This window comes from Rhinopithecus roxellana, chromosome 11, assembly GCF_007565055.1.
Source record: "Rhinopithecus roxellana isolate Shanxi Qingling chromosome 11, ASM756505v1, whole genome shotgun sequence".
NCBI classification, from domain to species: Eukaryota; Metazoa; Chordata; class Mammalia; order Primates; family Cercopithecidae; genus Rhinopithecus; species Rhinopithecus roxellana.
In genome coordinates this window covers 84,391,099-84,463,187 of record NC_044559.1, presented here as the reverse complement: position 1 = coordinate 84,463,187, position 72,089 = coordinate 84,391,099, and the positions used below count along the sequence as shown (strand labels likewise).

The window sequence follows — 72,089 nt, the reverse complement described above, 5'->3', positions numbered from 1 at the left end:
ACCAAAGCATTGATTTCAGGCGATTACTGAAATAAAAATTGTGACGACAGCAGGCAAAGACATTTGCTCACACATTGTTTTTATGTCTTTTGTGACTTCATTATCTTAACTTAAAATCAAGCATGAAGCCCTTTCAACATTTCATATGAAATAGAAGAAAGGCGATGAGCATTTTTATAAACCCAAGTTTTATTGAAAGAAATCAATCTGGAAAACAGATAGATTTGATTTTTCTAAAAACACAATTTAATGGTACAGAGCCATTTCATTGAGAAGAAATACATAAAATAAAATTGGGAGCATGATATGATGGGGACAACTTAAGGCTAAAAATTAGAGGAACCTCTGTTGTTGATCCACCTCTGTCACCAACGAATTATATGTCCATGAGTAACTCACTTAGAACTAAATCAGTGGTTGCAAACTGGCAGCCCACAGATCAGAACTGGTCCAAGATGTGATTTATTTTATTTTTTTATTTTTTTATTTTTATTTTTATTTTTTATTTTTGCTAGCACAATAGATTCAGTTATATCTCAGATAACCCTATTGTTAGTAGCATAAGAAAATTTCTGAAAGTAAACACAGCCACCAAAACTCTAGAGGCCAGATACCAAAGGTTCAAAGTCACTTACAATGAAAATATACATACAAGTTATCCCAGAGCCAAGTGTGGCGATTCCTCAAGGATCTAGAGCTAGAAATACCATTTGACCCAGCCATCCCATTACTGGGTATATACTCAAAGGATTATAAATCGCACATAAAGACACATGCACACATATGTTTATTACGGCACTATTCACAATGGCAAAGACTTGGAACCAACCCAAATGTCCATCAAGATAGACTGGATTAAGAAAATGTGGCACATATACACCATGGAATACTATGCAGCCATGAAAAAGGATGAGTTCATGTCCTTTGTAGGGACATGGATGCAGCTGGAAACCATCATTCTCAGCAAACTATCGCAAGGACAAAAAACCAAACAATGCACATTCTCATTCATAGGTGGGAATTGAACAATGAGAACACCTGGACACAGGGTGGGGAACATCACACACTGGGGCCTGCTGCGGGGTGGGGAAAAGGGGGAGGGTTAGTATTAGGAGATATACCTAATGTAAATGACGAGTTAATGGGTGCAGCACACCAACATGGCACATGTATACATATGTAACAAACCTGCGCGTTTTGCACATGTACCCTAGAACTTAAAGTATAATAATAATAATAAAAATATATCAAGAAATAAATCTCTTCACTCAGAATTACTGTTAGTCCATTGTGGTTGAAAGAATGTTTATGTAGTTCAAGTCGAAATCTTTATATTACCTGTGTTATAGGACCCAGATCTGTTAGAAGAAGAAGAAGAAAAAAATCGTGTTTTAAAAAGACATTTCCCCAGATTGGTTACTCTGGATGATTTAATTTAACTTCATGCTGGAGTAGAATGAAGTGTATCCTGCCAAAGAATTCACATGTGTTCTGAATGCGGAAATTAGCTCTTCCGTGGAATCAGAAGGATTCACAATTTGTATAAATGAATGTTTCTTTTACTCAGTTTACTTGCAAAACAGTGCCTGACTCAGTTGCACCAAGTAATAGTGAAACCTTTGTCTAGTTGGAAAGTACTCACCTTTCAAAGAAGAACCACAGAGCTCCTTTGAGACCATGAAATGTGTTTCCTGATAAGCGTCTCAGGATCTGTGCTAGCACAGGTAATGCATTTTTCTTTTCACTGCTCAGAACTCATTTATCCTGATTAGAAGTTTTTGGCACACCTCGAATATTACATAATCAGATGTCGGTACAGAAGCCTTTAGCCTCTTGTCACTGTTCAGGCTAAGCCATCGCCAATGTGGTAACATCACTGATATCTCCAGGAGATAACCCAAAGTTGTCTACTGGCTATATAATTTGTCAGACATGAATAGTGACTAGAGCTATCAGTAAACATACAGTATTTTTTGTCATCTTTTTCTGATAGTGGTTTTGATAAGATTTAAAGTAGCCTCAGCTTTAGCTTCCTTAAGTACTGGCATGTGTGTGTGCTTTAAACAGGTGGCTTAAGATGTCGGATGCCATCATCTTCTCTAACTGTAAGCCAAAGAATTGCCACATTTTCTGACTTCTTTTGTCAGTTTTTGACATTTGCTTTCCCTTGTTGGAAAAAGTTGTCTTTTTCAATGTGTTAGTACTTGATCCATTGAATGTAATGAGAGCTAACCTCAAGGAAATTCTCAGGAAAGTCCCCAAAGAAGGGAGGTTCTCCAGCAGCAGAGAAAACATTCTCCAAAGATCCTCAGCAGGTTGCTTTTTGAAAACCTCAGCAATTTAGTAGAAAATAGCACATAAATTCTATATTTAACTTTTATTACTTAAATGCAGTTGATTTCTAATGGAGGGGGACAGAAGATTTTCCCTCATTGTGGTTAGGAAACTGAACAACAAAATGAGATGAATTTTTAACAAATGAATCAATCAGTACATGAAATTTCAGAAATCTTCCACTGAATTAACCATGTGATTTTTAAAAAACTAATCTTGGCCAAGCATACTGGCTCACGCCTATAACCCCCAGCACTTTGGGAGGCCAAGGCAGGCAGATCGCTTGAGGTCAGGATTTCGAGACCAGCCTGGCCAATCTGATGAAACCTCATCTCTACTGAAAAATAAAAAACTAGCTGAGTGTGGTGGTGCGCACTTGTAACCCTAGCTACTCTGGAGGCTGAGGCATGAGAATCGCTTGAGCCTGGGAGGCAGAGGTTGCAGTGAGCTGAGATCATGCCACTGCACTCCAGCCTGAGCAACAAAGCAAGACTCTGTCTCAAAAAAACAAAACAAAACAAAAAAAAAAACGAATCTGATAAAACAACGCAGGTTAAAAAATACTTTACTAACCCTCTTAGATTAATATTTCAAAACTCTTTAACAACTGCCCACTTTCCCTCTACAGAATTTTCAACATAACATCTTTGCATAAAACATCTGTTCCAACCAACCGGTTCTACTTCCTGTCAAGCAATCTTGACTGTCCCTTCTCATTGCCATTGTGCCCTGTGTGTGTCCTGGCCTTAGCTGCTTTCATTTTTCTCTCTGATTACCTCCTAGGCTAAATTCAAGTCATGCTTCCTCCATGAAGTTTGTGCAAACGACTTTCTCTCTGAATCTCTAGAGTACTGATGGTCCATCCCCAACATTTTAAGATGTCTTGGATTATTGCTATCATTTTATGTCTCTATTACTATTTCCAATTGATCAGGCACTTTCATGTGCCTCAAGGAGATTTCCAGTTCCCAAAGATGTCTTGTATTTGTCATTGTGTCTCTCCAATATCTTACCCAATGGCTTGCACGTGGCTGATTGTCTCATACATTTGCTAATCTGAATAGTCTAGCTGATCTAGTTAAATCATTTAATCTGAATCCAAAGACTAAGTGATGGACTGTTATGGAATAGTGGTAAAAACTGTAATCATATTTGTAGTCCAGATGCCTTAACTAGATAGATTTCCAGATCTGCCACTTACTAGATGGTGACTTATCTTGGACAAGTCATTTCACCTCTTATAGCCCCAGTTTTCTCATCTGTAAAATTGAAAGAATAATAATGACTCTCTTGCCTATTTCACTAGATTACTGAGAGAATCCAATGATGTAATGTCTTTGAAGGTGTTTATACAATGTCAAGTATCTTACAAATATGAATGGTCCTAGTTGGACAAATGAAACACTATTTTTAGAAATCCCATATCAAATGCAGTGAGGAACTCCTAAAATGATCAAGACTGGTGATCATTTTAAGGTATGTTACGATCAATTTCAAACAGTGCTGTGGGTCAGACTGCTATCCTCACCTTATAGGTGGAAGTTTGATGTTATCTAGAAGCAAATGACTTAAGTAAAATTACTGACAGCACCAATATGAGACGTCTTTCCTGTTCCAGTTTGTAGATTTGAGTCTAATTAGCACCACTGCTTCCTCCTAAACTTTTCTTTAAGCCTCATTAAAGTTCTGATTCTTAGGGATTAATATAAGCAGACACTGATAATATCAACCTCTCCTCTCTATAATTCCGAGAACCCTACATTAGCATAAATTACATTCCTGAATCCATCATTTGGTTCCATATCTCTTCAAAGTCTTTTCCGACCCTTCTCATCACCCTCAAATCCATGTCCCTTTCTCATAAGCTCAGCTCTTTGCCATTCCATCATTACTAACTTCCTGTAAGACATCTCCACATGAATGTCTCACAAGAATTTTGAATTTAAGAAAATCAAGGGGCTAAGGCAAGCAGACTCCTTGAGGTCAGAAATTCAAGATCAACCTGGGCAACATGGTGAAACCCCATCTCTACAAAAAATACAAAATTTAGCCAGGCATGGTGGTAAGCACCTGTAGTCCCAGCTACTTGGGAGGCTGAGACAGGAGGATCACTTGAGCTGGGGAGGTCAAGGCTGTAGTGAACATGTTCAGGCCACTGCACTCAAGCCTGGGTGACAGAGCAGGACCCTTTCTCCAAAAAAAAAGAAAAAGAAAAACTAAACAAGAAAAGAAAAGAAAAGCTAAGCTTGTTGCCTCTTCCTGTCTTATCCCTCCTGTTCTGAAACCCACAACTCTTCCTGTATTGTCCAGCTCAGGACACGCAGCATCATCTATCCCATGGCCAAAATCCGAAACCTGGGATTTAGTCTTGCCTCACTCTTTTACAAGGCTTACGCACTACTACGATTCTGTCTCCTGTCCATCTTACTGATTCGCACACACTCCTGTGTCTCCATCGAGACCTTGGCTTGGCTCATTGATTGCTTAGATGACCGCAACAGTCTTCAAACTATCCTTACCTTCAGTTTGTCTCTCTCCAATCCATTGTCTCTTCTGTAACCAGAGTAACCCCTTTAAGATGCAAACTTAATCCTATCAATTCCTGGCTTAGGAATTTTCACTGCATCCCCATTTCCCTCTGTAAGGGGGATGTAAGATGAAATGTACATCCAAACTTTTCCATATGGCAGCCAGAGCCTCTGGTACCCAGGTTTTCTCTCCCCTTCCTTTAAGCCGTAATTTAGTTGCCAATGTCTCCTGGAAGATTTTTCTATTAACTCACATCCAATAATCAACTGGTTAGTGCCCTACAATTGCCCAAATGAACATTCTCCCACTCTTATAATTGACTTCAACTTGCCTAGGCACCCCGTAAGACTGAAACCTCCTTCACGACAGGACCATTCCTTTCACCAACTTACCTCAGTTACTCTTGATCCCTAAACACCATCTCCAGGGTTAGGTGCATGATATACTCTCAATAAATAAGAAAGACAATGTACTCTCCCTTCCTCTTGCATATTTCCCTTTATCCCCAAATATTCTACCTCTTCTGTTCTGTTGGATTTCATGAATCACTGCCAGGCCTGGTGGCTCACTCCTGTAACCTCAGCACTTTGGGAAGCCGAGGCAGGCAGATCACCTGGGGTAAAGAGTTGAAGACTAGCCTGGCCAACATGGTGAAACCCCCTCTCTACTAAAAATACAAAAAAAAAAAAAAAAAAAAAAAAAGCTAGGCATGCTGGCAGGTGCCTGTAATCCCAGCTACTAAGGAGGCTGAGGCACAAGAATTGCTGGAACCCAGGAGACAGAGGTTGCAATGAGCTAAGATCATTAAGATCACACCACTATACTCCAGCCTGGGTGACAGAGGAGGACTCCACCCCAAAAAAAAAAAAAAAAAAAAAAAAAAAAAAAAAAAAAAAAAAAGATTTCATGAATCATGTTTATTTCAGGAATCCAGTCAGCCCTTATTCTGCCTCGCCTTTGAATGTATTCATTGAATGCATCTCATGTAGCACTTTTTGGAATGCTATAGAAGAAGATTGTGAGGTTCAGGTCTGGGTATGTAGTGCATCCTAACATCAATGGTAAACTGCATGGGTAAGCAATCAGGGGTAATCTTCAGTTATCCCTGATCTCCTACCTTCATAGCAGTCATATGGTGCTTATTCAAGGCTAGTTAGAATGTGCCATCCTCCCTTTCAGTGTTCACATCCCAGGCTCCTGTGATTCATGGTTCATTATGCGTCTTTCTCTCTTCACTCTCAGGTAACACCAACGGCTGGTTCATTACGTCGCCCTGTTGCAGAGATCCAGAGTGCTCATGGACAGGGCCAGAAAGGCAGGGTTGATATGCCCTACTGAGAGCCAGCCTCGACTTTAAGAGCAAAGATGTGCTTTCTCGGAGATCTAGCGCTCTTGCTTTTATATTCGACAAGTTGTTTTCAACACTTCAGTCTTCTCAACTGTTAGGAGAAGTACTGTCAGGTTCTTGCTAGCTCTACACAAGAAATATTACAAAAGTGCTCATCACCAAAACAAATGACTGATCTGTCAATCTATGAGAGTCAAAATTAACTTTCACAATAGAGAAAATCATCTTTAATAGATTTAAAACATGTTCTGAAAGGGGACAGAAAGGATGAAACCAGAGCACCCAATATTGTCTTTTCACTGTCACACAGGCTGTGCCTGCAGCATGAATTTTCCTAGGAAATGTCATTCTGATGCCTTCTATGTAGAAGAAACTTGAATTGTCAAATATTCACCAAACTAGCACAGTCTTCCAAAAACAGGGAAGACCTGGAACCAAACAGAAAACGAATATTCAGCCAAGTATGAAACTTTCAAAGAAAATAAACTGCATCTATCTGTATTCAACTCTCTGTTCATTCTGAATAAAAACAATTTAATTAATTCACCTAGGCAATTCCACACCAAATGTCTAGCAATTGAGGGAAACCTATACATGAGAAAAGAGGGAGTAAACAGATAAGGAGAGTGGCCTGAAAAACCTGTAAAGTTGATTCCATTCAATTTTAGTTATATACAGATAGTCATGCCTCGGCCGCAGTATCAGACGGTGTGCTCTGTGTTTTAGATATTCTTTTGTTCCAGCACCACTATCTACATAGCATCAGAATTACCATTTGATTGAGTAACTAACCTGCCACAGACAGATTTCTTTTTATCTTACTTTAGTAAAAATACTCTGTGTGTGTGTGTGTGTGTGTGTGTGTGTGTGTGTGTGTTTGTAATTTGGGGTAATGACTCTTCAAGATATATTTGACAAATTTTAAAAATGAATAGAAACTTACCACTCCTAATTTCTTATTTTCATATATTTGCACATTACATCAGTCATGTTATTCTCATTTTTAATCTACATAGTATCCATTTATGCTGCAGTATGTAGCTAGCTTCCATATTTCCTAATTTGGGAGTGTTTGAATTGCTTAAAATGCGAGACTTTACAAATCGTTCTGCTATATATATCTTTACTCAGATTTCTCTTTTGCATACCTGCTTAATAACTGAATGAATGGATCTAGGCCTAGAAGAGTGTCTAGCTCCTTTTACATCATTGCAGGTTTGTGTCTAGCAAAATTAAACCAATTTATAAATTCCACCAACGGCAGTCATATATGAATGTATGTCCCTGGATCCTAGCATTCAGTGATTTTTTAAAAAAATTGTCTATGGTTTTTCTAGGTTAATTGGCATCTATGGATACCTAAAATTTGGATAACTTTCATTTACTTTACTATTAATGAGTGTGTATATTGTTTGCTATGGTCCCTTACTACTTCATTTCTATGATGGAAATCTCCAAACCACAACTGAGCATGAAGTGCTGTGTCAAGATCCTAAAGATGACCAGCGCATCACTGGTACCCTCAAAGGGCACATAGTATAAATGAGGGATACAAACATAAAAGGAAAAACCACAACAAAAATTAAGTTACATCCACCACAATGAAATACTACATAGCAATAAAAACGAATGAGCTACTGACACGTGCAACATCAGATAAGAACTTCAGAAGCACGAGGCTAGGTAAAAGAAGGAAGACTCAAAAACCATATATAGCACAATCAGCACAATGCCACTTATACAACATTCTGGGAAAGGCAAAACTATATTAACAAAAAACACAGGAGCAATTGCCAGGGACTGGGAAAGGGGAAGAAGGCTGACTAGGAGTGGGTGATTGTGTGACTGTAGCTTGATTACGGTATGATGTCAAAATGCATAGAGCTGTACACCCTAAAAGGATGGATTTTACTAAATATGAGTGATATTTCAACAAATGTGATGTTAAAAAGGGAGAAGTGAAATGGTTGAGGGTATCTGCTGAGAGTGAAGATGCTCAGATCAAGCTGCTGGAATTTGTACCCTTTTCCTATCCCTTACTGACTATGTGACTCTACATAATTATTTAACCTCTCTGTGCATCAACTTGTTCATCTTTAAAATGGGTATAATAGTGCCTACTTCATGGTATTATTAGGAGAGATAATCAGTGCAACATACATGGCATATGATAAGAGCTCAACAGATTTTGTTTCTTTTATTTTTTTTCAAGCGTTACAATGGAGTTTGGTTTTTTGTTTGTTTGTTTGTTTGCTTGCTTGCTTGTTTGTTTGTTTTAGAGGAAATCTCACTCTGTCACCCAGGCTGGAGTACAATGGCTCAATCTCGGCTCACTGCAACCTCTGCCTCCCAGGTTCAAGTGATTCTCCTGTCTCAGCCTCCCGAACAGCTGGGAGGGACTACAGGCACCCACCACCACACCTGGCTAATTTTTGTATTTTTAGTAGAGACAGGGTTTCACCATATTGGTCAGGTTGGTCTCGAACTCCCAATCTCAAGTGATCCACCCACCTTGGCCTCCCAAAGTGCTGGGATTACAGACTTGAGTCACTGTGCCCAGCCTACAATAGAGTATTACACAATGTAAAATGAAATATGGTAACAGTGTGGCTGGGTACAGTGGTTCATGCCTGTAATGCCAGCACATTGGGAGTCCAAAGCAAGAGAATCACTTGAGGACAGGAGTTCAAGACCTGCCTAAGCAACAAATGAAGACCTTGCCTCTTTGAGAAAAAATAAAAATAAAAGAATTAGCTGGTGGTGCATGTCTGTAGTCCCAGATACTCAGGAGACTGGTGTGAGAGGATTGCTTGAGCCCAGGAGTTCAAGGCCACAGTAAGCTATGATTGTACCACTGCACTCGAACCTGGGCAACAGAGTAGGACCCCAGCTCTAAAAAAGAAAACTAAATGGGCAAATGGCCAGAAAAGCCAAATCATAGAAGAAGAAATATTGATACTCACAAGTAACAGAAAGATAACTTCAGCCTAACCACTAATCAGAAAAATCTATATTAAATATAAACATCCTGGCCTACACGGTGAAACCCCGTCTCTACTAAAAAATGCAAAAACTAGCCGGGCGAGGTGGCGGGCGCCTGTAGTCCCAGCTACTGGGGAGGCTAAGGCAGGAGAATGGCGTAAACCCGGGAGGCGGAGCTTGCAGTGAGCGGAGATCGTGCCACTGCACTCCAGCCTGGGTGACAGAGTGAGACCCCGTCTCAAAAAAAAAAAAAAAAAAAAAAAAAAAAAAAAAATATATATATATATATATATATATATATATATATACAAACGCAGCAAGAGGCACAGTGATTTAAAACACCTCCTCAGGAACTCACAAATATTTGTTGAATCCGTTGTTTTCAAAGAAAGGCAACTCCATTATTGCCAACACCCACGTTTGTTGTTTGGTTTGGATGATTTTCTAACGAAGACTTGCTTCCCCTGCTTTGATCTGTTTTTCTCCCCTTCTTGGTTCTTCTGCCCCACTTTTTGAGCCTAGTTTCGCCTCTGGTATTTCTCAATCATATTTCTTTATTCTCGATAGGTTAATCAGCTAACACCTGTGCCATGTGGTATCCCAAAACAGCAACCCAGTTAAACTGAGCCTTTCCCCTTTACTTTCCAATCTTTGAATCATCATTTTGCAAAATGGCAGTCACTGCTTCTAAACAGTGATCAAGGCTTGGGGTGGTTACACCCTGGACGAAATACAAGTCTCCTTGGCCAAACTTTTATCAGAAGGCGTTGCAGAAACTCATTAAGTCACTTGAGTCAAAGATCCAGGTGAATCATTCTACACCTCCACCCAGTTCAACTCTCCCTCTGGTAACCATTAATTCTGTTTTTCGCCTTTCCCACTCCCACCTCCAGCAGCGCTCAATCACATGTTCCACCTGGCCACACACTCAGTCTGAGTTGCAAACTCACCTGAGGTTCACTTGCTTGGCACTCATGGGAGAGAGATAAGAAAGAAAATGTCTATGGCTTGTCTATATCATGCCTGGCAGTAGGAAAAAAAAAGTCTCAAAACCTAGCCCTAAGAGTCGTGCAGCTTGATCTGAAACAGCACATCCATTCAGCTTCACAGTTCAATGCTCTAATAAGGAGAATGTAAGGAAAACACTTCACCTGAAAATATTCAAGTGATAGTGTGCTACCTTATTCATTATTCAAATACTCGTTCTAACTTGCATTATTAGGCCCAGTCTGAATACAGAATTGATGGATCTTAGAAGTGAAAGTATTCACAGAACGTGCATGGGTTCTCCAAGTAATGAGACTGAATTTGAATACCTGCCCTCTCACCTATTAGCTGAGTGACCTTAAGCAAGTCCTTCTACTTCATAGAGCCATGATTCCATCTACTGGGATAAAAACCACATCAGAGGATAGCCATGTGGATTGATTCTAACAGTCTATTCAATGCTAGACAGGACTACCTCTTTTGGAAATAATCATGGCAATAATAAGCAACCAATCTGACAACATTTACCCTTCTAAACATTCTAGCTAAATCAGCTAACTCACTTGATCCTGTCAACAACCTCATGTGGGGGATACTACCCATATGCCTACTTTACAGATGGGGAAACTGAGACACAGAAAGGTGAATTTCTTCATTCAAGATCATGAAGATATGAATTGAATAACTTGGATCTGAACTCAGAATCCATCCATGACAATGCCTCTGAATTTATCCCCGTCTCTCCTTCAAGAATAAGAAGGGGTAAACTAACAGTCTCAAAAATTCAAAGTCATACTGTAGGTCATTAATCGAATTAGAAGCTAGGACCTATGAGCCTAAGTCTGCCAATCCTATTCTAGTGCAATTCCCCTAAGAAACAAAACACAGATGAACAAGAGACAGAATAAAGCACTGAATAAACGCAGAGAGTGGGTTTTGAATAATGAATGAGAACGTTTTACTACTGCTCTGTGACTGTGAGGAGTCTGTTACAGTGACCAGTTAGCTGGTAATTACTTATTTTGAAATAATCATATCAAGTCCTTAGCCTGCTTAAGGATCAAATCTATAATACTCTAGAAAGACCCCACCTCAGGAGCTCTAAAGAAGAGGAAACCGTCTTCCATACTGACGCTGTGGATTATACTTTCTTTTTTGCTTTTGTTTTTGTTTTGGGAAAGGGTCTCTTCTGTCACCCAGACTGGAGTACGGTGGCACGATCATAACTCACTGTAGCCTCTACCTCCTGGGCTCCAGCAATCCTCTAGTCACAGCGTCCGGAGTAGCTGGGACTACAGGTGCATGCCACCATGCCTTTTTAATTTTTTGTAGAGTCGGGGTCTCACTATGTTCTCACTATGTTCCCCGGGCTCATCTCAAACTCATGAGCTCAAGTGATCCTCCTGCCTCAGCCTCCCAAATGGTTGGGATTGCAGGCATGAGCCACTGCACCTTGTCATAGCCCACCCCTTCTTTATGCCATGCTGACGTCATAACTGGAGTTGGCCCCTGCAACACTCTCAAGTAGGCAAGACTGGATTTCGGTGCCATGTCCCACTCTTCCTTCCAGTGTTTCCCACTCCCACTCCCATCCCTACCCATGCCCTCATCATGCTGGTGAAGTAACAAATCCCTGAAAGTAGAATGACAGCCAATGAAGCTGACATGACATAGTTCCTGACTAAGCCCCTTAGAGTCACCTCTTAGAAACAGCTGCCTACCGGGTGGATCATGAGGTCAAAAGACCGAGACCACCATGACCAACATGCTGAAACTCCATCTCTACTAAAGATACAAAAATTAGCTGGGCATGGTGGCACATGCCTGTAGTCCTAGCTACTTAGGAGGCTGAGGCAGGAGAATCCCTTGAAGGCGAAGTTTCAGTAAGCCAAGATTGCGGCACTGTACTCCAGCCTGGTGACAGAGCGAGACTCTGGAAAGAAGAAAGAAAAGAAAGGAAAAGAAAAGAAAGAAGGAAGGAAGGAAGGAAGGAAGGGGAAGGAAGGAAGGAAGGAAGGAAGAAGGAAAGGAAGGAAGGAAGAAAGGAGGGAGGAGGGAGGGAGAGAAAAAAGAAAGGAGAAAAATGAGAAAAGGAAGGAAGGAGAAAAAAGAAGAGAAAGAAGAAGAAAGAAAGAAAAAGAAAGAAAGAAAGAAAGAAAGAAAAAGAAAGAAAGAAAGAAGAAAGGAGGAGAAAAAGGAAAAAGAGAAAGGAGAAGGAAGGAGAAAAAGAAAAAAGAAGAAAAAAAAGGAAAAAAGGAGGAGGAAAAAAAAGGAAAGAAAGAAAGAAAGAGAAAGACAGAAAAGAAAGAAAAAAGAAAGAAAGAGGAGAAAAGGAGAAAAAAGGAGAAAAGGAAGGAAGGAGAAAAGGAGAAAAAATAAACAAAGGAAAAAAGGAAGGAAGGAAAGAAAAAGAAAGAAAGGAAAGAAGGAAGGAAGGAAGGAAGGAAGGAAGAAAGGAAGGAAAAGGAAGGAAGGAAGGAGAAAAGGTGAAAAAAGGAGAAAAGGAAGGAAAGAGAAAAGGTGAAAAGGAGAAAAGGAAGGAAGGAAGGAAGGAAGGAAGGAAGGAAGGAAGGAAAGAAAGAAAGAAAGAAAGAAAGAAAGAAAGAAAAGAAAAGAAAAGAAAAGAAAAGAAAGAAAAGAAAAGAAAAGAAAAGAAAAGAAAAGAAACCCACTTGCTCATGAGACAGCTCATTTCCTTCAGTGTTAAGGAAATGAGGCTTAGCCTGCTAAGTCTCCCAGCCTTTAGAGATCATGAACGCATTTACCAAGTCAGGCTTCAGTCTCCAAGTTCACAGGGTTTTTCCCACGCCCACCTGAATAGTTACACTGGCCCCAGGAGCCAGTGAGGAGAGAGCCAACTGTAGTTGAGGAGATGTAGTTGAGGACTTGGTATCTCTGCTTTGCCTGCTCCTGACCTGAGCCAAGAGAACCCAGGGAAACCATTCTAGTTCTGATAAGGGAAGAGGTAATGGAGGTCAAGAAGAGATGCATCTGACTTAACTGAACAATTCAGTGATGGAGCTACCAGGTGTTAACAAGTGCGATAAGCACCAGTCATAGGAAAAACTTACTGGCATGATAAGGACAATTAGTTAACATGTGTGTATGCTCTGACCATGTGCCAGGCATTGTTCTGAACTCCTTACCAGATTATCTCATTTAATATCCTTACTGCAATCCTTTGAAGTTGGTGCTATTATCACTATTTTACAGATGTGGAAACTGAAACATAGAAAGGTTAAGCAACGTTTACCAAGCTTACATAGCAAGTGAGGGAGACAGAACACAATCCTAGCAGTCTCCCAGAAAGTAGAATCCCTGAAGGTAGAATGACAGGCAATGGAGTTGACATGGCATACTTGCTGACCAAGCCCCTAAGAATCGCCTCTTAGAAACAACTGCCTACTGGTGGATCATGAAATCAAGATATCAAGACCACCCTGACCAACATGCTGAAACTCCACCTCTACTAAAAATACAAAGTCTTTCTCCTTAAGTACTTTATTCTCATCAATCAAAAGCAAAGATTGGTAAGGTTTATCTGTGAACAATCAGTCAGTAGATGCATTACGCTTTGCACGCCGTATAGTTCCTCTCACAACCACTCAACTCTTTCATTGTAAATCGAAAGCAGCTATCGACAATACTTAAGTTAATAGGCTTTTCTGTGTTCCAATAAAACTTTATGTATATATGAGAAAAATGTTTTTACAATAGACTTTCTTCTTTATATTGTATTTACTTTTAAGTATGAAAAATAACAATCTTTATGTGTAAACACTGAAATTTGAATGTCATACCATTTTCACATTTCTTCAAATATTCTTTTAATTTTTTTTCAACCATTTAAAAACATACAAACAATTCTTAGCTCACAGTCCCTATGAAAATAGGGGTGAAGCCAAATTTAATCCACAAGCCATAGTCTGTGACCCTTGATCAAGAGGATTGAAAGAAAATAAAAGCAAAGACATTTGGAGGGAAATATTAATCATAATGTTATCTCCGCCACTTTTACACGGCATTTATTTCAACCTGAAAATTAAGCTGTCCATCCTTCCTTTTGATACCATCTGAACCCACACAGTCCAACTCCAGAACCTGGTTCAAATCTCCCTATTTAGCAAGTTGTGTGGTGTTGGGCAGTCTACTTAACTCTAAGCCACAACTTCCTCCTTACAACAACAGTAGTTATCCAACTTAATTGGTTGTTGTAGGTGATATGGTTTGGCTCTGTGTCCCCACCCGAATCTCATCTCAAATTGTAATCTCCACGTGTCAAGGAAGGGACCTGGTGGGAGGTGATTGGGTCATGGGGGCAGTTTCCCCCGTGCTGTTATTGTGATAGTGGGTGAGTTCTCATAAGCTCATATGGTTTTAAAGTATTTGATAGTTCCCAAACTCACTCTCTTTCTCTCTCCTGCCACCTTGTGAAGAAGGTGCCTGCTTCCCCTTCGCCGTCTGCCGCGATTGTAAGTTTCCTGAGGCCTCCCTAGCCATGTGGAACTGTAAGTCAATTAAACTTTTTCTGTTTATAAGTTACCCAGTCTCAGGTAGTTCTTTACAGCAATGTAAAAATAGACTAATATAGTAGGCATTAAATTAAATAATAAATGTTAAGCAGTTATCACAGTTCCCAAGCAGTGTAAATTCTCGATAAATATTAACTCTTATTACAACTATTATTATTAGCAGTACTAGTATTATCACCCCAGACTTAAAAATCAAAAAGAGTGCATCCACTTTCATGCACCTCTGCAATTTGCTATTGACAAAATCTCTCCCTAGAAGGTGAATTTTAAAGGTCCTCTAAATCTCCTTTCCCTGGTCCCCACTATACTGTCACTCTATCACACCCCAAACACAGCCCCACAGAAAAAAAAAATCCACCTTACTCTATGCTCTCACCATTCTAGAGAAAACATCTCCTATGTGTAGCACCTAACAGAGTTCTTGCTACTTTTCTCAAGCTTACTATCCTGCAATAATCAGATCCATTCCAATTTGCAATTTTGACTGACATTTCACTCACCGGTCTTTAGATTTTTTGGTACTTATTTGCAATGCTCATGGATCACAGTAAGAGCAAGGAGATACAAGACCTCGGGAATATACCCTGTCTGAGCAACCATGTTGATATCTCATTTAATCAGGCTATATGTGTGTAGAATGCGACTTCGGGTTGGTAGGAAAGGCAACACACCTCCTGAAGCACGTTGCTTGAATCACTGAGAAGAGCTCTCAACACTGCTATTAGCCTCATTCTCTAATATTTATTGAATGTTCACTGCATCTCCGGCACGGTTCCTCTAATCATTTCTGTTACGGCAGCATTTGCTGCTACAGATGAAATGGACAAATAGGATGTTGATGATGACAAGGAAGTTACTGCTATCACTGTGGGGGCCAAGGAAACCATGACTATGCTCAAAGTCATGAGGCTGCCTCATTATCTCTGACTCTGGTCCTTTTCTTCTCAAAAGAAACTTGTGGGCAGGGAGCCTCAGTGAAGTTCACCATTTATCGGCTGGCAAATCAGCTGAGCGTGACCTGGTTATCTGATCCCCTATTTCAGAAGACTGATGGGTTATGTTCTCAGAAAAGCATGACAATTCATCAAGGAAAGGAGCAAGCGGTGGTTCCCCAAAAATGCCTTACTTGTCATTTTAAGGTTTCCATTTCACTGAAACCCAGTGTTAGCTCTGGTGGTCTGGGACAGCAAGAGAGATCCTGGTCCTTTCTGAGAAGGAAATGGGCTTTTCATAATTTTGAAAGTGTGTTCATATAAAATCAAATAATCGTAGCCCAGATGATTGGAATCATTCAGTATCTCAATGGGAAATGTTTAGAGCAAACCCAGATTATTCCGTGTACATTAGCAGACAAACGCCCACCCTCCTCTCTAGGGCTAACCCCATCATTTCAAACATCTTCTCTACATTTGTTGTGTGAAATAAGAGCTTTTCCTGCTTCCCAAACCAGTTTGTGTATATTTGTATGTACACAAACTGGTACACAAGTTTATACACAAACATATATATATACACACACACATATTACAATTCTGTTGATCAAATATTTTATTTTATTTGTTTTCTAGAACCACAAAATTATTCAATGAATTGAAGACTTGGTAATAAACCTAGTGGCCTAGTCAGTGTCTTGATTTGATTGTAAAATTGAGCATCCTACAGAGCGAACAGAGAAATGATTCGACAGAGTTCCATCTCTTTTTTCCCCAGGAGATCAATCTCAGGCAAAAATGTGAAGAGTTTACCTCTCACACATTCCCATCTCTAAGCTTCTCTTCTCTCTCCTTTCCTCATAGTTACTTTCTTGGAAGTGGCTTTCATGCGTCCAGATTCCTCTTAGTTAACACAAATAAGATAATGCTGTGGTCTGCACTCTCCCTTCCAGTACAATCTGATATTTTATTGAAAACAACAATAATGATGAACACAAAACAGGAAATATCTAATATCAGCACCTTACACATTTATAACAAGACAGTGGGGATGAATTTTATCGGTAGGACTCTTCAAAGGATCTCTCACCTCATACCAGTCGGCCATCTCCTGATTTACTTGGTCTATGTGCATGATGCCATTTGGTTCACAATCCATTACACAACTTTGGGGTCATAGTAGGAGAGATTAGTGAGCACCGTAAAGAAAGCTCTGAAACCTTCCAAGGAATTAACAGATAATTGAAATGCAATTTACCATTCCATGTCAGAAGACATAGATTTGTGGGAAAGTCTTCTCATTTTCCTTCTCTTTCTCTCTCTCTCTCTGTCTCTCTCTCTCTCTCTCACATACACACACACACAGAGAGAGAGAGAGAGAGAGAGAGAGAGAGAGAGAGAGAGAGAAAGAGAGATTTTATGACAGAGTAATTGGAGTATAGAATACTGGTGCATACAGATAGTAAAGTATGTGTCATTATTTTTTCAGAAATATCCTTGTTTCTTACTTCATTATCAACAATAGTGTATAAAAAAATGGCTAGCACATAGTAGCTGCTCAATCAATATTTGTTAAATGACTGAAAGGTACTTGCATATACCAAGTACTTGAAAGCAGCCTGAAGACACACTTCTTTGCCCTGGGTGCCTAGTGAGTTAGGATCTAAGGAAACTGTCATCCAAAAAGTTTAAGTGTCAGGATACCCAGGATGTCAACAATGATTCCCTCTGTACATTGCTTCGTGTGTCATATTTATTCTTATTTCTCCACCTGAAGATAAGTAAATTTTAAAAGTATAAGGCTACCCAAGAGAAATGAAAACTCATGTCTACACAACATGTCCACCTGTACGCAATGTTTATAGTGGCTTCATTTGCATTCACCAAAAACTAGAAAATATCCAAATGTTCCTCACATGCAGAATCAATTAACTAACTGTGGTACCTCCCAACATTGCAAGTACACTACAAAAACATGCAACAACATGGATGAAATCAAAAGCATTCCACCAAGAGGAAGAAACCAGAGTTCAAAGGCTGCGTATTATATGATGACATTTATAATCCTCTTGCCAAGGCAGAGCTATAGAGACAGAATTGCCTGTGATCGGGGGCAGGAGCAGGCATCAGCTAAAAGTGACGGGGGGATTTGGAGGGCGTCATGGACTTGTTCTGTGTCTCCATTATGTGTGATGGTTGCTCAACTGTAACATTTGTGAAAAGTCATGCCAAAGCATGCACTCAAAAGGGTGACTTGTAACTCATACCTTAATTTATTCTAATGAAAGGAAAAGTATAACACTTCTCTGCAGCTCAGTAAGGTAGATATTTTATAGGTTTTCAATTTTTTATCTTGCTAAGATCCACGCTTTCTAAAATTTGGAGCCAGTAAAGGGAGTATCTCCTTTGAAACAGGAGTACCGTGGAAACCTGGTTACCAATGAAGGGACTTCTGTTTGGAGGCGTTATTGAGAAGACCAAGAATCTAAGATTTTAATAACTTCTGAATCCCCAAATATTCTAATCCACAGTGATTATACCTGTTACCTGACAAGAGTGTTATAAGGATAAATTAGTTAATGTATGCAAAGAACTTGGAAGATGAAAAGACTCAGACGAGTTTTTGAATGCCATTGTTAGCACTAAGACCAGACTTATGCAAAAGTATTTTCGAAGCAGGTACCTGGGTGGTTTTTCTATCACTCAGCCTCATTTATTTTCAGCTGGCTTCTACAACAGCTTTAGAACTGCGACAGAGACCTCTTGAAAAGGAAAGGGCCTGTGCAAATACTGTAAAAACCATGGTGAGGTGGTAACTGGGCTAACAGGAAATTTCAAATGAAAGAACAAGAATCTAGAAGTCAATATTTTAGAAGTAAACAGAGCAAACCGTATTTCCAGTGATGGAAACATCTCATCTCTTGGAGTTGATGTGTTTCCAAAATGCACAGCGTACAAAGACTTATTCTACCAAGGGTTTAAGTGGTGAAATAAAGCATCTATCAGTAATCAAAATGAAAGTATGTGATTGGTTAAGTTCAGAGTTTATAAATTAAATTATTTTTAAGATGGCCAGGGTCTTCATTGGTGAGATCTGTAGCTGTGGATTGATGCATGCAGACACCAGCATTTATGTCTCCTTTTGCAGTAACAACAATTGAACACAGCTAACTGCAATCTGCAGATCATCCAAACCCCCACGGCATGCTTATCCTCCCACATGGCTACACTTCTTGTTTTGGTCTTTATCACTCTTTATTACCCCATTCTTCTCTGGTTGAGGTTCAAAGCCAAGGAGTTTAAGGAAAAAGGAGGTGAAAAAAGGGGTATGGCTAAGTATGTGGTAGGATACCCTAGCCTTGAGTCACTGAGACTTTCCACTATAAGAATGCTACAGATGGCTGGACATGGTGGCTCATGCCTGTAATCCCAGCACTTTGGGAGGCCAAGACGGGCGGATCACAAGGTCAGGAGATCGAGACCATCCTGGCTAACATGGTGAAACCCCGTCTCCACTAAAAGTACAAAAAAAAAAAAAAAAATTAGCCAGGTGTGGTGGCAGGCGCCTGTAGTTCCAGCTACTTGGGAGGCTGAGGCAGGAGAATGACAGTGAACCCGGAAGCAGAGCTTGCAGTGAGCCCAGACTGCACCACTGCATTCCAGCCTGGGCAACAGAGCAAGATTCCATATCAAAACAAAAAAAAGTGCTGCAGATGAACCTCAGGTATACTGTTTAACTGAAAAAGAAGAGCATAAAAATCATCCTCATTTTTTTCTTCTTAAATGATTAACAAAATCATTGAATGAATGGGTATCTACACACTTCTAATGGGCAATATGATACAGTGCCAAATTATACTGGACCAAGTATTATGAGACGTGAATTCTGGTCTCAGTTCTGCCGTGAAAAAAAACTGTTGAGGACACTGGATAAGGCATGGGGTCCTGCTGGAACTCACTTTCTTCATCTGTGAAATGAGGATATTGCCTGAGGTAAGCTCTAAGTTCTCTTCCAGTTCAGATTCTAGTGTTCTTTTTTAAAGGCTAAAACAGCTGTTTTTTGAATGCAGAAATAACTCCAAGATTTGTCTTTCCATTTTCCAATTTACAGAGCAAGATAACAGGAAAGAATACCAGTAGTGATACTGCAAATATTAGGTCTGTTCTTATTTAGAAAGGGAATCTCAGACTGAGCTGAAACTAAACCTATCATTGAAAGACATGCCTTAGTTTCTGAGTACACCTGCAGAAATAATAAAATGGCAAAGAATAAAAATTCTGTTTGCATAATGACTGAGGAGACTCTTGCAGGATGATTCTTCCTTGAGAACAGAATCACCATGAAAACACACTTGGCCCAATTACAAAGCCTTAGTGTTAGAGGAGCAAGTGATTCTGATGCAGCGTGGTGTCTGGTACTTGGTTTCCCCCGCCATCTTTGCCCCTGTAAGACTCATAGTCAACCAATGGAATGTGGGATCTCAAGTAGAGAGAGGCATCCCGTAGCAGTGTGTGGTTTAAGCCCGTTGAGAACGTAAGTAGATCTGCAGGGGTAGAGAAAGGGCAGGACTTGGTTGAACTGAGTGCCTGGAAGCCATATCCAGACAGCCAACTGTCACGTTGAAACCCAGCCTTGGTACAAAACAGTATACAACGACTGATTCTACCAAGAGTTTAATTGGTGAAATAAAGCATCTATAAGTAAGCACAACTGAAAGTATGTGATAGTTAAGTTCAGAGTTTGTAATTAAAATTTTTTAAGAGGGCCAGGGTCTTTATTGGTGAGGTCTGTAGCTGTAGATTGTAACTGTAGCAGTGCCAGAGACCCAGCCAGCAAGATGTGTCCAGCCAAGCGACGGACTGAAGCTGAATTAAAGTCACCAATCTCCTGACTCCAAGGGAAGGGACACAGATGAGTTATGTTGTGTGCGCAGGTGCAATGTCCCCAGGAACTTCTAGTTATGGGGGGCAAGGGGGGAAAGGGAGAGGAGGGTAATTGGTGCAGGGAAACCCACCTGTACAGGAAACAGGAATACAACCCAACAAAATTCAGATTGTAGTTGTGATTTTGTTTCAATTCACAATATTGCCATAAAACCATCAGTTTCACAGAAGAAACCATAGAGAAAAAGCTACAGGCCTTAATCAAATCCACTGTGTAAGTATTGGAAAGAGAGAGGCATGCTTCATGTAAGTGAAGACTTGAAAGAAAATTACAGAATGTCTTTTCTATTTCTCACATGAGAAAGTATTGAATGCTAGCGATTCCCTTGTCTCTATTTAGAACCTGAGGACACTCTTAACCTTATTCTTTCTCCCCTAATTTTGCTTCTACCCATCTATAGCATCCAATATAATGGCATTTGAATTTTTTCTCTCGCAAATGGTAAACACAACTGTCTCCCATTCAGTTGGTATTTGGGGGATTGAGGAGTTGGGATAAACTTAGTTCCTAAATTCAAAACTATTCTAAATCATCTATTGGGGGGGGAATCAGTGACCTATTTATTATAATTACAGAGTAAAGAATCAGAGAAAACCCACTGTGCTTGTTTAGAAGGAAAATTAAATCATAAAATTAGGATTGTCGTTCACAGAGCTGGTGTGTTGTTTTAGAACTGTAGTTTCTGTGTGCGTGTGTATGTGTGTGTGTGTGTGTGTGCCTCTTTTGCTCTCTCCACATTCTTCTGCCCTCCCATTCTTTTATTCTCCTATGTTCTATGTTTCTCTAGGAAAGTCTTTTCCTGGTATCACCTGGCCACACTAAAGACGACTTCTCAACGATTCTGAGGCATCTGCGTGGCCCAGGCTACCTCTTTTATCCCTGCACTAAGTCACCTGGTGGCAAGAAACCCTCTGTCCTCAGGACCTGGAGTAAAAGTACAACATAAATGTTCCCCCCCCCCCCTGCAGGATCTTCTGAGATTCCCCATCCAGATGTCACCAATCCTTTCTCTCATTCATCCCTTTGTATTTTATTCAATTTTTTTCCCAACAAATATTTTCAGCCCAACTGTTTGTGAGAGGAAATGGAAGGCACTCCGTGGTTTTCTTGTGGCTTTCACCATGGTCTACTCTATTGTCCTGGCTGGCCTTTACTGAGGTGCCGCTGTGTGCCAGGAACTGGGCTGGGCCCTTCATGTACGTTCATTTATTCCATCCTCACAACAAATCTATGAAGCCTGGGTGTTATCCACTTTAAATAGATAAGCAAACAAGCTCAGAAGGATTAAGCAGCACCATAGTAAATAGAAGAGATGTGTCTGACTCCAACACCTATTATTTTTCTAGCACATAAAATAGATAACATCAGAGCTACTCTGATTGAAGCAAGATTGTGGAATCCAGAAACCACACAGATTACCATCCCTCGCTCCTGAGGAAACTGTATCTTCTCTGGGTTCCACGATTTGAAAACAATTTTACTACTATGCTCCTTTAATCCCTGCATAATTTGAATTTCCTCAAAGACAAGAACAATACCTTCTTAATTTTACTAATTTCAATAGCACTTTGTCCTGTGCCATGGACATAAGGGTGCTCAGCAGAGATGAGCTGAATTCCTCAGCACTCCATCACATAGAACATTATGCCAGAGAACAGCCAGCATCCTCTATGAATTCCCATAGCCACCGTGTGTGTGTGTGTGTGTGTGTGTGTGTGTGTGTGTGTGTATTTTTAGTAGAGATGGGGTTTCACCATGTTAGCCAGGATGGTCTCGATCTCCTGACCTTGTGATCCGCCCATATCGGCCTCCCAAAGTGCTAGGATTACAGGCGTGAGCCACCGCGCCCGGCCGCCACCATGTTTTATCATTGCTGTCTATAAGCACAAGAAAACTCTCCTTCAGGTAAGACGTCAGGACATAACTTTCTTGGAGTAGGGCTTTACATCATTAGGGATTGCCAGGGGGCAAGTCCTTACAGGAATCTTTGCAATTATTCCAATAAATGGAATGTAGGAAGAGCTCATTCTACTACTGCTATTTTGTGGTCATCTGGAAGGCCAGTGGGCACATAGTCATGCTCCACTAATACCTATTAGGGAAGGCAAGCTGCCATAAGAAGAAAAACAGCTATCAGCATATGAGACAGAGGAAAAATTCAACCTGAATGGCTTTTGGAGTTTGGGAGAGTGTCTGAAGCCAGCTTGTGTAGGGCAGACATCTGGTTTCAGGCAGCACATAATTCAGTTACTGTCATGGGGCAGGGTAGACAACATCAGAGACTCTAATCTCCCTGGGGAACACACCCTGGTAGGGTTGCTCAAAGTGTGTTCCAAGGAACCATAGTGTTCTGAAGATGGTAAGAGGCAGCAGTACAAGAAGGTTTTACGAATGAGCAGGTTTGGGAAATGCTGCCTCCTTCATCTTCTCTTTCACATTCTCAATGCATTTTAAAAATTGTAAGTCCAAGAAGTCTCACCTATATTTACCAAACTTGCTTAACCACAGACACCTTTTTCGAGGAACACCAGTTGCCACCTTTCAGAACACAGGCTCCCATGGGACTCATTTTGATGACTGTTAAGTAGCAAAATGCCACTCTTTAGTTATGGCTACACTTTTGTCATTGGTCTCAGTCTAGGAACACGGAAGCAGGCACAGGTCTAGTTGAGGCTTGGTGTGAGGCCAGAGTAATCTAAGACTGGGGTGGGCAAACTATGGCCCACAGGCCAAATCCAGGCTGCTTCATAGCATTATAAATGAGGTTTCATTGGAACACACCCATGTCCAAGCATACTGACTACATCTATTTCAGTGCTACATTGGCAGAATTGAGTAGTTGTGACAGAGATCATAAGGCCTGCAAAGCCTAAAAACAAGTGAGTATCTATCCCTACACAGAAAATATTTGTCACTCTAGATATCTAGATATCAGGTCTAGGATATCTCATTCCTATTTAAATTGCATTACACACACCACACACACACAAAATTGAATTTTAAAAACCATGCTATGAACCTATTCTATCCTCTCTTTCTTAACTTCAAACTCTGACACATATTTATTTTTTGCCATATTTCCAATATGAAATCCCACACACAAGTACTATGAAAACACTGGCTCTTACAATCCACAGATTTAGCCTAAATAAATGACCCAATTCATAGTTTCTTATTCTCCCTTTTCCTATGTCTACTTTTGTTGAGATCTTATTCTCCTTATTTCTAGTTAATACCCCTTACCTCCTAAGGCTTTTCAGTTCAAAGGAATATTCTAGAGAAACCTAGTGATTTCCACCAGACCTGACACAAATGACACCCTTTGCAGTGCCCTCCACCAACATGAAATGTGTGCTCCAAAGCCGCTTTCTCGGTATAGGGGGAGAACAGCATGATAACGTCAGCCCAATGCTGGCACTACTTGTCCACTCTCTATTTAAATGTGCTGAGGCAACACTTTAGCAAAATAAATACAAGTTGAATCCTAATGATTTTTTTTTTTTTTTCTGATAGATCTCTTGGGACCATCTTTCTGTAGAAGAGAGTCTCAGGGTGAGACTGTTCCTTTAAGGAAGTACGTGTATTGTACTTTCTTTTTCCAATATTCAAAATTAAGCCCCTCCAAATGGCTTCCAAGCTGAAGTTTATAACCTCAGCCTACACAAGTTCAGTGCAAAGATCTACAGCCTGCAGGCAGAGCGAGGAAGCTCTTTAAAGATGAATCATTTTCATAAATGAGTGCAGAGGGAGGTCAGGCCAGGGGACAGGGAAGGTTACGTGTGTGCCTGAGATAAGGCCTCATCCATCCTCCTCTTACTGTCAGGCCTTGATGGGTGAACATTGCCTTGAGCTCCCATAAAACATGTTGTTTGCAGAAAACTTGCAGGTGGTTCATAAAAAAGTCCAAACTGTTACCATGAAATTTATCTCCCACTGTGGGATCTGTTTATAATAGAAACGAAGGATCTCAAATAGAAATTAAGTATCTCAGACTGACTTATATTGGCTGGGAGGATTGAAAAATTCAACCTGCTTCCCAATCATGGCACTAAAAACGCCCAGGTATTTGTGTTGATGACATCTTGACAAGACACGAGTATGTTCAAAAGAAAAATAATGTCCATTGTGTGCACAGTCCTTATCCCTGGGGTAAGAATAGGCTAGGTGAGATTTTATGGGGAGAATTTAATCAGACAACTGAACTCTTCATCACATTTTATTTCTGAAGGGTGTCAAGGATCTGTTATTTACAATTTTTCCATCTGTATGGTCAAAGTGAAAAGGGCATCTCAATTTTTTTAAGTTGTTAGGAGATGTTTATTATCTCAAAGCCAAAAAGAGATTGGGGGCAGCAGTAATATTGGCCATAATTTGAGTTATCTCCATATAGAAATTGAAGGGGGGATGCTGGGACAATTCATGTAGATAATTCAGACCCTAAAGCTTCTAGAACTTGAAATAAAGAGATAAGTGAGGAAGATGCACTAAATTTTGCTTGTCTTTGTTTTCGCAGAATTGTGCTTATAATTGACTCAATTTATCACATCACATACGTGTGCACCTGTATGGTGGTGTGAAGTTGCTGAAAAGAGTTGTAGTCATAAATTTTCAATTGACGAACTTTAGTATCTACGTGGAAGAATATTACACAGAAAACAATTTATAGAATCCAAGCATGTTCTAGCTGGGGGGACCTTGGATAGGACATATCTCAGGATCTCAACCCCCAACCACAGACAAGAAAAACAGTAGTCGGCAAAAATAAGGAGGACTCACAAGTGCTTCCTCTACTGTGACAGTAGTTGTGATCCAGGTCTTCATTCCACCCAAACTTCTCTTCTCCATTCCTTCTCACCAAGGTGGATGTGTAAGGTCAGAGTACAACGTGGGCTGAGAAGCACTGTATCTAATCGAATACCTTCAATTTAAATGAGACCTGGCTTTAAAAAATAGTAACAAGTCAGAGATGTCCCACTTCAGTACCTTATTTGTCCAACTTTTTACTTGCCTCCAATCCTGCACCTCAGACATCCAAGCCACTCTTGGAAGAATCACTGTGGCCTTCCCTCATCAAAGGTCCTGTGTGCTCTACCCAACAAGTATTCAACTCCTCCTCATTTAATTTAAAATGAGCACTTTATATCCATGCTCTCTTCCCCTCTCTCACTATCAAGAAAAAATGTGATATGATTTGGCTCAGTGTCCCCACCCACGTCTCATCTCTAATTGTAATTCCCAGTGTCGGAGGAGGGACCCGGTGGGAAGTCACTGGGTCATGGAGGCAGTTTCTAATGGTCTAGCACCATCCCCCTAGTGCTGTCTGGTGATGGAGTTCTCACAAAATCTGGTTGTTTAAAAGGTGTAGCATTAGCCAACAATGGGCACACACGCAAAAAAAGGTGTGGAGCACCTCTCCTCATTCCTCTCTTCCTCCTGCTCCGGCATATGAAGTGCCAACTTCCCCTTTGCCTTCTGCCATGACTGAAGCTGGGCAGATGCTACCATGCTTCTTGTACAGCCTGTAGAACCATGAGCCAATGAAACCTTTTTTCTTCGCAAATTACGCAGCCTCAGGTATTTCTTTATAGCAGCGTGAGAACAGACTAAAACAACACGTCTAAGGACTGAATAGTTCTAAGACTTAATGTTGGCCTGTTTGTGATAACAGCAAGTCAATGTTGTTCGAAAAGAATGGATTTATAACAATGGAGTTTTAGGCATCACAACAAGCAGAAGAAGCGTATATTTGGAAATAAGGTGGTGTTATGGACTGAATGTTTGCGAACCTTCCCCGTAAAATTCATATGTTGAACCCCTAGCCCCCACAATGGGAGGGTATTAGGAGGTAGGACCTTCGGAAGGTAATTAGGTCATGAGAGTGGAGCCCTCATGACAGGATTAGTGTCCTTATAAGATGAGATACCAGAGAGCTTGGCCCTTCTCTCTGCTCTCCACCATATGAGGATACAGCAAGAAGGCAGCCATCTGCAAACCAGGAAGAGAGCCCTTGCTAGATGCAGGATCTGCCAGCACTTTGATTGCGGATTTCCAGGCTCCACAACTGTGAGAAATAAACATTTGTTGTTTAGCCCTCCAAGTTTAGGGTAATCTGGTAATAGCAGCACTAAATGACTTAGGGAGCTTCTCAGCACTTTAGGGACCCATTTACATATATAGCCTTCCACATATTTTTGTCAGTTCTTGTTGTATATTTCAGGTGTTGAAGTTAAGTAGTAGCTTGCAATTTAAAATATTTGGGTTGGAGGAATTTAGCAAATGTCATGCCCCTAAGATTATTTAATTAATATTCTCTGAAATAGACAGCCTCAATATAAATAATATGCTAAGAGGCATTGTCTATGCTACTGGACCATTGTTATTTGCAGTGTTAAATCATGAAATAGAAATGATTACATCTGCCCTTTAGTCTTCTCTACTGTTCTAGCAGGATTCTATGATGACTCAGACAAGTGAACTACTATCTTAATCCCAAAGACTTCAATGAAAAGATTCAGCCCCCATCTTTTCCTCTCATTTCAATGTTTAATATCACTTGCCATCATGGAATGATTTCTAATCTAAACCCTTCCCATGACAAGGTTTTAATAGTTACTAAGCACCACAGAAGACCTCAATGTACTCATTTAATAAACAAACATCATTTGAGCAATTTCAACATCTAAACAGTGTATTAAATAGTAGAGATAAGGTGTCTCATGCATGCAGCCTACAACCAAACAGAGAAATGAAAAGGCAAATGTAACTAGTCTTGTAAGTCATGGTACATATAATAGTTAAAACTTATATAATGCTGGTTATCATAACAAAAACTACTATGCTAAGAACTTTACTAAAAATAACTAATACTCCTACAACACTATAGAGTGTTATTATCCCTATTTTATAGATGAGAAAACTAAGACTTAGGTTAAGTTACTTACTGAAGGACACAGAAAGTGGTAGAGCTGAGAGTTTATCGATTAAGTGAAATTTTAAGCTTTCTAAAATAGTTTCAATATTTCTCAGTTCCGTGACCTCATGGAATCCATAACCTTTATTTAAAAGAAAAGAAATCTATTCTACATGTAAATGTGCCAAGCAAGTGTCTCCACTTGTTATCAAACTATCTTGGTCTTAGCTCAACTTCCAAAGTGATAGTTTTAAAAAAATGAAGTTAAGAAGATCACTACACTGGATTATAGTACCACTACACCAAGCACCTTGGTGTTTTTCCAGCTAAGCTTTAGCATTCAATTGTTAATATACTAATCTTCTTTGACCTAAAACAAAACCATCAAAAAAAAAAAAAGAATCTCGAAAAGCTGTTCTTTCCTGCTCAACCCAATGCACCTGGAGTTATATTTCCTCCCATGGTCACCAGTAGGCACCAGACCTAACATTCCTGAAATTTTTCATTCATTTAGAATTATTTGGATAAAATTGGTTTAAGCGACTCTTTGTGCCCCTTTACTTACCATTCTCCAGGCTTTTATTGAACACCAATTATTCAGTGCAAAGCAGAGTAGAAAATAGAGGAATAAGTCCTAAGCCTACCTTGCCCTCAAACTGTTGTATAGTCAATAAAGGAGATAAGATAGATACATAAATAAAAATAGTATAAAGTAAAAAGTGGGAGGAGCCATAAGAGAATAAAACTTTCAATTCTGGAGAGGATCAAATGAGGCGGCGTGGGAAAGAGGCTTTTGAGTTAGAGCTCGGAAGTGAAAAAAAAAAAAAGAATGCGCATTCTATTAAAGTTTAACAAAGCAAAGAGAATATTTGATGTACAGAGAGAACAAAAAGCTGTTTGATTTAACCAAAAAGGTACGTTGTATAAGATCTTATGACTGTCACACAAAGGCATTTGAATTTCGTTTTCTTAGAGGATGGAATTCATGAAGGGATTTTTAACAGGAGGAGCAAACATTAAAGTTTTGGTTTAATATGATTGGTACATCCCGAGTCAGTTCTCAACACTTCTTGAAACAAGAACATATTCAATTCATGTTTGAGGACTTGTTGAGTGTATACAGGTTGTTGAGAGGAGAGACTCTCAGGGCAATTCAAGTGGTATTTTATTAGAGCCTAAACTAGGAAGCAGAAGTGCAGAGGAATAACAGATGAGAATAATTTTGTAAAGACACAGTTGATATAATTTGACATCGGGTGTCAAGATGATGGGGAAGAATGGAAAATAATCAAATATAAATTCACCACTATCATGAGGATAGTAGTAACATTATTCAAAGTATGAAATATTTGATATATTATTTCTAATTACTCAATAAATTTGTAAATATTGTTCTTAACCTTCTTGGTCACAATTTGCACACACATTCCACCTGTAATAAAACATCATATGATACAATGAGGTGAAATAGAGGTGAAGATGGCAGGACATGTTTTGCCAAGGACATTTTTACAGATCAGTATTAAAATTCTCCATTGTTAAGGATAATGATTTGTGGAATGAGGTAAAGAAAAAGCTTACAGAACTATCGGCTTATTATTCAGAAAAATCAGTTTGCTTTAGCAAGTTGCAATCATGCTATTGAGAAAAAAAAAAACAAAAAAAGTAAAAAAGATTGGGAAAAAATATAAGAAGATTGGGTAATTAGACTTAATTCTAGCCTAAGAATCATATATTCCAGAAGAATGTGGGAAATATAATTTCAAACCAAGATAACCTAGTCAAGATGGAATAAAGGCATTCAAATTTCCTTCTCACCTAAAACAATCAAAAACTTGACAAGATATATGAAATAATGGTTCGTGAGACCTTGGATATAGGAAAATAAAGGAGAATTATTATTAAAAGATGGAGAACAAATAAAACGAGCTTTACAATGTCCCAGCTTACTTCCTCGAGAGAGTTTGCAGGCCACAGTGGACGCAAAGGGTAACTCAGATCAAACTTAGCATGTTCCATGAGTTGTGAAGATGGAATTGAGGCTCTGGGGGTCAAGGCAGCTAGTATTTGAAGGATAAAGCATCAAATAGGAGACAGCTACACACAGAGCGAATGCCAGGATCTACAGTGTTTCCCTCTGACATTCAACTTAGTTCTGATCAGCGTATGCATGTGAAGCCCAGGAAAAGAACCACCTGAAACGATCAGGTCACAGTGCCTGGCACTCACCCAAGGCTGGGAATGGTGTCTATTTCCAAGAGCCAGATTGGAAAGCCTCGAGATTCACAGGGCCCTCAGTAGAGTACACAAATGGATCTTTCCTCAGTAGTAGAGAAGAATTAGTCCTAGAGTAACCACTGCTCCAGTTCACCCACCAAAACTGAAAAACAAGACCCAAAAAGGATCAAACTGTTTCTACATCACTTGCCTACATCTCAGAAGAAAGCTTAAGAATACCCCTAGAAAAGAAAAATATCCAACACCTAATAAGGTGAGATTCACAATGTCTGGCATTCAATCAAAAAATATCAGGCATGCAAAGAACACAGGAAAAAGCCATCAATCAGACTCATAACAGACATAGATATTCAAACTAGTAGCTGACAAGGACATTAAAAGCATTGTTACAAACCGATTTCGTTCGTTCCAAAAGTTAAATAGAAAGGTGGACAGTATAGAAAAGACTCAAGACCAACTACTAGAAATGAAAAATCAATGTGTGTGAAAAGGAAATGTCACTAGATGGGATTAATGGCAGATTAGATGTTATAGAAGAAAACAGTAATCAACTTGACAACATAACAATGGAAACTGTCCAAAAAAAAAACATACAGAGAAAAAAGAATTTTAAAAGATGATGTATCACTGAACTATGGGAAAATTTCAAACAATCATATATATATATATATTATATATATTTATATATAGTAAATAAACATAAAATAACATAAACATAAGCTAACATAAAATAAAATAAATATATATATTTATATATGCTTGCTTGAAATTTTCCCATATATTAGATATGTTATATATATTTTTATATATGTATTATATATATGTTATATATATATAATTGGAGTCTCCAAAAGAGAAGAAGGGGAAGAAAATTAGTTGAAGAAATAATGGCTGAAATTTTTGCACATTTAATGAAAACTATAAACCCATAGATTGAAGAAGGTTAACAAATCCCAGATATTAGGAACATGTAGAAAACCACACCAAGGCACATGTATCAAATTGTTCAAAACCAGTGCCAAAGAAAAAATCTTTAAAACAGCCAGAGGAAAAAGACACATTACACACACACAAACAAACAAAAAAACCCAAAGATACAAGTGACAGCAGATTTCTTCTCAGAAACAATTCAGGTAAAAAGACAGATTGAAATATTGAAATAAAACCAAAATTGTCAAAGTAGAATTATTCACCAAACAAAAAAATACCTCTCAAAAGCAAACATAAAATGAATTAGTCTGCAGCAGACCCACATTACATGAAATGTTGAAGTATGTCCTTCAGATGGAAGGAAAATAAAACCAGATGGAAATATAAATATATACAAGAGAATCTAGGGCACTGGAAAGATAATGCTAGGGCAGGTATATAAGATTTTTTTCTTATTATTTAAATTTCTATCAAAGATAATCAGCTAATTAAGCAAAAATAATATAAGAGTAACATAATAAACATACAATACTGTACAATTATAGCATAAAGATAGAGGAGGGAGAAAGAGAAGTCTACTATTGTACATTCTTATATATGTGGAGTGGTGCATGATCACTTAAAGATAGACTGCAGTAAGCTAAAGATGCACACAATAAATCCTAAAACAACTACTAAACAGGCACAAATAAAGAGGTACGGTCATATATCCACAAGGGAGATAAAATAGAATCATAAAAAATGTTAATTAACCCAAAAGAGGCAGAACAGGTGAGAGGAGAGAGAAAGAGAGAGAACAGATGGGACAGATAGAAAACAAATTGCAAGGTAATGTATTTCAACTTAATCATGTCAATAATAACACTACATTCAAATAGTGTAAATGTCCAATCTAAAGGTAGGTATTATAAGGTTAAATAAAAAACGAGACCCAACTATGTGCTGCTTACTTTAAATATGGATAAGAAGTAAAAGGGCTGAAAAAGATATTTTATTCTAACAGTAATAAAATGAAAGCTGGCTATATTAATATCAGACAAAGTGGATTTCAGAGAAAAGAATGGTACTGGGGATAAAGAAGATAATTTCATAATGATAAAGGGATCAATTATTAAGAGGTTATAAAAATCCTAAATACTTATGCAGCTGAAAACAAGCAAAAAGTGATAGAACTGCAAGGAGAAAAAGACAAATCCATTAGTAAGATACGAATTGTTAACAACATTCATTCAACAAAAATATACTAAAATCCTCCAAACACAAGACATTGTGCCAGATGTGAAGGGGACTACAGGACTACAAATGACTTTAGACTCCTCAGGTACATAACAAAAGATCTGTGTAATAATCTCTACTCACTCTTCCAATTCTTCTATGATTTTATTTTTAACAAGTTCACAAATCCTTATCGAAATAATAATAATAATGAATACCTCTCAAAGTTGCCATGATCTGGGTGCCCAGGTGTCATACTCAGTATTTTTTTTGTTTGTTTCTTTAGTTTGATTTTTGTTTTTGCCATTCTTGAGACGGAGTCTTGCTCTATCGCCCTGGCTGGAGTGCAGTGGCGCGATCTCGGCTCACTGCAAGCTCTGCCTCCCCGGTTCACGCCATCCTCCTGCCTCAGCCTCCCGAGTAGCTGGGACTACAGGTGCCCGCCACCAGGCCCGGCTAATTTTGTTTTGTATTTTTAGTAGAGACAGGGTTTCACCATGTTAGCCAGGATGGTCTCGATCTCCTGACCTCATGATCCACCCGCCTCGGCCGGCCTCCCAAAGTGCTGGGATTACAGGCGCCCGGCTGATACTCAGTTTTATGTATCAGCTTTCCTGGGCTACAGGATGCCTAGATAGCTGGTTAAACATTATTTCTGGATGTGTCTACAAAGGTATTTCCAGAAGAGATTACCATTTGAATTGGTGGACTCAGTACAGCAGATCACCCTCACCAATGTGGGTAGGCATCATCCGAGGGATTTAGCTCTTGAATAGGACAAATACAAAAAGTGGAGAAAGGGAAGATATTCTCTCTCTGTGTGTGTCTCTCTCTCTGTGTCTCTCTCTTTCCTGACTGTTTGAACTGGGGGATCAATCTCCTGCCCTCATGCTTCTTAGGCCTTCAGCCCCAGACTGGAATCTATACCATAGTCTCCAGCTCTCAGGCCTTCAAACTACATTACCAGATTTCCTGGGTCTCCAACTTGCAGATGGCAGATCTTGGGACTTCTCAGCCTCTATAATCATGTGAGTCAATGTCTCATGATATATTCTAATGGTTCTGCTTCTCTGGAGAACCCTAATACACCAGGATACAAAATTGAAAGTACCAGATTTATTTGCCTTAAATCTCTTTTGAAGGTAGGCAACGACAAGTAAGTAACAATAAACAAAAACAGGGCCATGTGGTAAGTACCCTAACATGGGTATGTTAAAAGACCCAAATCTGCCTAGGGAGGGGAGGTAAAATTACAGAGAAAAGGTGGCATAACCTGAATGTGGAATTTGAGGAGAACCCCTCTCCATGGAAGAGGACCTTGGAGGAAAGAAGGGCGGCACCGCCAGAGCTCAGGAGCACATAGAATATTCAGCAAATGTCAAGAATCCAAGTCCATCTTGGAAACTGGGGTACAAAGAAGTCTGAATTTCCAACAGGATCACCCATTCAATCATGAAGAGATTTCCAAGTCATGTGAAGCAACTGTTTTTCCAATCCGTAGGTAATGGGGAACAATGAAAGAGTTTATTTTTATTATAAACATAATTTGTGCATTTATGAGAAATAATAAGTATAAAGTAATAGTTTTCCTTGCCTATCTACTCAAACTTTCTCCTCTCATGACAGCATTTTAAGCAGAGGAGTAATGAGCATTTATTACATTAGCATTGTAAACATATCACTAGGGTAGCCACATAGGTGGAGAGGGAAATCAAAACTGGAAAGATACTTGGGGTTGTAAAATCGAGAGAATCCCTGATTGCAAAAAGATTAAAATCAATTAGAGGATATAGGGCTTATTTCTGATAACTTCTTGTGGAGGAAATCAAAGGAGACTTTTTGCGTATCAGAAATGACATTCAGCCAAGTTTGGCGGCTCACACCTGTAATCCTAGCACTTTGGGAGGCCAAGGTGAGAGGATTGCTTGAGCCTGGGAGTTTAAGACCAGCCTGGGCTACATAGTAAAACTCCATCTCTACAAAAAAAAATAATAAATTAAATTAAATTAGCTGAGTGTGCTGGTATGCACCTGTAGTCTCAGCTAATCAGGAGGCTGAGCTGGGAGAATCACTTGAGCCAGGGAGGTCGAGGCTGCAATGAGCCATGATCCTGCCACTGCACTCCAGCCTGGGTGACAAAGCAAGATCCTGTCTCAATGAAAGAAAAAAAGGAAGAGAGAGAGAGAGAGGAAGGAAGAAAGGAAGGAAGGAAGGAAGGAAGGGAGGGAGGGAGGGAGGGAGGGAGGGAGGAGAGAGGGAGGGAGGGAGGGAAGGAGGGAAGGAAGGAAGGAAGGAAGGAAGGAAGGAAGGAAGGAAGGAAGGAAGGGAAGGAGGGAAGGAATGAAGGAAGGAAGGAAGGAAGGAAGGAAGGAAGGAAGGGAGGGAGGGAGGGAGGAGGGAAGGAGGAAGGAAGGAAGGGGAAGGAAGGAAGGAAGGAAGGAAGGAAAGGAGGGAAGGAAGGAAGGAAGAAAGGAAGGAAGGAAGGAAGGAAGGAAGAAAGGAAGGAAGGAAGGAAGGGAAGGAGGGAAGGAAGGAAGGAAGGGAGGGAGGGAGGGAGGGAGGGAGGGAGGAGGGAAGGAAGGAAGGAAGGAAGGAAGGAAGGAAGGAAGGAAGGAAGGAAGGAAGGAAGGAAAGAGAGAAAGAAAGAAAGAAAGAAGGAAGGAAGGAAAGAAGGAAAGAAAGAAGAGACATTCAAAACATGTTCAAATGCTGAAATGGGAGAAAGAGTATTTTAGTTAAAAGGACTGGTATAAGAAATGATACCGAACAAGGAAGGTGCCACGCATCTCTCAAAAGCAGCAACCACTCCAGTGTGGCTTGAGTAAAGGGTCCTGGCTGGGCCATAATGAGAAGGAAGGCTGGGAAGGGGAATAGGAGGAAGTCCACAAAGAGCTTCAAACAGCAGTCTAAGCTGTAGGAATCCCTTGACCATGTCTGACCAGGAGATAGGACCTGTGGATAGGATGGATTAGAAAGGAGGAGAAGGGAGCCTGGTTACAAAACTGCTCATTAATGAAGAACCAAGTTAGCATGGTAGCACTAGGCGCACAGAGGTGCAAGAGACGTCATGGAAGCAGTGCGTTGGGAGAGGCGGAAGAAAAGTTGTAGAATTTCTGGAAAGCTGGAGAGCCTCAGGGTCCAAACTATTTAGGCCCTTTTCGAGTTTCCTCTTGTTATCCATGAATTCCAGACTGGAGTTAGTAATCTGGGCTTATTCATGCCAACATGTCCCATAAAGATACAAAAGGAGATACACACATTCACAAATAGACATATACACAGATATAAAGATACACAGATAGACTGATACCAAGGTACATCAACTCATAGATCCAGGTACAATGTATAATTGGAAGGATACCTGTTTGTTATTCCAGATCTCAACCATGCTTCACAGAGAGCGAGAAAATGTTCCAAAGTTTGGCTCCAAACATTTCTAAAAACTGGGTGATAGGTCAGAGAGTAAGTGGGAAGAACAAGAGTTCTCACTTTTTCCAAACCAGTTCTCCCATTTCTCTACCACATAACATTACCGGTATAACAGGCTGGCCAGTTGATTGAACATAAATGCACTCCTACTCCTTCCCAAAATGCCCCAAGTCTGTTGAAGTGCACACAGGACCCTTAAATGTTAAGCTCTCTTCCTAAATACACACAAACAGTGCAGTGAGTGATATTATATTTGTCGAGCCAACCATGCCAGGGCTTTGAACCTGGGTGAAGTTACAGGTATTTCAAAACCTCAGGCTCAGGCCACTTAAATTAGCCCTGAGGCTTTTATAAGAGCTAAAATCCCCAGTTAAACACAAGCAGCAAGAACTTGATTTTGCACATTTCATGAATGCTGATCACAAGTTAAGTCACCAGGCCCTGGGTGATGCAATGACTCTTGAATAACTAGGTAGCTGCTTTGGGTTTGTTAGTTCATGCTACATGATAACATAGTAATAACAATTAACTCAATCACATTCTAAAGGAAGTGCTATAAGGATCCTACACTGTGGTTTAGAAAGCAGAGGTAATTACAGCTCTACCCTATAATTTTATGGTTTATCTAGCCCTGTAAGCATGCCACTTGATGAGAACAAAAGAGGTGCTATGCAACTTTCATTGAGAAACCAGGGAGCCTTGTGAAACATTGAAGATTTACACATAAAAATCTGAATTTTTAACTTGAAACAAGAAAGTTAAGATCTTATCCATCCCAGTTTTAATTAGAGAGATAAAAGGATGTGAAAAGAAAAGAAATAACACGATTGGCAATTAAAGCTCATCTATGAATAAAAACCTTTGTTCTCCAAATGTGATTTAGAATTGAGTGACCAGCTTCCTGTTTAGAGACTTCCATAATGGAAGGCCCAGAAATGCCCTGTGTTCCAGTGGCCTCTGTCCCATGGTATCTGGCTATCCGCCAACACAACTACCTCTCCTGTTCTGCAGTTCTCACACAATGGTGAAAGGTCTTGACTCTAGACTTACAACCTGAGTTTGCAATCTACCTCCTTGCCAGCTCTATTATGTTAAATAAATGACTTACCCCAACAACCTCAGGTTCCGCACCTGTAAATTGGGACTAACAATTTACTTGAAAGATTATTGGAAAAGCTTGTAAAAAAGCTTTGCAAACTCTAAATACCAACAAAAAAAAGGGATCACTATGCCATATATTTGTTACCTGATACACTATGAGGGTGGAAATGCAACATATTATAGAAGAAACACTAAAATGTTTGTATTTAGAAGTTTGTGCAAATGAAAACACATATGTAATACTTTCTAAACCAGCATATTTTTTAAATGTGCTACAATCCTTACTAAAGTAGCAGCATTTCAGTTGGATAATAATGTAGATTCTATTAAGCAAGGAAGTATGAAGAAAGAGTTGCATAGCTAAGTACAAAAATATGATGTAGTCAACCATGGTTACTGCCTAGATGATGAAACAAAATATGCCCAAACTGAAATAAAAACATCACTAGTGTTGTGCTCTATAATAACCTTTCATGTCCCAGGAGAGGAAGTTAAATAGGATTCTCTCACTGCTCTTAAAATATTTGTCTATCAGGTGGAAATATTTGTAATAATGTGTGGAATACTTTCTGAATGTCATTTCCTGTTATAAAGAGACAAAACTAAGCCTTGATGTCCACTTTCCCCAAATATCTGACCAAAAAAAAAAAAAAAGATGATTTAAGTTTATTAACTGAAGCATAAAATGAAAACTTCCAATAAAGAAAATAATGAGAGCTATCTGGGGCTGAGACCCTTTAGAAATTCTCTTAGGGTTTTAGAGACAGTACTACTTTCTGCTCAGTCCTGACTCCAAACTGAACCTCTCCCACTCCTAAGCCAACTTGGATGAAAACCAGCTCCACTTTAGGCCTGACTGTGTAAGAATCTGTATTGTCATTCCAGGGCATGTTTAAGTCCTTTTAATAGATTAGGTCAGGATGGTATCCTCATAATTTAGTGTTGTGAATAGTACAAATAAAGGCTTCAATGACATCTAATCAGAACATTTTCTTTCTCTTCTCTAAGACCCTTATTCCACAGAGGTCCAGATTTCCCCAGCCTGTCAGTCATTACAACGACAAGCTGTCTTAGCACATTTGAAAGCCATTGAGTAGCTAATTTGCCAATATAGATTTAAAAGAGATGAGACAGCTTATGGCTGTGGTCTCTCTCTGGCTTCTCCCACACAAAGAAGTCTGGAGCACATGGGGGATTTCTTTTGCTGAAGGCAGACCATTGTTTAAACATTGATTGCCTCTTTTTTCTATCATTCACTTTTTCTCCCCCCGTACACGGCCACCACCAGACACAGATTTCATTCGTGGCCCATCGGCTGAAAGTTACCTGCTCAACACACTGATAAATGAGCCATTTACAGGCTGGAGCGATGGGAGAAAAAAAAAATAACACTCATATATATTAACTAAACATTGAGTGAGTTTTTCTTATCTACTCAAAAGACTTACAAGCTTTTTATGCCAATGAACTCTGGTATGTACAACAGAAAATGAACTAACTCGTGTTAAAGTAATTTCATACTGCAAAAGGACTATGCAAAAGCAGGGCATTTGAGAAACATATGGCACATCTCATTTGGGACTAAGAGACCTTGGGATCCATTTTTCCCAGGTCACTTTACACAGAGCAAGTACACGGTGATTCTGGTCCAGGGAAGAAGAACAGATTTTAGAATCAGACCTAAGGGCAAATCCTGACTTGAGTACTTATCAATGATCATGGAAAACTTACTTAATTTCTCTGAGTCTCAATTCCCTATCTGGGTAATGAGATACTATTACCTACCACACAGGGTTGTATTCTGTGAAAATCAGAAGCAGAGGTTGTTTCTCTCATAGTAAACAACACAGAAAGAACAAGGATAATATTAAACATGTATATAATATTGATATGGTTTGGCTCCGTGTCCCCACCCAAATCTCACCTGGAATTGTAATCCCCATGTGTCAAAGGAGGGACTTGGTGGGAGGTAATTGGATCTTGGAGGCGGTTTCCCCCACCCCGTTCTCATGACAGCGAGGGAGTTCTCGCGAGATCTGATGGATTTAAAAGTGGCAGTCCCACCTGCACTCTCTCTCTCTCTCTCTCTCGTGACACCTTGTGAAAAAGGCGCCTGCTTCCCCTTTGCTTTTTGCCATGATTGCAACTTTCCTGAGGCCTCCCCAGCCATGGGGAAGTGTGAGTCAATTAAACCTCTTTTCTTTATAAATTACCCAGTCTCAGGTAGTTCTTTATAGCAGTGTGAAAACGAACTAATACAAATATTAACTATGTACCATGAAGCATTCTGTAATGAAATTGAGGCACAGAGAGAGAAAGTGATTTGCCCATGGTCACACAGATAACAAGTGTTGAATCCAGCTTTAGACCCAGGCAGTTTGGCTGCATAGTCTGTGGTGCGCCTCATCACACTCTAAAGTGAATATTTACTAAGTCCAGGAATCCATTATACCGTAGACCTCAGGAATATAAAAAAACAGAAAAACATTTGAATTAACCTGAATAAGAAGAGTTGGTTGTAAGCCTAACAGAGACTCTTCGGGCCATGGAAGTTGGGTTCCCAGTCATGACTCTAAGGAGCAGAACTGGACAGTAGGTCTGAATTCCAGGCAATGGCTGGAGAACAGAAGGAGCTCTGGCTTTTCTTTAGGGCCAACCAGTCATGGAATAACCTTGCTCTAGGGACTCCACCCCTTTCTCCTGTTTCCATCTTCAGCTGGGAGTCCCCTACTTACTCTACTGAATTTTTGCATTCTGTTCCCACAGTTCAATTCCTCCATAATTCAATCCGAGATTCCAAGGGAAAAAATCAGCTATGATGCCCTTGATGGGTGATCTCCATCCTGGAACCAGCCAAGTCTGCCTGAAGAGGCAGAATCCATGCCACAAAAAATACTGCCTGATTCCTCTTCAGTAACAACTTTAGAGAGAAGCAGCATCAATAGGCACATCAAAATAGACCTTTCCCATTGTGACCTTGCTGTCCTCTTATCCCTCCCATCCTGGGAGGCTGAGGAATGCAGAGCTTGAACTCAGTCTTTAGAATCAGTGAGCCTAGAAAATAAATCCTGTCTCTCCCGTAAATGGCTGTGTGACATTAGACAAGTTACTAAGGCCTCTGCAGAACTGTTTCCTCTTGTGTAAAATGGTGATAATAATAACTCCTTCATACATTTATTTTGAGTCTTAAATGAGATATTATATATAAAAATACTTTAACACGAATGTCGGCACATAGTAAGTGTTTAGTAAATGTTATTTATATTTTAGCACTATTCACAGCTCAAGAGGTTTCATCCATGTATCTACCCTTTTGAGTTTTAAGGTCACCAACTCCTTTGTTCTCTTTCCTCCCAAATCTTTGCTTTTTCTTTAACACCCAAGTAGAAAAGGCATCCAGGTAATCAGAAAGGACCAAGGGTAAAGGACCAGGCAGGGAAGCCACTAAGTAAGTAGGCATATGCAGTAGATACTGCTGCTCATCATCCAGTTTGGCTATTCCCTTAGTAACAGAATCTTGATATTATTTGTGTTGACATCACACCCAACACTACAGCTGATCCTACATTTTCCTGCCTCCCTTGCAGCAAAGTATGGCCTCACCTCCAATGTCTGGCCAATGAGCTGTAATGAGGTGCTTTGTGGGTTTCCAGAAAGCTGTTTCAAGGAGCTGGCTACAGGTGCATCTCATGGTCCACACATCTTTCTTCCCAACCTACAACGTGGACATTTGGCTCCTGGTCCCAGAGCCACTTTAGGATATGGAAGTTGTCTGCTGAGGACGATTTAGTGGGGAGGGGTGGGGAAATAGAAGTAGCCTGAGTCTCAGAAATCTATAGAAACTCCTACCAGCTCTAAACTACCTACCTCCAGATTTGTATTTTGTGAGACAGAAACATGTATCTTGCTCAAGCCACTGTTACTTCAGGGTATTTGTTGCAGAATATAATCCTAAAGGGCCACTTGCAACAACATGGATGAACCCGGAGGACATCATGCTAAGTGAAATAAGCCAGGCACAGAAAGACAAATACCTCATGATCTCACTTCTATGTGGAATCTAATAGTCAAACTCATAGAAACAGAGTAGAACAGTGGTTACCAGGGGTGGGGAGGAGAAGGAAGAGAGGAGAAGTAGTCCAAGGGTACACACTTGCAGTTATGGAGGATGAATCAGCCTAGAGTTCAGCCTGAGGACTAGAGCTAATAATAATGTACCTCATACTGCAGATTTGCTCTAAGAGTGAATTTTAGGTGCTCTTACCCCACACAAAAAGGGTAACTATGGAGGATGGATGGATAAGGTCATTCGCTTAGCTGTGGTAACCACTTCACTATCTACATGCATATCAAAAACATCATGTGGTATACCTTAAATATATACAATTTAAGTATATATGTGTACAATTCTAACAGATGTAATGAATCTGGAAGACCTCAATTAATATCAAATAATTAAAATATTAGAGATGATGCATTTATCAAGAGAGAATGAGTACACAGAAATAATATAAAAGAAGAAAAGATATATGGAATACTTGCAATCAGAAATAATATCCCTGAATAAAAACCTGTATACTACAGCAGAATTTGCTTTCTTTTTGAGCTGAGATCTCACTCTGTCGCCCAGGCTAGAGTACAGTGCCATTGACAATCATAGCTCACTGCAGCCTCAACCTCCTGGTCTAAAGCAATTCTCCCACCTCAGTCTCCCAAGTAGCTGGGACTACAGGAACGTACCATCATGCCTGGCTAATTTTTTTGCTATTTGTAGAGGTGGGGTCTTGCTATATTGCTCAGGCTGGTCTCAAACTTCTGGGCTCAAGCAATCCTCCTGCCTCAGCCTCCCAAAGTGCTGGGATTACAGGTGTGAGCCACTGCAGCCAGCCAAGAAAAATTATTATGACGTGGTACTCCACACTTGGATACATAGATGCCTACCTGATCCACTAAACTTCTGAGTAACCCTGACTGAATGACTTGAACTTTCTCTGTCTCAAGATTTTACTTTTCTGGATGGACATCATAAGCCTTACCTTACAGAGGGAATCTAAGAATTACTTAGGACATAGCTAACAATATTTTACGAACATAATCACACATTTTCTTGGATCTCTGACCAACCAGCTTCTTTCCACCATAGCGACCAAATTCTCAGGTGAGTGCATACAAATGTATTAATCATATCTTTGGAGGGTGCTGAGTCGTTGATACCTGTACATAAAAGAATGGGCACTAGTCCACAACCTTATTAAAGACGTAACAATAATGCCAACCTATGCTTTTCGTGGTTTGAGATTTTCTTGGTCCACGTTGCAAGATGTGAGCCCCTAGATTCACTTCCAGCTGCCGACCTCATCTCAGTTGCTTCTCTGTCCACTCCACGCTTGTCCAAGAGTGGCCCCTGCACAGGTGGCCTTTGCCCTTTGGGTGATAAGTTCTTCCATATTATGTTATTCTCATTAGGCCACAGGAATGCCCAAGGCAGCACTGCCAGCTTGAACCAAAACCCTGGCAATTAACAGAAATCTGATGACAATGATAATCACACGAAGACAGACCATGGCATAACCCACTCTTTTAGGAGTTTTCAGATTATCATCTTGCAAAATTCTCAGGATACGTATGGTTTCATGCCATAAAGACAAAGGCTTTTGCTTTCCTTCTACAAAAATTGGAATGTTATTCTTACGTCTGTTGGCTCTGCCTGGGGCCCTAATGCAAGTGTATTCACTGCACATTAACGTCAAGCTCCTGACAGTGGGCCCAAAGGTGTACGAGGATTGCCTTGAGAAATATAAGCAGTGCATGCAAGTATCCAATAGGTGTTGACTTGCCTTTCTAAGCCATAGGTTTCCATGATGTGTTTGGCCTAAATGGGAGCCTTACATGTATTACATTTTCTATATTTACTAAAGATCCTTTTCACTACAAACATCATTAGCATCATATGCAAATATTTATTGATGTTTACTTGCATCCAAGGCACTGAGACAAAACATAGAATTAATCGTTACTGCCTCTAATACGGTTACCGTATAGCTCAGAAGAGCAGAGGGCGAAAGGACTCTGGTGATTTTTCCTAGTTCGCTTTCAGACTGGAGACTCTGACACCAGGATGGTTGATTTACCTAAACTTACAAAGGCAGGGAAAAGTATCCATTGAAAGAAATGAAAAGATCATGAAGAGCCTCCATGAGATTCTTGTTGCATTGGGAAGCTTTGGTAGCAACACATTGTCATTTCAGCGAAAAAAATATAATGCTGCGTTAAAGATTCTTTCCGTAGACAGATGTTGTCATATGTGTTACACACAATATTCGTTTTAAATTTGGCTTCCATTTTAAATATAGTTGAATATAAATTCAGGACTCTTGGGTCATGGAATTAGAGGAGGGCATGGGGAAAAGGTCTTTGATTCTTTCTGTTATATGTGTGAGTGCTCTCAACAATACTTTCTCATTATAGGGATTTCTTAACTTTATTTTAACAAAATGTTAAGTAGGGGAAGTCAAGGTGACCATGAAAACAGCTCCGCCTGCAGTGGGGTCTGTATATCAGCTTAAGTGTAACCAATGCAAGAAAAGGGCTGAAAAAACTGACCAAATCTGACCTGATATTCCACAAAGACCTTGTCCTGGAAGAACAAACAGAATATCACACAAATCCTAATGTCCAGAATTCACTAAGTATTCACAGAAGTTGCATAGAAGACAGTCCCATAGGCCCAAACGCCAAAAAGAATGGCATAAAACAGAAGAGAACAAAAAAGGGGCATTAAAGAAGATGCCACAGCAAAGCAAAGTTCCATCAGTGCTTCAGCCTCCCCAAGGGAATTTGATAACTTCTGATTCAACAATTTTAAGAACTGTAAAAATGGCCTTAGAAGTAATAATCTTGTAAGTATTTGCACATGTGTACTTATGACACCTAGATTTTGAGTGTTAGTTGATAATGTATCCAAATCAACTTCTCTGAGATAAATTACAAGCAATTACCTTGTGTTGTTAACATTCTTTTTCTCTTTACTTGTTTTACTCACTGTTTTCGGGGGATGTGCTTTTCATTTCTTTCTCTTTCTTTCTTGTTTTGATTTTGCTTCGCACTTGATTATGACAATATTCTGATCGTCGTGTGGGTAATAGCGAAAATAATACAGGAAAGACACGCGGTGGTGGTGGGGGTGCTGGGGCCATTGGGAATTCTTCAGGAAGGAGGCTTTAGTATTTGGATGTGGCTTTATTTCGTTGCCAATGGAAAGAGCAAATGAAAATTTGGCATCTTGCCCCATTCCCCAAAACGAAGCCATTCTTTTCTCTTTAAAAAAGAAAAAGAAAAAAAAATCCACCTGCTTTACAGTTTGGAGATTTCTCAAATAACCTAAAATAGAACTACCATTCAATCCAGCAAGCCAATTACTGGTTATATACTCAAAGAAAAATAATCCATTCTATCAAAAAGACATATGCCCTTATGTGTTCACTGCAGCACTATTCACAATAGCAAAGACATACAATCAACCTAAATCCCCATCAACAGTGGACTGGATAAAGAAAGTGTGGTACATATATGCCATGAAATACTATGTAGCCGTAAAAAAGAACAAAATCATGCCCTTTGCAGCAATGGAGCTAGGTGCCATTATCCTGAGAAATCTAATGTGAAAACAGAACACCAAACACGGCATGTTCTCACAGCATATACTCACTAAACAATGAGGACACATAGACATCAAGATGGGAACAACAGACATTCAGGGTCACTGGATGGGGGTGAAGGGGTTGAAGAACCACCTGTTGGGTTCTATGCTCACCTCCTGGGTGACAGGATTATTTGTACCCCAAATCTCAGCATCATGCAATTTCGCGTGTAACAAACCTACAAGGGTACATTTAATCTATAATAAAATTTGAAATTAAAAATCTACCTGCTGTCATCAAATAGCTAGTATCTTTATCTAAAAGATGAATATCAGTGCTTATATTGTGGCTTTTGCTTATGATTTTTAGTCCCCTAAATATCAGATATTGTAGAGTAAACATAGTTTCACACACTGGAGTTTAAAAGACACATAATGTCCACAACTTTAATATAAATATGGTATCGTGTAGCCACGAGCAAACATCCACCTTAAGCTGCCAACGCTTCACACGGTTCAGTCCATCTCATTAACTCTCTCTGATCTGACACCTCCCTTGAACTGACTGACTTTCCTCCAACCCACAAAAAGAGGCCACCTAGCAATTGTCCGTGCTGTGTGCCTCAATCAGGTGAAATAAATATCACTACTGGTAGCAGAGATACACATTAAATAGACAGAAAGGAGGTTTTCTTTGCACGACTTGTAAATTGCCACCACTCTCCATGCTCCTTCTGCTCATTAAGTGGCTCTCCTTGGGTCGGTCCCTCCCGCTATGCAGTCTCTCAGGCAGTAAAACTATCTTCTCCTCTCACAGCTACCATTTGAAGGAACCTATTGGTCACCTGGGGCTTTATCTGCTCACCGATTCATTTTGGATCTTGCCTCCAAGGGCACTCTATTCCCCACACTAATCATTCACTATTACCAAGATTCTTCTGTCACCTCTTCCTTGAAGCTGAATACAAAGTCCTGGTTCGTCCGCGCACCTGCAGGTGTGAAGCTGCAGGTGCTTATCTGAACGGAGGTTACCAGAAGTCAGTGCAAATCAGGGCTGTCCCTCTAGCAACAAAAATTAATATGTAGCCGAGTCCCAGGCCCAAGCAATGCTTCTTCCCAATTATAGTTACTCATTTTATAAGGTGTGATTTTAATTCCCCATGTTTCATGATAAACTGTACCAACACCGCTCGGTGTTCAAAAGCAATTTGTGATTCTCTTACGTGAAAAGGCACTATATTAAATAAAAATTAGTCTTAATATCAGGCCCCTCTGTTCTCTAAGCGGGAAACTCATTGCCAAGCAATTCTCATTTACAGTAATACGTCTTTGCTTTGAAAACCATGATAGCAGAAAAGTGCATAAGGGAGAAGGAAACTGTGCTTTAAAATGTCAAACAACATCTGTTTCCCATTTCTGAGAATTACGGAGCTTTCTCTAGCCCTTTAACCCCTTAGCCCACATTGTATCTGTCTCTTCATAGTTTATGGTCTTTATCTTCAGAAGCCTTTCAGTAAGTGAAACCTGATATAGAAAGTGAATCTCTTCTTTAGGTTCTCTCTGAGGATTAGCGACGAGATTTATTAGAACAACACTGCTCATGCTACGATGCTTTAGGGTTGTGTCAACATTTCAATTATAAACCCCTGCGTCCAGGGGTGTGCACACCATCCATTAGAAAAATAATTGTCTAGCTTCAAATTTGGAAAGTGGGGTAGTGACTTGAAGATCCACGTTCAGCTTGTGAGACTTTAGAAGACGCATGGGATTGCCTTTTCTAGGTGTAGAAAAGTCTGTCCCAGACTACGTTTTATACTTCAGACTGTGCCCCACGGCCCAAGCAAGAATGTCATGCTGAGACTGTAAGTAAAAGAGTCAGAGCTAAAAATCCATATACGATCATGCGAGGAAAAGGCAAAATGGGTCGATGCTTTCACACTGTCTTCTGAGAACAAGGCAGAAGTTATTTTGTCGTGCGTAGCAGTAGGTTGGTCACATTCTTCTTTCGAACGTAACGTCAGATCAACCGCTCATCTCGGGTTTCTTTTAAGTGATCTGCACCAAACCTTTCTGCCATCTGGACAAAAGCAATGGCCGACAGGTCTCGCCGAAAAGCATTGGGGAATCAAGGACAGTCGACAGCAAAGCTGGGAACGTAGTTGAAATTATCTCATTTATCCTCCTCCTTAGTCCTGTCTCCCTTCTCTCTCTGCTCCGTGCCTTCTGGCCGCCCCCCTCATGCTGTGGCCTCAGTCTGTCCTCCCCATTCACTGCCTTGGTGCTAAGACTCCATCTCTTCACCATCTCTGCCACCTGGCATCACCCTGCATCCTGAGCACCTGATTGGTCCAGAACCACATATCACGTTGTAAGGAACCTGCCGGGTTCTTAGTGATTTCCTAGCAGCTGCTAATTTTTACATGTTTGTCTGTCTCAAAGATGTTTCTAATATTTTCAAGGAGCAAACTTGGAATTTAGGGCATCCCACAGGCACAAAAAAAAGAAGTTTTTAAGTAAAGGTCCTGAAAGTATTCTTCAAAGAACATCATATATGAACAGTCATTAAAAGGTTGAAACAATTTCTCAATTGTGCTATACCCATGTGGAGACTCAGTCATAAACTACAAGTTCCATAAGAGCAGGGTTTTGTAGTTTTGTTTTCCACTAAACTCCTGGCATATAAAACATTGTATATACTCAATAAATATCCAGTGAATGAAGGGATAAATGAATTAATGAACATATCAAATACCTCTTGATCAACTAACTCAAAGCCTTCATTGTAAGTCACCTATAGATACCTTTCCTCAATGCAAAAAAAAAAACAACCAATTGCAATAAAGAAATGACTGCGGATATGTTGGCATCTCGGGTGAGGTGATACAAAAGATAATCTCATAAGAAATAAGTGAGTAACTAAGAGAAATAGCCCAGAGTAATAATCACCCTTTTTTCTGGCTTTTAAGTACCCTTCAAACCTTTACTATGTAGAATTTGAAACAGAAAGAAAATCTAACTTTTCTGTCACACTGAGTGTCTCTCCTGTTTCTCAAATATGAAAAATATCTCAAATCAGTATTTTTTAAATATGCAGTGCTTTGCCAATTTAGCCAAATAGATTGTAAGTGCTATGAAGGCAAACTGATACAATTTTTTTATATACCTACAAAGGTCCTGATGGTAGGCTGTCCCCAGAATGTGTTAAATAAAGGCATATTATGTTGGATTGTGTCTTAAGAATCAAGACTCTCTCTCTTCCCCCCTCCTCTGTAGCCAGCATTTTATCTAAACTGCTAATGAGCCTCAGAATCTGCTTTGATTTTCATCTACTCTCCCTTCCTCTTCCAAGTTTCAGAAAATGCAAGAAAAAGAGATAAAAGAAGATGACATAGAAAGAGAAACATCCTGACAGTCAGACCTTAGGTACTTAGATCATATAATAGGAGTGTTTGAAGAAACTTCATGTATGGCTTATCTAAATTTTCTAAAATAAACCAGTATTCTCTTCATGAAGAAAATGTCATATTTATTTGTTATAATGAAGTCTCCTGCCACAGTTGGCTGAGAAACATATCTTGGCCACTGAGCCACTTCTGGTCTGTTCCTTTGCTCCCTGTCCCTTGGAATAACTGGATCAGAAGGTCCCAAAGGCATTTCCACAGCTGATATTCCAAGCTATTGCACCTTTTTTTTTTTCAGATGGAGTCTTGATCTGTTGCCAGGTTGGAGTGCACTGGCATGATCTCGGCTCACTGCAACCTCCGCCTCCCTGGTTCAAATGATTCTCCTGCCTCAGCCTCCCAAGTAGCTGAGACTACAGATGCATGCTACCACACCCAGCTAATTTTTGTGTTTTTCAGTAGAGATGGGGTTTCACTATGTTGGCCAGGATTGTCTCGATCTCTTGACCTCGTGATCCGCCAGCCTCGGCCTCCCAAAGTGCTGGGATGACAGGCGTGAGCCACCATGCCCGGCCTCTTCTGTTATTTCTACGTGGCCTTTCTGCAGAAGTAAAAATATACTGAAGTTCCCCACTTCAACTCTCTAATTCTGTTTCAATTAGCAGACAGAGTTCTGATTCCTTCCATGGAAACTAAGGGTGTTCATCTCTTGGAAGTTGCATTCTGCTAGTAAATTGCAAAGAGGGACACCCTCTAAGCAGTACAAAAAAAAAAAAAAAATGCATTGTGCTCCTAAGTGTTTGTGTCTTTAGTATTAATAGCAATTTGTTCATAAGAACAAGAAAAAAATCTCCACGCACTGGCACAACCAGAGTCTGATTTCATTCCAGCAACTAACAACGACAACAACAACAACAACAAAAGCAAAGCCCTTTTTTTTGGTTTAATTAAATTCTTTCAAGCCGTGTGGAGCAATACTGCTGGGTAGATCTTGTAAGAAGAGATAATTAAAACACAAACAAACTAGTTCTTTCATCTGGAATAGCAGCGACTGCACATGCTCAGGACAGCTAGCCCTAACAAAATCCCAAAGGCTTCTTAGTATGCAAACCCAGTCGGCTTTAGAAACAGGTTCAGCAGTTTGCTATAGAGCTAGAAACCCCTTCACACTGGGAATCGGGTGGGATATCTCTGGAAAGTCAGACTTTTTCTGAGACATCGCCAAGGAGCTGGGCAAATGAAATGATGCCTTTGGCAATGGGCTCTCAGCCGACCCATGGGTCTCAAAAAAGAGCTTTCTCACTCTGCAGTCTTGGGCTGAAGTCAGGCAATGATGAATCTCTAGGCCTTTTCAAAGGAGCGTTAACGTGAAAGGAGAGAAAAATGTTTTTATACTCATAAATGTGTTTTCCCCAAAATGCTAGTAGAAGCTGTTTTCAGAATCCAAGTGTTATATGTTCTGATTGGAAGTGATATCTAAATCTCACCATACTGTGATGTTTCCAGGGGACTGTCCGTAGAGCTGACAACCTTATTAAATGTAGTAAAGTGTATTGACCTTGTGAATTCTGTGTGATAAACTTTGAGATAACACAGCGTTTGGAGTGAGATCCACCAAAATTAGAACTGTGCCTTCTCATGTGGGCTTGGCAAAGGCACAATACTTTCTGAGCATTCATCTTCTCTTGAAGGTAAGGACAAGGATAGCCGGCCTTACAGCAGATGTTTGTCATGCCAGACTCCCGTGGTCCAACTGACTTCAGCGTAGCTGTGATGGACAGTTCTTGACTTATTTAAAAGTGTTCTACCTTGAGTCTGGCAAGGTGGCTCACACCTATAATCCCAACACTTTAAGGAACAGAGTTGGGAGGATAGCTCAAGGCCAAGAGTTTGAGACCAGCCTGGACAACATAGTGAGACCCGCCCCCCATCTCAAAAAAAAAAAAAAAAAAAAGGCAGGCATGATGGTTCACACCTGTAGTCCCACTTAGTTTGGAGGCTGAGGGGGAATATCCCTTGAGCCCAGGAGTTGAAGGCTGCAGTGAGCCATGATCACACCGCTGCACCCCAGCCTGGGTAACAGTGTGAGACCCTATCTTGAAAAAAAAAAAAAGGTGTTCATCCTTGAACATAAGCCCCGGTATCTGTGGCTTCTCTGCCTCCTGGCTTTCTCTGAAGGCTTTGGGGGCTACTCAGTTCATGCACAAGCACAGCCTATTCTCCCTGTAGGGGAATAAGGACCCCTCCCTGGGCAACCCTGAACCATGGCAGGACAGAAATCAGGGGAAAAATGCCCTGCCTCCCAGTTCTCCAGTAGGACAATTCCGACATGGCTTTTCAGTGGCCTTTTTCCTCTACCTGTTCTATTCTACACTCCCTCACTTCCAATGCTTGGGATCAATTCCCAAGAGAATAAACTACTGGCACCCAAGGGTCTTGCTTTGTCACCCAGACCCAAGTGAGTTCTGTCACCCAGGCTGCAGTGGTGCCAACCTGGCTCATTGCAGCCTCAAACCCCTGGGTTCAAGTGGTCCTGCCACCTTGGCCTCTTGTTTCAGGTTCTACTTTAGAGGAGACAAACTGAGATGTTTCTTATTCCTTTCTCCATGTCTGTTGCATGGGTTAAATAAGATAATAGGTGGAAAGACTTCTTTGCAGACTCTGAATGTATGGGCAAATGTTAGTTACAAATATTAAAAGTGTTTCTAACTATTATTGGGATCTAAGTTTAAACTGAAAACGTTGATTATTACTATTTTGTGAGTTACTTCTATTACAACCATGTTGTACTTGTCAGGTTTATAATAAACATGTTTGGGGCACCAAAGTATGTGGCACTAGAGAAATAAATAAGTGAACAACTTTGGTGGATGGAATTACCCACATCTAATAAGGCTTCTGTAACTTCATTCTTGTTTGTTGTTTGTTCTGTTTGTTTGTTTGTTTGTTGAGATGGAGTTTCACTCTTGTCACCCAGGCTGAAGTGCAATGACATGATCTCAGCTCACTGCAACCTCCACCTCCCAGGTTCAAGTGATTCTCCTGCCTCAGCCTCCTGAGTAACTGAGATTACAGTCACCCCCCACCACGCCTGGCTAATTTTTGTATTTTTAGTAGAGGGTTTCACCACATTGGCCAGGCTGGTCTTGAACTCCTGACCTCAGGTGATCTGCCTGCCTCGGCCTCCCAGACTGCTGGGATTACAGGCACAAGCCACCGCGCCTGGCCCTGTAACTTCATTCTTGTGTGGCAGGTCCCCGGAAAGTCTGTCCTGGCATCATTCTGCCATCTAATTCCTACTTATCCTTCAACTCTCAACTCCTTTATTCGTTCATTCATTCATTCACCAGTGTTTCTTGAGCATTGCTATATGCCAAATTTAGGTATGCTTGAGCTGGAGTGCAACGGCGCAATCTCGGCTCACTGCAACCTTCACCTCCTAGGTTCAACTGATTCTCCTGTCTCAACCTCCCAAGTAGCTGGGATTATAGGAAAGGGTCACCATGCCCGGCTAATTTTTTGTATTTTTAATAGAGACAGGTTTTCACCATGTTAGTTGGGCTGGTCGTGAACTCCTGACCTCAGATGATCTGCCCCCTTCGGCCTCCCAAAGTGCTGGGATTACAGACGTGAGCCACCGTGCCCGGCCAAGTCATTATTTTTCTAGCAGCTTTATTGTGAACCCATCTAAACCATGCTTTTGGTGTACTATCCTCATGTTCTTTTTGGCACATAACAGAAGCCACCCAAAATTTTTTTCTTTTTTTTCTGAGACGGAGACTCGCTCTGTCGCCCAGGCTGGAGTGCAGTGGCCGGATCTCAGCTCACTGCAAGCTCCACCTCCCGGGTTCACACCATTCTCCTGCCTCGGCCTCCCAAGTAGCTGGGACTACAGGCACCCGCCACAGCACCTGGCTAATTTTCTGTATTGTTTAGTAGAGATGGGGTTTCACCGTGTTAGCCAGGATGGTCTCGATCTCCTGACCTCGTGATCCGCCCATCTCGGCCTCCCAAAGTGCTGGGATTAAAGGCTTGAGCCACCGCGCCCGGCCCAAAAATTTTTAAGGTGAATAATTTTAGCTATTACCTACAGCCTCACTCCTAGGCTAAAATTAAAGTATGTCTGAGGCCACAATCTTCCATATATGTGGTTATTTATTACATAATTTTTATTAGCAAGTATATTGGTTTACGGGGGCTACCATCACAAAGTAACACAGACTGGATGGCTTAAACAACAGACATTTATTTTTTCACTGTTCTGGAGGATGGAAGTCTGATTTTAAGGTGTCTTCAGGCTTGAATTCACTCTGAGTTCTCTCTGGCTTGGGGATGGCCACCTTTTCTCTGTGTCCTCAAAGGGTTGTCTCTGTGTCCTAATCTCTTCTGACAAGGACATCAGTCCCATTTTTTATTTGGATATGACCTCACTTTGCCTAGTTACTTTTTACATGCCTAATCTCTAAATACAGGCACATTCTGAATTCCTGGAGGTTAGGACTTCAATATATAATTTTGGGGGAGGGACACAATTTAACCCAAAATAGCAAGTAGACCAGTGTGGACACTACTGTGTAAGCTTGCTGAGGACCTAGCTCTCCATCCTTCTAGATACTCTGACGTCACTGCTTGAAAGATCCGTTGAGGGCTGACACAGGAGCATTTCAAAGGCAGCCTGCTGTCACTCTTGTTGGCACCAGACAACCAGAAATCCTTTTAAGGAATGGAGCCTTGGAAAATGATTTAGGAACTTCAGGAGAACATTCCTAATGATACAAAGTCTAGGCTTTATTGGATTCTATAACCTAGTCTCGTAAGTGTGAAGGGTATCTAAAGTATTTTGACCAATCCACATAACTTTAATTTCACCAATGAGCCTGTCTCTAACATCCATCATGCTAATTACAAAGCTACTCATTTCCCAATAAAACCCATCCCTGCTGTTTATTTGGTTCAATAGCAGAGCTCAGGTCCGAAGATGTTTTTTGAAGACAGGGTCTCACTCTGTTGCCCAGGCAGGAGTGCAGTAATTCTACCATAGCTCACTGCAGCCTTAAACCCCTGGGTTCAAGCAATCCTCCTGCCACAGTCTCCCAAGTAGCTGGGACTCTAGGCATGGGCCACCATGCCCAGCTAATTTTTTTTTTTATAATTTTTTTGTAGAGACAAGGGGCTCACTCTGTTGCCCAGGCTGACTGAGCTATTGATGGCTGAAGTACACCATGCTGGCTTCCCGTAGAGTGTGGCTTTTCTGATTCTATAACCAGACTTCTGATTCTATAACCAATTCTAGATAACCAGCCCCAAAGTGTGACTGTTTAATTTCAGGGACCAACAGCTGCCAGAGTTGAAGTTTAAATGAACCAGTGCATTCATAAGACCAAGTAGGCACATCTATGCATAGGTGCATCACAGAACACCACTCTTCGGGCATTTTTTCCATCCTAAATTCTACCAACCTGCTGCATCTCTTGTCATTTTTGACCATGCCGTCCCTCAACCTGGCAGACTCGGCTTTCCGCTGGTACCTACTCACTCCTACACACCCTCCCAATCCCAGCTAAAATATCTCTGAGTCAGAGATTCCATTCCTGAATCCGCGGCTAAATCAATTTGCCTGTTGTCCTCATTCATAGTACCCTGCACTTTTTCTCAGCATGCATAAGACAACTTTCATCAATTATTTGTTTGTTAAATGTCAGTCAACCATGAGGGTTCATGAGAGCAGAAGCTATGTCCGTTTTTCTCACCATTGTAATCCCAGGGCCTGACATCTGTTAATTCCCATAGTCGTCCACTAAATCAATAGTTGTTATTTGAGCACCTACTATGTGCCTGAAGTGAAAAGACATGTCTCTGTCTTCATGGAACTGTCTGCTAGAGAAGAGGACATCTAGACATGTATGAAGACTGCCTCTGACCTCAGCCCATGGGGTGGTCAGTCCCCCGACCCTCTTATTTAAATCATATCGATCACACTGTCTGGTGTTTATTTACTTGCCTCTCTCCTCCACTGGACAGTAAGTTTGAAAGGGGAGACATTTTGAGGTTTGCTTCTTTGTCCCCACTATTTGGCTTGAATGTTAGACACATGGTAGGTACTCAGTAGGAGTTTGTTAGATAAAGTCCAAAGTCACATATCACAGTGCTGGGATATCTGGTCATTGCAATAAATCTATCAAGAAAACACTGAATTGGTGGGTACAGTGGCTCATGCCTATAATCCCAGCACTTTGGATCACTTGAGGTCAGGATTTCAAGACCAGCCTGGCCAACATGGTGAAACCTTGTCTCTACAAAAAAAATACAACAATTAGCCAGGCATGGTGGCAGGCACCTGTAATCCCAGCTACTCAGGAGGTTGAGGCAGGAGATTCACTGGAACCAAGGAGGCAGAGGTTGCAGTGAGCCGAGATCATGACACTGCACTTCAGCCTTGGTGACAGAGTGAATCTCAAATAAATAAATAAATAAAAGCACTGAATTTAGGAATGATATGTCTTACCATCTGTTTTTTTCTTTTTATTGACTTTTTTTTTTTTTACATTTCCACTGGCAGCGTCCATTCACAAATGCAGACACAAGGAATAAATTAATTTAAGTGAACCAAGACACTAACATTTGCAAAAGGCTTCCAAAAGTATCTGTTTCCATTGGCAAATGCATCCTGACAGACTCTGAATGAAAAATTTGGACTGGGACATACCTAACTTCAACTGGAAAGAATCTCTCCTCTTAACAAATATATGATTTCAACTAACGTTTGTGGACTTTTTGGAAAAACTGGCACCAGGCCTCGGAGACACAACCTGTTCATAGCTTCAATCCACCATAAAGACAAGAAGCCATATTTTTAAATTATTAGGGAAACATTTATGCACTTACGGAGATATTCATATTTCCTTCCTTCCTTCCTTCCTTCCCTCCCTCCCTCCCTCCCTCCCTCCCTCCCTCCCTTCCCTCCCTCCCTCCCTCCCTCCCTTCCCTCCCTCCCTCCCTTCCTTCCCTCCCTCCCTCCCTTCCTTCCCTCCCTCCCTCCCTCCCTCCCTTCCTTCCCTCCCTCCCTCCCTTCCTTCCTTCCTTCCTTCTCTCCCTTTTTCTTTCTTTCTTTCTTTCTTTGTTCTTTCCTTCCTTCCTTCCCTTCCTCTTTCCTTCCTTCCTTTCTTCCTTCTCTGCCTTTTCTTTCCCTTTCTTTCTTTCTTCCTTCCTTCCTTCCTTCCTTCTTTCTTTCTTTCTTTCCTTCCTTCCTTCCTTCCTTCCTTCCTTCCTTCCTTCCTTCCTTCCTTCCTTCTTTCTTTTCTTTCCTTCCTTCCTTCCTTCCTTCCTTCCTTCCTTCCTTCCTTCCTTCCTTCCTTCCTTCCTTCCTTCTTTCTATCTTTCAGAGACGGGACCTCACTATGTTGCACAGTGGCTATTCACAGGCACAATAACAGTGCATTACAGCCTGAAACTTCTGGGCTTAAGTGATCATCTTGCCTCAGCCTCGTAAGTAAGTGGGATGACAGACACTCATATTTTTTGAATCTCTAGCTGGAAAACATAATCTAAGATGGACTTTTGTCTCTTTGATATAGTTGTATTATAAGGCTTTGTACTTTAATTAATTTGATTGCAATTTTTTAAAATGGGAAATTCCTAGACACTGAGACTCTTTAAGAGAGAAATTAGATTGAACATTTAAGTAAATTCTGACTGGGAAAATAATGGCTTAAGTAGTCACTATGACTTTAAACCACTAAGTGAATCCCTCACTATAATTTTTTGTACCATCATAAATTTTGCAAATACTTTTATTTTAATTTCAGGATGGCTTCGCAAATAGATCTGGAGTGGTTTTAGGGATACACAGTTTGACCAACTGCCAAAACTTACCTCCCAGATCATTTGTTAATGCCTGAAATTATACTATTAAAAAATTATCCCTTTGGTCTAAGGCTCAGTTCCCTGCTAAAATGCAAATGTCCCTGGGAAAGACAACACTTAAAATAGTGATGGTCATTTATCCCTAACTCTTGTCTCAGTGTTTAAATAGAGAAAAGAAAAGATGGGATACTTAAACTACATGAAATTTTTCTTTCTAGTAAAAATCAATCAATCAATCAATAATAAAAAAATTAAAAATCTAGATGTGCTAAATCGACAGGACACTTGTTCCTAAACTTCGCCCTGAAGGAGATTTGGAACATGTGATTGAGCTAGGCAGTGCAATCTTACTAGGCCTACATGTGGAGAATAGGAAAAACAAGAAAAAAAGAAAATCTTTCTTGAAACACTTCCTGATGTTTCTCTCATTACTGACCCAATCATAATAAACAGATAATCTCAAAGTAAACTGCTTTGATGTCTGTTGTTTGATATTAAGCTGCTATATTTAGCATTACTAGATAAATCAATTTGTTCCTGGCCAACACTGAAATTACAGGACCCAAAAGGGCTATAGGAAATTCTCCTAGGTAATTGATACATTTAGCTGAGTGAGTGCTGAATTAAATACTTGATGATGAGATATAAAACCTAGGAGCCAACCAACCACATATGACCAAAAGAGAATCACCCGTGATTGCCTCAGAAAATCAAGGTACCGAATATCCTATTCCAATTGCATCTTGAGGCTTGAAGAAAAAGTTGAGTCTAAAGTCACGAAGGGCTGGGTGCAATGACTCATGCTTGTAATCCTAGAACTTTGGGAGGCCAAGGTGGGAGAATCACTTGAGCTTAGAAAATTAGAGTCAAGCTTGGGCAAAACAGTGAGATATCATCTCCAAAACATTAAAAAATCAAAAAAATAGCCTGGCATGGTGACATGCCCCTGTAATCCCAGCTACTCGGAAGGCCAATGCAAGAGGATTGCATGAGCCTAGGAGTGAAAGACAAGCCTTGGCAACAGAGTGAGACCCCATTTCTGTTTATTTAAAAAAATTAATAAAGCCACAAAGATGATTAGAAAGCAAGTTACCCGTAACCTCATTAGAGGACTTTCTCTCAATTCCATTTCCTCGTCTGGCTACAAAAGGACAATGTCATATTCCTGCCCTTCCTATGCGTGCGTCTTTTCCTTCCCTTGCAGCGAGAGATGGCCACCATGAACGCTGGGCACTCTGCTGAGCCTGCTCAGCACCCAGTCTTCTCCAACTGAGGCCGAGTCTCCAGGCTAAGGCTTCCCAGGGCACGACCGTATGTCTGTGCCACAAGGTAATGGTTGAACGGAGTATAGGCCACACAAGGTATCAGCAGCACGGAACACGAACCCTAGATAGCCGCTCTGCACCCTCAGTCTCTTTTGAACAAGAAATGCTTACTGTGGTGATGCCTCACAGTCAGGTAATACAGTTTTACATTTTCTGCTCTCAAGACAAATTGATTGTGAGTGTAAAAGCTCCAGACTTTGAGGAGGCCATATCTGTGAAAATCTATTATTTAAGGAAAAAGGCTGAGAAACTATATTTCTGTATCATAAAAACCTTGATTAAGACACAACTATTACTTACACAAATAGCTTAGAGAATAGAAAAGTTAATATACACATTAGTGTTATTAATACATAGCAACCTGAGACTAAGCCTTCACAGCAGCGAATGAATTACATCGGTCAAAGTGATCCAATTTGCCAGTTTGCTATCATAAAGACAAGAGAATAGCAGGTCTCATGCTTCTAGGTGCCCACTAGGTATTTTGAAAACTTATTTAAGCCAGTCACAAATTAGACCACTTAATTTCTCAGTCAAGTTTGATTTAACTACAGATGAATGGGAAAGATCTTAATTTCTTACTTACCAAAACCATCAGGTCTAATAACATTCATAAATTGACTTTTTTACCCTTTGTTAAGTAAATTCAGGCAACAGCCACTTATAAATGACATTGTAGCATTTTTAGGTGGTAAGATCATTCTGTTCCAAAAGAAAAATAAAACAGTAGCCCTCCTCCAGGTCCCAGTGGTCTTTCCTTCTGCCTTTTAACCCAGAGTAGTTCTACTTTCTAATGCCCAAGGCACCCCCTTCTCACCTTCCTCCCATGGCCCCACCTCCCCACTGATATTTTCATATTACCCCTGCCCTCTCCAATCAAAAGGAGAAACTTTAACAACCCAGGACTATTTTAGACCAAGACTAAGGTATGTGTGCCTTAATATGCCACTCCCTCTAGAATGTTTGTAGTTGAAAACACTCTGGACCCCACTGGCCATCTCCTGGTGGAAACTGGGGGGATTCATGGATACACAGGAATCCCATCACATGGCAGCAATTGCTAGAGAAGTGATATGGTTTGGCTGTGTCCCCACCCAAATCTCATCTCAAATTGTAGTCCCCATAATCCCCACATGTCTTGAGAGGGACCAGGTGGAGATAACGGAATCATGGGGGCAGTTTCCCCCATCCTGTTCTCATGATAGTGAGTAAGTTATCCTGAGATCTGATGGTTTTATAAGGGGCTTCCCTCTTCACTGAGCTCTCGTTCTTCTCCTTCCTGCCACCATGTGAAGAAGTACATGTTTGCTTCCCCTTCTGCCACGATTGTAAGCTTCCTAAGTCCTCCCCAGCCATGCTGAACTGTGAGTCAATTAAACCTCTTTCCTTTATAAATTACCCAATCTCAAGTATGTCTTTATTAGCAATGTGAGAACAGACTAATTCAAGGGGTTTTCACAGAGATCATTTCATCTAATACTCAAAATGACTCTTTTCAGCCACCCTGAACATCTCTCTTTTTGGAGGTTAAATAAAGTTGCTAAAACCACATATCCAATAAATATGGGACTCAGGACTCCAACCTGAGTCTACCTGACTCTCACTCTACTGCTTATAGACTTTTTGCTATGCCACGCTTAACTCAAATGAATCTCTAATGGGAGAATGTTACTAATCTAATGGGAGAATGTCCACAAAGGTGAGTGATATTGTTGATCAATTGAGTCCCCTGAGTGGCAGTAAGTCACCACTCCTGCATCTCTGCTTGAGGCTATCTTTCCCTGCTTGTGTGTTTTCTTTGCCACTTTTGAGCTTCAATGCTTTTCCCATTCCAGCCTAGACCTGTGTTTTTTAAATCCATCATTATTCAGTCATTCTTTAGAGTGGAAATCCTCTCAAGACCTCAAGGCACCGTATAGAAAAATATTGCATAATGAACAATAAACATTTGGATTACCAGGAGGGCACACATAAGAAGGCTGCATTCTTTCTTTCTTCTAGTCCTAGGGGAAGAAGGGAAGTTTTATGAAGCTGAACTGGGCTCTTTTCCCATAGCTCCCACCAGTCTCCCTCTCACTCCTACTGAATATGAAGCCTCCACTGGACAGATTTTCTTACTTGTTTTCCCCCCTGCCAACCTAGTAAAATGTGGATCTATTGCTTTACCAGCATCTAGAGGATAGTCTCCTGTCCCAAACCATAAGTCTTCACTGCGTCTCCAAATTAATTTAAAACATCAAGGAAACAACCGTTGAGTCCTCCAGGAGGCAATTAATGTGTCTCGTTAGAACAAGCTGTCTGATGCCACCTACCTGACTGTTTGAGTTGCCTTGTTGACTGTCTCTAGCCTGATCAGAGGCAAAGCAAGAAGGAACATTAAACCTAACATGGACCACAGTGCCTAGAGACATAAGCATGAAGATAAGTGGAGTAAACAGTAGAGACTGTTCCAACGTGTCTTCGGTAACCAGGCATTATGGTTCAATTGTATTTCCCTCCCCACCCCAAAACTGTGGGTACACTAGAGTCCTAATCCCCAGCACCTTCATATGTGACCTTATCTGGAGATAGGATGTCTCTACAGAAGGAATCAAGTGAAAACGTGGTCATTAAGGTGTCCCACAATATGGACAATATGACCATCCCTATGATGCATGTCCTTACAGAAAGGGAAAATTTGGACACAGAGACAGACATGCGTAAAGAGAAGATGATGTGAAGAGTCACAGGGAGAAAGAAGATAGCCCTTTACAACCCAAGGAGAGACGCCTGGAACAGACCCATCCCTCATACCCCTCAGAAGGAACCAACTCTGCCAACACCTTGACCTTAGACTTCAGCCTCCAGAATCAAGAGACAATAACATTCTGTCGCCTAAGCACCCCAAGCCCATGGTACATTGTTACAGCAGCTCCAGCAAACTAATGTACCAAGACACTAAGTTAACATAACTGGACAGTTGGTGAGTGCTCTCAAACCCTGGAAATATATTATCTTCCCAATGCAAAAAGAATAATGGAGGGTAAATCCTCGAGCCCATTAAGTAGTGTTCCTATCCTAGGAGAATGGGGTAAAGAGTGTAATTTATCCCAAGATCACAAGTTAGATGTTAGCTTTGGGATTACAGTGTGGACTGAGAGTCACAATCCTTAGTGTATTTGTTGGACAGTGACCATTAGTTTCAGAACCTAGTCTGGAAGTTGCTTAATCTAACAGGGATGATACTATTTAGTTGGTCTTAAGACCATTGGCTACAAAGTATGTTATATGGAAAGTAATTGCTGGCCAGACATAGTGGCTCACATCTGTAATCCCAGCACTTTGGGAGGCCAAGGTGGGAAGTTCACTCGAGGCCAGGAATTCAAGACCAGCATGGGCAACAAAGTAAGACCCCTTCTCTACAAAAAAATCAAAAAATTAGCCTGGAGTGGTGGCGCACACCTGCAGTCCCAGCTACATGGCTGAAATGGGAGGATCTACTGAGTCCAGGAGCTTGAGGCTGCAGTGAGTCATGATCATGCCACTGCACTCCAGCCTAGGCTGCAGAGTGAGACCCTGTCGCAAAAAATAATAGTAGTAAAATAAACAAAAAACAAAAGTAAACAAAAAACAAAAAATGAAAAACAAAGTAATTGCTAAGCAAATAGCAAACAAAGGAATTCTGACGAATCCTTCCAGTTATTCCTCTTACATACAAGTATTCACTTTACACAATGTGATACTTACCCCTCTCTCTGTTCTTACCTATTGGGCCCTGTACTTGTTTCCTGGGGCTGCTATAACGAATTACCACACACTTGGTGGCTTAAAGTAATAGAAATGTATTATCTCATGACTCTGGAAAACAGAAGTACCATATCAAGCGGCTGGCAGAACCCCACTCCCTCCAGGGGCTCTAGTGGAGAATCAATTCCTTGTCTTTTCCAACTTTGGGTGGCTGCGGGTGTCCTTGGCTCATGGCCACATCACTCCAATCCCTGCCTCCATATGCACCTTGCCTTCTTCTCTGTGTGTGTCTCTACCTAATCTCCCTCCACTTGTCTCACAAGGAAACACACAACTGCATTTAGAGCCCCCCGGATAATCCAATGCAAGCTCTTCTCAAGACGCTTATCTTCTGCTCAAGACCCACATCTTCCACTACATAAGGTGATATTCACTCTTTTGCCATATTCACAGGTCCTGAGAGTTAGGAATTGAATATAACTTTGGGAGATCTTTTCTTTTTTCTGCCTATTACAGATCCAAACCACCAGACTCTTAGGTTAACTTTTGGAAGCTTATCTTTTAAAGGTCATCAACGTAATGTTTATTTCCATGCTCGTCCCAGACCTCATGCAAAACTGCATGTAAGACTTGAAAGACTGAGACTTAACTGTTGACTTGAGTCATAGCCCTCTTTTTATCCTCTTTGTTTATAACATTTAGCCAGGTTTTTTTTTTTTTTCAAAAGGTGAAAATATTGGTTCTCAATCATCTTGAGATCTGATAAGGGTAATAAGAGAAACCAAGTCTTCAATCCTCATTTGTACTCTTTCTTTTAGATTAACCAGCATTCTGGTCAAGGATATAAAAGCACATTTATAAGATGCCTTAGCCTTAGAAAATTTGTACAAAGCTGTGTAATTTTCTCCTCCGTTGCCAGGACTATAACTGAGCTCTACTTATAAGTATACAGTTTCCATGTTTTCACATGCTGAGGGACTTTAATGTTCATATATTATTTTTCAATGTAAACCTATTACTGTACACATTTTTCTCTCTTTTGCTATTTTTTTGTTGGCCTCAGTCACCCCAATCCTTTTCTCTCTAAAACCACAAAGCACCAGAGAACAAACCGAAGGGAAATAAGAACTTCGAAAAGTATTCCGGAAAAAAAACATGACTCTAAAATTGATCTTACAGTTTTGCAAAAGGTGATATTTGGGAGAATGATAGTTACTTGATCTAATATTTGAATAAATACTATCTGGCATTGAGCATAATTTCAGATTTGTTACCAAGGAATGAATACATATGTATATTTTTTTTCTGGTAGTACAGAGAATGTTTTAAATATGATACAGATATGTAAATGTATTTAGAAGTGTCATTCAAGACCAAGAATCATTTGCTACACTTGGAGTGGCAAGGCTTTAGAAAATCAGTGATACTCAACCCTAGCTGTATATTAAAATCTTCTCAGAGCTTTTTTAAAAAAATGCCAGTGCCTGGACTCCACCCCAAAACAATCAAATCAGAATTTCTGAGAGGAGGTGTATTGTTGCTGCTGTTGTAGTTCCAAATCCCGCAGATGATTCTAACCGTGGAGCATATGTTGAGAATACAGATTCAGTATTCCTTCTACCGATGAGGAAATCAAGACCTACGGAATGAGGTGATCTGCCTACTTTCTGCCTATGGATGTGACCAAGAATACCAAAAGAAAAGGCTGCAAATAAGCAGCAAGAAGTAGTAAATAATTTAAGATAAAAGTATTGTAGAGAGAAGCAAGGGAGACTGCCAGCAGCAGCAGAAATGGCTCTCTGGCTGCCAAGGGTGAGGATTGTGAAAATGTAAATCCTGCTTAAATCCTTTATCGCCCGACTGTGTGCATACCAGCAAGCCGGCTTTAGAAAAATATATCTATGAAACTGCTTCCTAAAAGTTTGAGGTTTGCAGGAAGCAGGCAAGAGAGCAAACTCTGAAATGCCAGAACTGGCTAGTTAAGGAAATAAAAGCTGGGGAATCTCCATAGAAAGTAATTTCACCGTGTTAACTATCTTTGTGCCTATTTGTACTGTTTTTAAGTTCCACTGTAATTTGTATATATTCTTATGAGAGTTGGTGAGTTGAAATATTTACCATCTGATGAGAATTATTACAAATTTCCTGTCACCATTTTCCAGAGTCTTATTGTCATCATTCCTGCAAACGAAAGAAAAAAAGCTAAAAACTATTTTAAATTGATTAACGTCAATTTTGTAACATGAACTTTTTCCCTTGGATGTAACAAATCGCTTATTACTTGATTCATATCAAAATAGGCTGTAAATTCCAGTTTTTTTTCTTTTCCCAGATCTCTCCCCTGGCCTGCTATTCTCAGGAACTTTCATCCAAGGTTTTGATGTGCTAATTTGCTCATCAGTACCCACTAGCCTTCCTTGGTTTAATTAATAAATATTTCCTGTTGACAAAGGAAGGAGAAACAGAAGTGTAATTCATGAATTTCATCATTGTGTTTCCCCCCACTGTGACCCTCACTTGAAATTGGTCTTGCGTCTTATCAGCTGCTCCGTTTTAGGCCTTGTCATTTGCATATCAAATATATCTTTGTAAGCAGGCTGCTCGCAGCCCTGGCCTGCAGACAGTTACAGAACCAGCTGCCCACTGGAGGGGCAGGGGAAACATCTGTAAACCCACTGTGATTACAGGAGAAGAATGAGAACAGAGGACTGCCCTACTCTCCTCTTCAGAGTCTCTCCTCCAGAAATCTCTCCTCCAGGTCTTCTGGTGCCCTGTTGTCATACACTTGGTATACGTATTTATTTACTTATGGAATTTTTACTCTGAGTATTTACTCTTCCGGAATTAGAATGATAACACAAGATGCTCTAAACCTTCCATTTGACTTGCTCGTCTTCAAAACCTCACCTAGCCACTAAGGATGCTTTAGCGGATCCTAATAGGGACATAACTCAAAATCATTATCATTACAGAGAATTAGGATACATCAGAATGATCTGACTTCACTATATTAGCTGACTTCAATATAGCTTCCCTTGAAACTATTTTGTTTTCTCTCAGTTAAGGATGGGCTGACGGTGGCTACTGACTTAAATTAGGTCCCCCTTCCCCCCCACCTTTTTTTAGAACTTAGGAAGTTGGTTTACAAAATTACTAGCAGCACCGTAATTCTATTCCCATCCTTCATGTTTGACCTGCCCACATTTTTCAATCCACCCCCTTCCTAGAATTCACCTGTTATTGTTTACCTGACACCAGGTGTTTGTAAGATTCCTCAGATGTAATATGCAAACCTCTGGCAGGGTGAAAGATGCTTCAAAGATTTTTAGAACTGTGTTCGTAAGTTGTTTGATTCATATTACCCACATATCTGAAGAGCGCTTTAGAGATGTGATCTCAGGTACTTGAAAACACAATAACCAACCAAGAACCAGCCCTAAGGCTGATGTCTAGCTTTTTTCTTTTTCTTTTTTTTTCTTTGGAGACGGAGTCTCACTCTGTCGCCCAGGCTGGAGTACAGGGGTGCAATCTCGATTCACTGCAACCTCCGCCTCCTGGGTTCAAGCAATTCTCCAGCCTCAGTGCCCCAAGTAGCTGGGACTACAGGTGCCCGCCACCATGCCTGGCTACTTTTTGTATTTGTAGTAGAGACAGGGATTCTCCATATAGGCCGGGTTGGTCTCAAACTCCTGACCTTGTGATCCACCCGCCTCAGCCTCCCAAAGTGCTGGGATTACAGGCATGAGCCACTGCGCCCAGCCTGATGTCTAGCTTTTAAGAGGTCCATGCACAGCCCCAGAAGCAGGAGTAACAGGAAAATAATGCCATGGACTATATTAATTATTTGCTTAGAAGTGGAAATATTAGAGTGGAAAGATATACGTTGGTTCTATTCACTGTACCGAATAAATTAGGCAGTATTGAAAAGAAAATACTGTGCTTCTTTATCTCAGGCACTATTATCTAGTGCGCTATAATGTGGCATAGTGGCAAGAACACTCCATTTGGAGGCTGAAGATCTGAGTTTTATTTCAATTTTGCCACCAATTAAGCATCTGCCACTTGAGCAAGTTCCATTCCACGTGTGGACATCCATTTCTCCACTGCAATATGAGACACTCAGATTACATGGACATGCATTAAACTGTGAATCTCAGACTTGTTACCAAGTGCTCCTTAAAAAAGATTTACGGACCATAAAAAAGGAGCTTCTCCGCTCCTTCTACAATCTCCGCCTGGTTCAGCCCACCTGCCTCCACTCCTGTCTCCACCATATCCATCAGGGTGACCCAGAAATCCTACAAGGTGTCCACCTCTGGCCCCCAGACCTTCAGCAACCACTCCTACACAAGTGGGCCCGGTGCCCACATCAGCTCCTCAAGCTTCTCCCGAGTGGGTATCAGCAGCTTCCAAGGTGGCCTGGGTGGAGTCTATGGTAGCGCCAGTGGCATGGGAGGCATCCCTGCTGTCACAGTCAACCAGAGCCAGCTGAGCCCCCTTAATCTGGAGGTGGTCCCCAATATCCAGGCCGTGCACACCCTGGAGAAGGAACAGATCATGACCCTCAACAAGTTTGCCTCCCTCATCGACAAGGTACGGTTCCTGGAGCAGCAAAACAAGATGCTGGAGACCAAGTGGAACCTCCTGCAGGAGCAGAAGACGGCTCAGAGCAACAAGCACAACATGTTTGAGAGTTACATCAACAACCTTAGAGGGCAGCTGGAGACTCTGGGCCAGGAGAAGCTGAAGCTGGAGGCGGAGCTTGGCAACATGCAGGGGCTGGTGGAGGACTTCAAGAACAAGCATGAGGATGAGATCAATAAGCTTACAGAGATGGAGAATGAATTTGTCCCCATCAAGAAGAATGTGGATGAAGCTTATGTGAACAAGGTAGAGCTGGAGTCTCGCCTGGAAGGGCTGACTGACGAGATCAACTTCCTCAGGCAGCTGTATGAAGAGGAGATCTGGGAGCTGCAGTCCCAGATTTCGGACACGTCTGTAGTGCTGTCCATGGACAGCAGCCGCTCCCTGGACATGGAAAGCATCATCGCTGAGGCCAACGCGCATTAGGAGGAGATCACCAACCGCAGCCGGGCTGAGGCTGAGAGCATGGACCAGATCAAGCATGAGGAGCTGCAGACGCTGGCTGGGAAGCACGGGGATCACCTGCGGAGTACAAAGACTGAGCTCTCGGAGATGAGCCGGCCCCAGGCTGAGACTGAGGGCCTCAAAGGCCGGAAGGCTTGCCTGGAGGCCGCCATTGCAAATGCAGAGCAGCGTGGGGAGCTGGCCCTTAAGAAGGCCAACCCCAAGGTGTCCCAGCTGGAGGCCGCCCTACAGCGGGTCCGGCAGGACGTGGCGCGGCAGCTGCGTGAGCAACAGGAGCTGATGAACGAACGTCACGCTGGCCCCGGACATCGAGATCGTCACCTACAGGAAGCGGCTGGAGGCGAGGAGAGCCGGCTGGAGTCTGGGATGCAGAACAAGAGTATCCATAGAAAGACCACTGGCGACTATGCAGGTGGTCTGAGCTCAGCCTATGGGGGCCTCACAAGCCCCGGCCTCAGCTACGGCCTGGGCTCCAGCTTTGGCTCTGGCGCGGGCTCCAGCTCCTTCAGCCGCACCAGCTCCCCGAGGGACGTGGTTGTGAAGAAGATCGAGACCCGTGATGGGAAGCTGGTGTCCGAGTCCAATGACGTCCTGCCCAAGTGAAGGGCTGCAGCAGCCGCTCCCAGCCTGTCCCTCCTGCGGCTGCCCCAGAGCCAGGGAGGGAGGCCGCTGGGAGACCCACCCCAGGCTCAGCCCACCCTCTGGGGAGTTTACTGCCTGGTCACCCCCCTTGCCCATGCCTCCAGCTACAAAATAATTCAATTGCTTCCCCACCGCTCCCCACCTCCCCGCCACCACCACCACCACCAAAATAAAACCTCAGCTAGCTCTGGGGGAGGGGAGGAAAGAAAAAAAAAAGAAAAAAAATTATGTGGCCAGAGAGTTTTTGAGAATCACAGTGTTGCACACATATGTACGCTTGCTCAGAGATTCACAATAAACTTTAGCATACCAAATGCCTCCATGAGACATTCTAATAAAGCTTTACAAGGAACACCAATTTAACTGTTTTGTGTTTCCAAATATATTTTACTAAGAATCCTATGTGTGTTCTAAACAGCTTGGGCAGCGCTGGACAAGATTTCCTAAGGGCCTTCCAGCTCTAATTGGTCCTGGTCAGGTTTGTCAGGTTTGTTTATCAGGGTCCTAGAAGTTAGTCGTTCAAAGGGGACCTCAGGTGGGGTGTCATGGCTCATGCCTATAATCCCAGTGCTTCGCGAGGCCAAGGCAGAAAGATTGCTTGAGGCCAGGGGTTCAAGACCAACCTGGGCAACACAGCAAGACCCCATCTGTACAAAGAACTTAAAAAATGAACTAAGCATGGTGGTGCGCCCTTGTAGTCCCAGCTACTTAGGAGGCTGAGGCAGGAGGATCACTGGAGCCCAGGAGTTCTAGGCTACAGTAGCTGGGGTCCCACCAATGTACTCCAGCTGGTGCAATAAAGCAAGACTGTCTCCAAAAAAAAAGCAAAGGGGAACTCAGAAACCAGACAGCCTGGGTTCATATCCATAGTCTTCTACTATGTATAGCTTTGCAACCTTAATCATGTAAATTTAATTTATCTGTACTTTAGTTCCTTCACCTGTGAAATGGAGACAATAATATCATCTGTTTCATAGAGTCATTGTAAGAATTGAATGTGTTAATGCAACATATAAAATGCTTAGCAGATTACGCAGCAGCTTGTAAGTGCCGTGTGTGTTAACATTTGCAATATCCAAAACGCTTATCTGATGCAACAGCCTAAGAGAAGAAAGAGTGAATGAAAAAAACTGACATTTGCTGAGTATCTACTACTAGTTTTCATGCCAGATGCTTTACATATGTAATCTCATTAAATCTCCACCACAAAACTAAGATCAAAATATAGTCTTTCATTTTACAGGTGAATAAAATAAAGCTCTGAAGTGTTCAAGAATCTGCCTGATATCACATGAAAAAATATTAAGACAAAAAAATGAGTCTCAAATTCAGGCATCCCTGACTTCAAAACTTAAGTTCGTTCTAACATATCACACTGCCTTCAAGAGTGAAAAGTAATAAACTTTATACCATTTTATAGATGAAGGATGAGGCATATAAACTAAAATATTTCTCAGGCTCACACAGGAAGATTTGAATTAGAAAATAATCTACATCGTGTCATTCACGTCTATAATGTATTTATTACTGCACCCTAAAACCAAAAGGACATATGAAAAGGGAAAAAGAACGTATCTCTTAATTTTGATCAGGCTACAGCTTTTAAAATTTAGATTATTTTGTCTTTTAATTAAGCATCTCCTGCATGTATTGTGTCACATTTTGCAGAAATTTCGGTCTTCCCTACCTGACTCAGATTATGCTTTTAGAGAAGCATAGGTCTGAGGTAGACATTTAAAGGTCAAATTAATTCTACTGCCTCCAGAAAGAATAGGATCAAAATAATTCTCAAATGATAATCCCTTACCCTATTCTACTTTTAAATATTCAAAGAGGAAAATTCTGTGACTTTGGTTTTTAAAAATTCAAATATTAACGATATATTTAAAATGTCATAGTAGGCAAGGACCTTTGAGACATTTGTGAAAATAAAAACACATTAATCAAAAAAATAAAATGAGAAAAAACACAAGAAGAAGATGAATTGATTTACTATGATAGAGTACAGTATTGTGCTTTAAGAATTTCAGGACTAAGGACTTGGGGGAGTAATTTATTGGATATTAATCTTCCGTCTTAGCAGGCAAGGCACAACTTTACTTAGATATGTCTGCTGCATCTAAAGTTTTAAAATATGGGGTCAAAAATATATCCCTGCCACATATCCCATCCTGCCATTCTGCTTGGTTCATCTTATCACTAAAACTGGTTTTTTACAGCAATGTCAAAGATGATAGAGCTTAGAGAGATTTCCATTTTGCAAGTAAAAAAGGGCAGACAGGTGGTGCAACAGCCTGCAGTGTGCTCAGAGGGTGCAGCTAGCTGCCTAAATCCTAGCATCAGAGCCTGTCCAGGGATCACGGGGCATCTCATTGATCAGGCAACTTGCAGAGAACGAAAGGGATGCATGGGCGATGTGTCAGCACCTGAATTCTCCATTTGGGATCAGTGAGTGAGAGAAGGGATAGGGACATGTACTCTTGATTTGGCTGAAAGAAAACAATCTCTTTCTTTGGGAGTTTATAATAATGTGAAATTTATACAGTGGGTAACAGAGAACATATTTAAACCTACAGAGCAGATAAAGGAGGTATATCTGCATAACCTAAGTAGAACCTCCAACAGTTTAGATTTAGAAGAGGGGTGCAGAACTACAGGGCATTCTTTGGAAGTCCTGTTCCACCCTTTTTCTTGGTTTGCAGATATGCATTCATTAGGATGTGTGGGCTGTCCCCCTATAATTGCAGAACAGTGCCTACCTGGAAAAGAAACATGTTTTAGCCAAGTTTGTTCTTTGGAAGCTAGGTCTCCATTCTCAGAGAACCACTATTTGTTGGAGTGTCATAGAAACTAACTTACCAAAATGAAAAAAAAAAAAAAAAAAAAAAAACACAGAAAAGGGAAAATTCCTAAGATACTGAGATGTTTGTGATGCAAATTCAAAAAGAATTCTTGGCTCTGGCAATTCCTGCCCTTCTATCTAAGGTTATAATTAAAGGCAAATGTAAAGCAAGGTGTTGGTTGCTGGGAGAACAATGTACTAGAAGGACATTCTGCAATCTTGTTTACTGCATGGAATGTTCAGGGTCTTTCCAGAAGCTCAACCTCAAAGGTCCAGTTGAATGAAAGTGAAGAGGATGGGAGTTCTGCTTGCATTTTTCCTAGTGCTTGTTTCTTACCAGTCTTATCTCTGGTGTAAAATGGCCATATCCATCATTGGAGAGAAATATTTTCTATTCGTCTGAGCAAAGAGTAGCTCATATTTATAAATTGCCAAACAGAAATAACCATTCTGAATTTACCCAGGCATTGACGAGTAAGAGGAGCTAGGAGTATTGATTTCCTAGGCTCTGTCCTTTAAGAAAATCTAGTGTGTGTCATTGTGTTTGTTTTCATTATCTTAGGTTCTAAAATACCCTGTACACCCCTCAGATCATCCACTTCATTTTTTTCAACTTTGAACTCACTGTTAAGATTCCTAAGCATAAGGCCAGGAGCAGTGGCTCACGCGTGTTATCCTAGCACTTTGGGAGGCTGAGGCAGGTGGATTACCTGAGGTCAGGAGATCCAGACCAGCCTGGCCAACATGGTGAAACCCCGTCTTTACTAAAAATACTAAACTTAACCGGGCGTGGTGGCGGGAACCTATAATCCCAGCTACTAGGGAGGCTGAGGCAGGAGAATCACTTGAACACAGGAGGCAGAGGTTGCAGTGAACCAAGAAGCCTGGGCAAAATAGCAAAACTCCATCTCAAATAAATAAATAAATAAATAAATGAAAAGAAAAATTCCTAAGCATAAACCCTGCTACTCTTAAAATACCACTTCCAATCATTGCAGCACTTCCTGACTCCTATTAACAACAACAACAACAAAACGTACCAGGGCGGTAGTCAATCAAAGAATACGTATATTAAAGGATGATCTAGGTGTTAATAAAAATCTCTAATTTCTCCTATCTGTGTACACAAGGGCCAGGCTTTTGAGTCATTTGTCAGTTTTCTTGCTTGGGTTTTGTGGTTTTGAGACAGAGTCTCACTCTTTCACATAGACCGGAGTGCAGTGGCACAATCGCAGCTCACTGAAGCTTCAACCTCCTGGACTCAAGCGATCCTCTCACTTCAGCCTCCCCAGTAGCTTGGACTACAGGCGAACGCCACCATGCCCAGCTCATTTTTGTATTTCTTGTAGACATAGGATTCCGCCATGTTGTCCAGGCTGGTCTTAAACTCCTGGGCTCAAGTGATCCTCCTATCTTGGCCTTCCAAAGTGCAGGGATTACTGGCGTGAGCCATGGCACCTGGCCTTTGTCAGTTAAATAGTGCTGTTTCAGGGTCACACACACATGCACACACACACACAACCCTGCCCCATCTCTCTCTCTCTCTCTCTCTCCAGGTTTCTAAATAGGTATGCAATAGAGAACTCTCCAAAATGCCCCTTTTAGCATGCAGATATGTTTTTCCCCTAGAGGGGCTGCATTTAGCCCATTACTGAGCATTAGTTCAGATTAGCTTCTCAGATTAGCAAAGCTTCGCCCTGAGGAAAAGGCACATCGGACAGGTGAATTTCACTTCTGAAATTAACCTTCCTGTACTTCAGTGTCTTCCCATTCTCACCTATAAAATGGGAATTATAAAAGGATTCTTTCATTGGGCTGTTGAGAGAATAAATTAAACCTATGAGAAGTACTTGGAAGAGAGTATGGCATGTGCAGACTAAGTGTTAGCTATTGTCAGCGTCAAGAAGCAATAACTAACCACATGTTCCCAATTTTTAAATCACACACCCCTATGGACAAAGGTTGAAAGAATATACAATGAAAGTTAATGAACGTCTCTTAATGGTGGAAATTATGATTGCTTCTTTTAAGTGTTTTTTCCATATGCATTTTCCTAAATTTCTTACAATGAATAAGATTAGTTTGACCAAAACAACTTATAAAAGGCTAATTAAGGCTTTATGTAAAAGGATGATGATTTGTATCTTATTTATCATAACAAAAATAAATTGGAAACAGAAAAGTTTCTATTAATAGAGATTTGTTTAATAAAGTATGATTCACTCATGTAATAGAATTATGCACCTACAATTTTAAAACATCATTGAAAAGTGTTTATTGGCATAAGAAAACACTTATAATAGGGTATATAAAATTTTTTTAATGCTAAATAAAATGCACTGTCTAGTTTACCATAATATATTTTGTACAACATAAAAACTATATAAAATATTAAAATGTATATATTCCAAAATTGTTAACCACGATGAAGCTGACATCACAGGATTGCAGGTATTCTTAATTTCTTTTGTATTTTTTTTATAAATTTTCCAAATCTTCAATAAAAAAAATGTCTATAGCTTTTAAAATGGAAAACAAGAGCAAATATTATAGAAATAAATACTCACGCCTGTAATCCCAATATTTTGGGAGGCCGAGGCAGGTGGATCACTTGAGGCCAGGGATTCAAGACCAGCCTGGCCAACATGGCAAAAACCCATCTCTACTAAAAATACAAAAAATTAGTCAGTCGTGGTGGTATGTGCCTGTAATCCCAGCTACTTGGGAGGCTGAGGCAAAAGAATTGCTTGAACCCAGGAGGCAGAGGTTGCAGTGAGTTGAGATTGTGCCACTGCACTCCAGCCTGGGTGGCAGAGGGAGACTCTGTCTCAAAAAATAAATAAATAAATAGATTATTCTTCAGCATTTTGGTCAGTAGACTAAAGCAGAGAAGTTGAGATTCTGGCAAATAATTAATAAATAGAAAAAAAGCTTGTTGCTCTCAATGCTGTTTCTCTACCCATAGTTGGCACCAACCAACTCCCACACTGGATATATAAGGATGAAGGAAGTATAGAAACTAAGAAAGGAAACTTTTGGAAGAAACTGCAAGATGCTGGTCAAGAGACTAGAGCTGAGCCTTAAGTTCCAGAGGAGAATTTTCCTACATCCATACAGGACAAATATAGAA

At 40.7% G+C, this 72,089-nt stretch overlaps 1 long non-coding RNA gene and 1 pseudogene across 1 annotated transcript in view; both read left to right on the top strand.

The window, feature by feature from the left end:
* The window catches only part of LOC115900304, a 22,426-nt gene extending 15,672 nt beyond the window's left edge, over positions 1-6,754 (top strand). Inside the window, exon 2 of the long non-coding RNA XR_004059961.1 lies at positions 6,106-6,754. This is a non-coding gene — a long non-coding RNA (uncharacterized LOC115900304). The remainder of the gene's footprint in view (positions 1-6,105) is intronic.
* Positions 6,755-33,187: 26,433 nt separating this feature from the next.
* LOC104682672 lies at positions 33,188-66,078 on the top strand (annotated as a pseudogene).
* The last annotated feature ends 6,011 nt before the right edge of the window (positions 66,079-72,089 follow it).